The following is a 55,000-nucleotide window of genomic DNA, read 5'->3' as shown; positions in this document are numbered from 1 at the left end:
CAGTCAGGCAGGCAGGAATTCATGCACACACACACACACACGCGAGGATGCAGGCAGGCAGGCAAGCAGGCAGACACACACACACACACACACACACGCACACGCGCGCACAGACACACACACGCACACATGCACACACACACACACACACACACACACACACACACAGGCGCAGCCACTGCAGTGGGGTTCAGCACTGCAGCACTGTAAAGCACTGCTGCTGTCCAATAGGGGCACTGCTCCCCAAGCTGCTGCTGGACGCATTGATATCAACACCCTCCTCAGAGAAAGAGAGAGAGAGAGGGAGGGAGGGAGGGAGGGCTGGGGGAGGGAGGGAGGCGGAGATAGAGAGAAATAAGAGAAGAGGACACAAAATGATGGAAGGAAGGGGAGGTGAAAAGGAGATATAGAACTGATATACGGATAGTCTCAAGATAGACAATAGTACCTTTTATTGCCCCCCCCCCCCATTTGAAGAAAAAACTATGTTGCATCCTAATATTTGTCAGCTGTCAATAACCTGTTTTCTCTGTGAACAACACACACAGTGGCCGGGAATGATGAATGTAGTTATTCATTGAATGTAAAATATTTTTTTTGTAAAATGCCTCACATCTACTATCTACTATCTATTAAGGCTTTGAGCCCCCCCAATTTAACCCCCCCCCCCCAATTAAATCTTTGGTGCCCCCCCAGTTTGGGAACCACTGCAGTAGAGCCTCATCACGGTCCTCATCATTCTCAAGTGGAACCAAGTCTGAAAGGGGGCATAGAAACATCGCACCAGGACAGTCTACCCAGCGCACAACACAGGCCCATGCATTAGCCAGAGACCAAAAAAAATAAACAGGTGTAATACTCGTGTTGTCCACAAGGTGTCACAATAGCTTAACATAACCAGCCCAGCGTTACACGAGACAACCTTAGGATGTACTTTGAGATGTGGTTGAGTTAGGTCTAGTCGCCACTATTACTTAGTTCCAAACTCCAGCTACCCCCCACTCCCACGTCCCCCACCCCCCTTCCCCACACGTCCCTCTCTCCATAAAACTGTGATAATGAATTAAGTACTAAAAAGACGATAGACTTTCTTTATGGGTTTATTGTGTTGATTATCTTTCACCACAATGACCACATCGTAAGGTGATAAAGCTGCTGTAGAAATCAGTCAGTCAGTCAGTCAGACAGTCAGTCAGTCAGTCAGTCAGTCAGTCAGTCAGCCTGTCAGTCAGTCAGTCAGTCAGTCAGTCAGTCAGTCAGTCAGTCAGTCAGTCAGTCAGTCAGTCAGTCAGTCGTGTCTTATGCAAGAGGGCGATAACAATTGAACGAGTCACCATACAGAATGTACACCCTAAAAACCAGTGTCAGCATGCCTCGGTTGCGACTACAGGTGTGTGTGTGTGTGTGTGTGTGTGTGTGTGTGTGCGCACGTATGTGTGTGTGCGTGTGTGTGTATGCGCGCATATGTGTGTGTGTGCGTGTGTGTGTGCGCGCGCGTATGTGTGTGCATGTGTGTGTGTGTGCGTATGTGTGGGTGTGTATGTGTAATACTGGTCTCTGCGTTTATAACATGGAAAAGATACTGGATGGAGGTGAAAGTTCAGACGACTATAAGACAGTACAATATGTTTTGTGCAGGAGCAAAGGTGTACCATACCCTGTACCATACCCTGTACCATACCCTGTACCATACCCTGTACCATACCCTGGCAGACTAACCTCACTTGAGACCAGGTGTCTTGCGTAAGACCCATAAGATAACACCATATAGGCTTCAGCTCAGTAGGTTAACACAGTTTTATGATGCACTAGGAATCCATGGTTCAAACCCTGTCTGTACTATTCAAACCAAGTGGTCTCATCTTGTAAGCTGAGAGAAAGAGAGAGTGAGAGTGAGAGAGAGAGAGGGGGGGGGCGAGAAAAAACACATGGTTTGAATTCTCTGCATGGAGAACATTTTGTACCCAAAGAGTGTTCTTTTCTCCTTTCCTCTGTCAGAGCACAGCTCAGCCTCCTGCTCTGTCACTGACTGATGATGTCACAGCGAGGGAGGGGGCCTCCACCTCTGAAACTCCAAACCCTGTTCAAATACAACAGCCAACCATGCATCCTCCCTTCCTCCGTGTTAACACTGATCTAGACAGATTGGATTGGCCAAAGTGCATTGCTCTCCCCAATAAAGTCACGTCAGATCCGCCATTTCTTGTCTTTACAGATGTAAGGAGCGAGGGCTGCATTTTTATGAGTATTTTATAGCAGAAGGGCTGTTAAAACGGAAATTAAAGGAATGAACCCTCTTGTCTGATACTTGTGTCGTATAATACTGTTATTTATCTAGTAATAACATTGTGTTTACATGAAGTTAAAGCGTTACTTGCAACTATTTATAGAATTGGCTTTGCTCTATAAATCAGGTATCCGTTGACAACAGGTCTCCGAGCAGGGCATGATTGTACACGCGGAGGAATGTTACGAACTACTTGACTTCCAATGTTATAAACTTGTTGACTGGCTGCGTCTCACCGAGGACCTGTTGATGTCACCCTGCCATCTCTCTCTGTATGGGTCTGTGTGAGGGGACAGGGGAGGCTGGTGGAGGTAGAAATCGGAGGACGGGCTCATTGTAATGCATGGAACGGAATGAGGAACGGTCCAATTTCAACCTCCGCCAGTCTCCACTGTAACCCGATACTGATGGCAGCAGTCATGGTGATGGCAAAAACCCACCAACGAGAACCATTCCTGTCCTGTTTTGAAAGTCTTTCTATGAGACATGAGTCATATACAAATATCAAATACTTGTAAGTGTGTAAGTATGCTCAAGGCTCGCACTTGGTTCCATTGTACCAAGCAGGCACAAATGCTGCAGCTCGGTCAACTGTATTAGAAAGTGGTGTCTTTTTTATGTAATGCATTTGACCTGGTGTTTGAATGAGGACTGCAGTTTCCAAAGGGGACTTTGATACCGCAGGGGCCAACAGATGGGGAAGTAACCCTATGGACTGGCAGTGGAGATTATAACACACACACACACACACACATAGAGAGTGAGAGAAAGAGAAAGAGAGTGAGAATGAAGTGAACAAACTGTGGGGATAATAATAATAATAATGATAATAATAATAATAATAATAATAATAATAATAATAATAATAATAATAATGATAATAATAATGATCATGATCATGATAATAATAATAAAGGTCAACATGGATTATTAGGCCTTGGTTCATTGTCAGTGAGTCATGCTGACCTTTCCTCTGTTCTCTCCCGGGTTATGACACGGTGCGTCATCGCCTATTACATAACCCACGTAAGGCCAATACGCAATTACGTAACGATGGATTTTATATAACCGTACGCCATTTCTATACATTGTGTGATCGTTAGAACTACCGAACAAGCGTTTGTGTTTCTTCCACTTCGACAGGGAGATTAGGAGTCTTAGTTGTACCAATTACTCAACCCTAATGTTTCCCTGTATGTTTTCTCCTCCCATTTGAAAGCGATAACACCATAAGCTTGTTGTTTTTTTCCCGTTGCTGTTCTCAGGGATGGCTAATGCACGGGGGCCTGTGTTGTGTGTTGTTTACCGTACTTGTGTGACCGACCAGGGTAGGAGGGCTACAGAGGAGAAAACACTGGCTGAATGAGTGGCCTACTTCTACTTCCTAGATTTACATGCATCTGGGTTACTGCCTGTGGCCCCTCCGGCTCCCCACGCGCGCGCGCACACACACACACGCCATGACAAAAGGCAGAGGGAACGCCTGTTATTGATCTCTACACACACACACACTCTCGATACAGAGAAGAGAATAACAAGTGTTTCTGTGTGAGGGACCAGCCATGTTCAGGCTTAAGAGAAAAATAGATTTAAAAGAGACAGGAGATCTAACCCTTTGCATGGATCAGCAACAAACACCTTTTCTTCCATAAACCTTCATTTCAATCGCTTTGGACTAAAATTAGTATCGTTTTTTCCAACAATTTGTTACAGGAGAAAAGGGAGCAGTTTTGTCGAACACCGATTGTTACCCGATTGTTACCATTTTGGTGTCGCACTCAAGAGTTTCATGTGCTTTTCCTGCATCATCTCGCAGCTCCTAAATCTTCCTTTCACACTTTGTCATCAGTGTCCTTGGACATCTCAAAGCTTTATCAATCACAGTACAGCAGAGCTCGACACCATGGTGGAGACACTGGAGTTCGAACCAGGGACAAGTCGCATGGATGATCCATAGGTAAACCGTTATACCAAGAGGACATCATGTGGGCTTAGAGGTCGCAGGCAGGGCTACTCATCCAGAGAGTGATTCCAAATCATCTCCTCTACCAAAGCTAATCAATATGTAAAAGCCTGCCTGGTGGAACTGAACCATGTGTGATTTTTACGACGACAAGGGACATCAATACACAGCCATTATGGGAAAACAGCGCTACTTCTGACAAGGAACTCCGTTAATCAAATACTGAGTTAAAAGCATGCTAGGTAATGCTTTTCTGACATGAAAGGTTGTCTCATGATTAAGGAAGAGAGAATAACAGCTCGATCCTATGCTGTATCTCTGCTCCCCATCTATGACCTTTGAAGTTCTCCATGTGAAATGTCCCCGGTGAAAAGGTGAAAGGTCACCAGTCAACCACAGGTCAACAGGGTAAAAGCCATAAATACAGAAGGTATATATATATATATATACATACACAAACACACGTTTTAAAAAAACAACTTTATTAATACTTTTTCTTGTTCAAAGCAAATATAAAAAGATCAAGTTATTTGAATTTCTACATTTTACAGGAGCATAGTCATCGTTTCAGAAAACAGAAACAAATCCTACTTGTACAAAGTGAAAAATCCGTTCCCCTGCAGTGACAGAGCTGAGTCAGCAATAAAGAAAAAAATATTCCTCTTCGTCGTCATCATCATCACCATTTTTCAAACAAAGTCTGTGCAAAGAAAGGATGCAGGGATACCAAACACACCGTGTTGCTCCGATAAGGCCAAACCCCCATAGATAATACACTTGGGAAACTTCCTTTGTAAAGTGACAGTGTGGAAAACATCAAATCATGTTTTTTTTGTTTTGTTTTTGTTTTTAAAACCTTTTCCTTTCTCTTCTTTCTCTCCACCCAAAAAAAAGAAAAAAAAGAAAAAGAAAAACACCTCCAAAAAGCTCTTCAAAAAAGCAGCTAGTATTGCACAGACAGATCGCCTAGTACCCTTTTAATAATGACAACACGGAAGCGACGAGTTGACCGCGTAGGACATGGGAACGGAGGGACAGGACCGCGACACAGAGACAGAGACAGAGACAGAGACAGAGACAGAGAGAGACAGAGAGAGACAGAGAGAGACAGAGAGAGACAGAGACAGAGACAGAGAGAGAGAGAGAGAGAGAGAGAGAGAGAACACGCAGCGCTGGCTGTCTTCCAACGTCCACACGAGAGCGCCAGTCGGAACGCCCCGGCCAATATGTTGCTTCATTCTTTGTAGTGTCGTGCTGGTGTGGGTCTGGAACCGAGACAGGTGAAGGGTGAGGCTATAAATAAAACAACCCAGGATAGATGACCGGGCCGTATCGAGTAGAAAAATAGACGAGGGAGGGATCTGGGTATTTTTTTTTTTTTGGCGGTTTGTGTTCTGCCGTTCTGTCGATGCACGGAGACGGTACTGAGAGAGCGTGACTGAGGGATGGAAGTCTGAGTGAACCGGGGTCTTTTTCACGACCCGGCGAGAAGGGGGGGGGGGGGTGTCATTCAGCCATTTCTCTCCCTCTGTCGGAGTTCTGGTGGAGTTCCAGAACCATCCGATAGAATGAATAGAACACATGAATGGATCACAGTAGGCTAATCACCAGAACTCCTCTCTCTCTCTCTCTCATCGACATGCAAGACTGGACCAGGGTAGTGCTTCTACCCCTAAATACCTCCTCATTGGTATTGGCAACCACATGGAACAAAACAAAAACATCACAAACAAATAACCCAAAAAATAAAATAATATGCATTTCACTCCATTACGTCATAAAAAAAGATTTTCAAATTGGAGACGAGCTTAAAAAAGAAAAGGCAAATGAACTTATAAAACAAAACAATGATTATGTACGTCGTCTACTAATTCTCCTAAAACACAGAATTTCCTCTCAATGTACAAAAGCGGCAGGCAGTGAAACCCAATAGATAAATTCATGTTCTGTCAAATGAGCCAAAAAAAAGAAAAGAAAAGAAAAATACATCAACAAAAACTCGATGAAAATGAAAAGCACAATCAACACAATGTCAAGAAGTCATAGCACTACAGCGTATCAGGTCAACTGATGCAATTAAATTAAAAAGTAATAGATAAACCTAATCTAAAAATAATAATAAGGGGGGGGGGGGGGGGGAACGACAATAAATCCTCATTGGTTTAAAAATGAAAAGCGACAAAGGTCATCGACACTGGAGTGACATCGCCGTCAGAGAGCGTGGCAAGGTGAGAGAGCGCACAAAAACAACCAATCAAATAAGTTAGGCTCCAAACCGCCAAAACACACACACACAGCACAGACCGCTAGATCATCATCATCTCGGACGTGGGTTCCTGGCATGTTCAACATTTATCCAGGCAGTTGTGAGAGATCGGATCAGTGAGGGACCCCCTTCCCCCGCCCCCCTTCCTCGGCAGGAACGCATAACCGCGGGCTGACGGGGAGGGAGGAGTGGTTCAAGGTAGTGGTTCAGGAGCGGGGTTTAAAAAAAAAAAAAAAAAAAGGGGTCGGTTCAAAGGAGGAGTGGTGTTTTTTTTTGGAGTGGGGGTGGGGGGGGTTTAGGTCTGGTAGATCTTGTCGTTGTTGGAGTAGTCCTTGGTGGGACAGTGGTGGGAGTGGGAGGCCATGTCTCTGTGGATGGGGGGGGGGCTGCCGCTGCTGCCGCCGCTGCTGCTGTGGTTGTTGTCTGTGATGGCCAGGTTCAGGAGGCTGGTGCAGGTGGGCAGGTAGACGTGCTGCACGTGCTCCACGTCCGAGCGGCACACCGGACACAACTAGAGAGAGAGAGAGAGAGAGCAGGGTTACGGTCAATGGTGATGACTGAGAGAAGAGAGGAAGACAAATATTCCCTTCTGTGATCTAGACCGCCATGGCTCTTCAAAATCAAACTACCCCGGAGTGGGGGGGGGGGGGTTGGGGGGGGTCTGGTTTGGGATCTAAAAACCACAACACTTCAAAAACACCACCGCATATAAAGAAAAAAGACCGCCAAAACGGTCCACGATATATCCACGTTACGCAACACAGAGTTTTCTCCCCTAGTTTCTGCCAGCCACATTGGCTGTCCACGTGTGGCTCCCAAACGCGTTACGTAAAAGCCGAGCCTCGCCAGGCCCCCGCCGGGGCTGAGCTGAGCGGCGGAGGGGGCCCCGCAGCCCGCAGGCGTACCGTATAATCATCTTCCTCCAGACACCGACCAAAAAAAAAACGAAACAAAAAGAAAAACCCAGACACGGTGTGGAGCCATTAAAACCTCCGTTAGTCTGTCAGGCGGACCGAAGAGAGGCGTGGAAAAAGAGCTCAAAGTCCCCATGAAGAGGCAGTCAATGGCACATAAAAGCCTGTCGGACGTAGAGATTAAATTACGTAAGAGACCCTGTGTTCAACGAGGGATAGTGTGTGTGTGGGTGGGTGGGTGGGGGGTGAGGGGCTTCACCATGTGGGGCCCAGCATAGCAGTTACCTTCAGACAAAGTTAGGCAACACTGAGCAGATTAGAAGCAGGACAATCAATCAGGTTATCTGGGAGCGTACATGCTGGATGTGTGTTTAGAAGCCATGAACGGGATGAGTGGGGTTTGTTCAGGACAGAGTCGGGGGAGGGGGAGGGGGGGGTTAAGCATTTCTCCTTGGTTTTAAGAGCTCTTCCATGATATGACTCATATCACCCCCAGAGTGGGTGGGGGGGTGGGGGGTGGGATGTGATTGCTGTTCCATCTTCCGTGCCAACGACTTCTAACACGACAGACGCTTTGGCTCTGTCCCAGAAGCCTTCTTTCCGAGCCTTTTCCTCCTAGAGCGCGGGTAGGTAGGTAGGCAGGTAAAAGAAGGCATGATCCATTTCTGCGTTTGGCCATGATGGATCGGGAGGGAGGTGGAGAAGGGAGGCATTTACAACGATCCCGGGATAAAGTTCACCACCGCACAAGCGAGACAACCGTGGCATTTCAATGGCTTGAAAAAAGGTCAACTTGTCTAAAAACCTCCACACGCACGGCAAACAAAAGGTGTGTGTGTGTGTGTGTGTGTGTAGGACAAAAACAACAACCGTCTTAACCCTCTCTCTCTCTCTCACCTGTAGCTGAGCGGCGCAGGTCTGGCAGCAGACCATGTGACCGCAGGGACAGAAGGCGGCGTCGATCTCCTCCTCGCAGCAGAGCATGCACAGCAGGGCCTCCCGCAGCTTCTGCAGCCTCTCCTGCAGCGCCCGGCTCTGGTGGCAGCTCCCGCAGTCCAGCGCCTCCTCCTGGCCGCAGCGCAGGGGGGAGCGCTGCGACGGCGTCCGCTCGCCCCCGGCCGCCACCGCCGACGCCGCCCGCGCCACCAGGTCCACGATGCCCGCGTTGTAGAGCGCCCGGCGGGCGTAGTCGTACACCTCCTTGGAGGTGCGGCGGATGTCGAACACGTACTTCTTGCCCAGGTTGATGTTCTCGTTGAGGAAGAGGGAGGCCAGGTGGCCCTTGAAGTCGCGGCTGTACTGCATCATGACCGCGTTGGTCACCGTGTCACACCTGGGGGGGAGGAGGGGGAGGGGGAGGAGAGGGGAGGTTTGTGTCAATTCGAGAGAAACGAGAGAAGAGGAGCTTCGCCGTCCGTTTCCAACAGAAATGTGCTTGGCGCCACGAACCACTGCGGTACAGATTCTTAGACAGATTCGGTAAGAGATCACTTATAGAGGTCACCGAGTCACCACTAAGCTACACACACACACACACACACACAGACACACACACAACTAAGCCACACACAAACCTAAACTCAGCAGAACCGGCACACCTGCACGTAGACGAGCCGTGGAAGACACGGCGAAAAGTGCCAACGCAGAGTTAAACGCGCCCTAACAAAAGAGGCTAATCTTTGTTCCTCCATGACTATTGTAACTGCCTGAGAACAATCTCACAGCTCAGCCGTTCGGATTGTCACAGAACAGAACTGCACACACACTCATTTCTCCAGGGGGAGAGAGAGAGACAGAGAGAGAGAGAGAGAGAGAGACGCTTCTTCCATTCCTATCGGCACCAAGACCGTCTGGTACAGACCGTGCTTTCATCAATATCCCTTCAGACCAAGGACAGACACATGGTGAATGTTGATGGAGTGAGATTTAACAGCCGTGGTCTTTTATATAGGCTCGCTGGAATGTCGTACAGACCGACGCAGCGCCAAACTCTCCTTCTAACCGTCCTAAAATGGGACATACAGTTGTATGACATTGAAAAACACAGTATTTTGGTGAATATGTTGTGTTCGACAAGAATTTGGGGCGTGCGTGTGTGTGCGTGCGTGTTAGTTATTGATTGAGTTTAACGAGCATATGGTGTGTGTGTGTGTTATTGATTGTCTCTCTCTCTCTAACAAACAAACAAACAAACAGACCTCTTCCACCCCTAATGCTAGACCCCCCGGGCAGGCTCTCTGGTCAGTCAATATGTATATGAGTCTGTGTTAGGATGCATATCTATCTATCTATCTATCTATCTATCTATCTATTCAGGAGGGCGATCCATGTTAAGCAGAGTGGAATGTGGTGCCTTCTCTAAAAACACCAGCGGTTCTAGGTTAGGTATTTGTCATATTAGGACTTGAGAAGAAAAAACAGGGGGGGGGGGGGGGTTTCATGGTTGATCACTCGCGGGCTTTACGATGTCACGCTACAGTAGTTGAGGGACGGTTAAGTGTGTGTGTTGAGAGTGAATGAGTAACAATGTGGGGGGGGGGGGGGGGGTTGTTTACCGTACTGTGGCATTCTACCGGGAAGTAAGACACATTAGCATGACAATGCTTAATGGAGGACTGCGGTCACAATGTGGGGTGTTCTGAACCCTGCTACGATGTTTGGGTTCCGTTCATCAGAGCTGTCAGACACCACAGCAGAGCCTTCCAGATCCTCTCCATCATCTACAGGAACTCTCTGAGGCTAGTCCCTCCCCTCATAGAAATAGAATGAGTAGCACAGACATGCCCAGTCAAATCAACATTGGCGGCCATCTTCTGGTGTACGGTACTCATTCTACTTCTATGGTCCCTCTACGGCAGTGGTTCCCAAACTTTTAACAGTCACGTACCCCCTGTCGGTTATTTTGTAGCCTAATTGATATTCTATGAACATTATCCCTTACATATTAGACATTGTGATAATATTATTCTGTTGGATAGGGTGCACGCATTTCTTTTTGGTACTGAGACTGCAGTCGACTATTCAACAGGACTGTTTGGGAAGGTAAATCACAGACTTATTTCACGTACCCCCTAGATCGTACCCCACTTCGACAACAGTGGCTCTACGGTATTGGCTCCAATGGAACACGTCAACAATTTCTCCTCTTAGACGGCGGACATTTTGGTCGCCCGTTAAAAGAGTCTCAGTGATTCAACCGTTACCTCGCTTATGAGAAAGCTTGCGTCTCAGTGATTAACCCTCTCCTCACCTGTAGAAAGCGTGGGTCTCGGTGATGGCCCGGTACAGTCCGCTGGCAGCTCTGTTGCTGATCAGCTTGAACAGCAGGACCACGCTGTCGCTGGTGTCCTTGGTGACCGTCAGGTAGACGCTCTTCCCTGATTGGGTGGCTATCTGGATGATGGGGTAGCTGATCCTACAATGGAGGGAGAAAGAATTAGGAGGTTAGAGACTGTTAGCCCAGGGGAGGCTGGTGGCGGTAGAAATCTGAGGACAATTAGGTAAAAGACCCCCCATACAGAATCAACATTCTAAGCACACACACTATCCTACAGAAAACGACGATAAGACGTTCGGTTTTATAAACACATCGTATCGTTCAAGAGGGCAGCGCGGTCCTCCGTACCTGTTGACCAGGCTGAAGTCCTCCCGGCAGACGGCGATGCCCTCGGGGCCCACCCCTATGGCCAGCCGCTGGCCCTCGGCGTCCCGGGCCCAGTGCCACTCCACGCCGTAGTGCTCCAGGGACGACACCAGCTGCAGGGCCTGGTACTCCACCGAGCCCTGGCCCACACCCTCCAGCGCCTTGTGTCTGGAGACGATGCTGTAGAGAGCGGAGGGGAGGGGAGGGGAGAGGGGGAGGGAGAGGAACAGAGACGGTTCTGTTAGAACACTGTAGAAGGCACATCTGCGTACAGCTGCAACGGCAGGCAAACAACGTGACAGAGCGGTAATGAACACGTCTGCCCATTGGCTCCCAGAACACGTGGAGATCTCCCTCACACACACACACACACCCACCCACTGCGCGTTGGGTGCCAACTACGCCACGAGCTAGGGCTGCAGCTGCTGAAGTCAGCAGATTTTAGGAAAAATCTTCCGAAATTCCATTACCCTAAGGACGGGAGGGTTGGGAGTGTGTGTGTGTGAGTCTAGAGGCCTCAAGTGGGAGACGCGAGAAAAGTAGAGAGGGGTAGCCGGTTGCTTGGGTGGTTGGTTGGTTGTCTGTTAGTTACATTGTCCGCCTGTCTCCTGTGGAGGAGATTACCAGATTAACCCCGATCATCCTCCCCTAATCTGACCCAAAATGGGAATCAATTACCTAATGTAATCGGAGCTGCTGTCCCGCTATGAACAGTGTGACTTAGTCATAGTTCACTCGAAAAATCTATTAACCACCGTGTCAGAAGAGAAATGGGATGTTAAGTGAACCATCCCTTCGTGCCAAAGAAAAGATATATTACCCCAGTATTACACAACGTAGAACTACCCTATATTCACACAGTTAAACACTAATGCACCGCATCTTAAAACTCCCAAACAGTTCCTCCCAAAAAGACAAATGACAAATCCATTCCATTCCAGAGAAAACTATTTGTCTGAAACGTCAACACAAACGATTCCTGTTCCCAGCGGTAATGACTTCAGTATGGTAAGCGTGAGGCGCGTGGCTTTTTCCATTCTCCCCTCTGCCGCCGTTCCCGACTGAATCCGAACCCGGCTGCTCGCGTTAGGATTACGTAATGGAGTTACCGTGGTGGATGTGGTGGTGGTGGTGTCGTCAGCACAGTAAGGCTCGAGCTTGACGGAGGCAGACAGAAAGAGCTCCAGGAATAGTACGGAGTGAAGAATCCTCTAGTTAATGACTCTAGACGACGGGGGGGCTGAATGAAATCAACTAAAGGGCCCATTGTAATCAGGCTAATACGCTAGAGAGAGTGCTTTATGTCCATATTAGCTTGATTAGACCCCTTCAGTAAACCATCCATTCTCCTACAACAACAACGACGGGTATGTGTGTACGTGTGTGTGTGTGTGCGTGCGTCAATACTGTTTCAGTGTGCACTGGCAGGGTGTATGTGTGTGTGTGTCAGTACTGTTTAAGTGTGCACTGGCGAGGTGTGTGTGTGTGTGTGTGCGCGCGCGCATGTGTGTGGCAGTGCTGTTTACGTGCCTGCATTGGCAGTGTGTGTGTGTGTCAGTGGCATTTACGTGCGTGTACGTTTGTATGTGTTAGTGGCGTTTATGTGTGTGCGATGGCAGGGTGTGTGTGTGTGTACGTGTGTGTGTGTGTGTGTGTCAGTGGCATTCACGTGCGCTGGCAGTGTGTGTGTGTGCTTGAATAAACAAAGTGATAGCCCTGTCCCCTGACCCTGCACAAACACACTTTGGTTTAGCTTGGCCTCTGCCCAGACTGCTCCCTCTCAAACTGTTGATTTAACCACGCTACCACCCCGGCCCACTCTTTAAAGCTCTGCCCTACATCCGGGTGCCCCCCCCCCTCCCCCTCCACCACCAGCCCCCTCAGAGAGAGAACGCATCTGTGTGGGTGGTTGAAACAAGCTGATGGAATCCCAAACTAGCAGAATTGAAGAGGCACATTTCTTTCTATAAAAGCAGGACCAATAACCTATCCAAATAACTAGTTCTAGGTCTTAAGACCATCTTTTTCTGGTTTCTGAACCAAACCGGCTCGATACCGCCAACGACTGCTCGACTTCGGTTCTAACCGTTCTCATTCGCAAGCCAGAAGACACAGAGTGCTTTCCTGTATCGCTAGGACAGGATTCAAATTACCCTGCTCTGCACAGTTCCCCACTGGGGGGGGGGGGGTTCTCCCTGTCTTACAGGAGGAGCCGGACCTCAGAACGAGCAGCAGGCGGACCACGAGCTTCCTGTCTCTGTCGCTCATGCCGCTGGGCTGGCTGATGTGTGCCTCCGGGGTCAAGAGTCAAACTAGTGTTTGTTTGTCCCAGTTTCAGTCAGGAGTCATTTTAAAACTCCTCACTTCCTGTTAGGAAAGTCCAGAAGACTTGATTCGGTCAAGTTTGTTAATCATTCATTATAAAATCGTGTGATTTGGAGGTTTTGGAGGGTTTTTTTGTTGTTTACGTTGGCATCTTCACTAAAATGCGGTCACCGCCTCAGCTCAGGGGTGAACGATACAAGGTTCATGTCACAATGTTAGACAGACTTGTATGACCTATCATTAATGATAGGGGGCAATTATACTTTGTCGGAATTTTCCCTGGTTATGGTCTAATGGGGGTTTGAGAATTATGGCTGTGCGTGATTAAATATGTGGCAGGGTTGTGATGTCGACTCGGGAGAGGATCCGATCCCTCTGAGCCCCTGGTGTGGGTCGAGGGTTCACGACTCAAAACATCTGGCATTTCACTGGGAGAGATCGAGATTGTCATGTCGTAATCCTCCAATTACATTAGACCTACTAAATTACACATCTAACACCCTCCTATCAATTCACTAAGCCTCGTCAAGGGCGCACACACACACGGTCAATCCGACCATAACATTTTTATCTAGGGACCGCTCCAGCACTAACAAATAAGAAGAGAGAGTTCTGAGCCTCTAGTGGAAACAATAACAGCCTCTGTGAATTTTGGAAGAATTTGGTTGGTTTTCTTTGGCTCGCCAGAACTCTTGTGTTCTCCGCTTTCCTGTTTTTACCGCTGCCGTTTTTTTCTAAATCCATTTTCCCGGCGGCGCCAAAACACCCTCTGCGCCGTCCCCTCCCGATAAACTCATAACAGGGTGAGTAAAAAAAATAAAATAAAAAAAGGTTCAAAACACAATCATCAATCTCTCTTTTCTCCCCGAGGTGCGTCACTCTCTCTCTCTCACACTCTCACTCGCCCTTACCTGGTGACGGTGGCGGGGCTGGGCTCGCTGCCAGACATCTCAGAGTAACAGTACTTGGCAGTGTTTTGGTTGTAGTCTCCGAACTCCGCCTGTGCCAGCAGGGCACTCAGCTCCTCTGCCTGCTCCGTGCCCATCCTCAGGTGCCCGCTGTGGAGGTCCTCCTTCACGTGCATGAAGAAGACGTGTCTGGAGAGGAGAGGAGAGAGAGGGGGAGGGAAGGGGAGAGAAAAAAAAAAGGTGAAATATTGTTCAGGTAGACGTGTGTGTGTGTCGTCGTGTGGAATAGGGAGTGGGGGGTGGCTGTGTACAGCAGCAGGCTTATGTGCAACGTTTCACCTGCAGAGATACGCAGGCAACTCAAGGTGCATGATGGGAGAAACGCGCAGAACATGAGGTCGGAGGTGGTGGTGGTGACGGACGGACGCGCACACACACGCACGCACGTGCGCTAGCAACAGTTGACAGTCAGGGGACCAGAGGGTGGGCGATAGAATGGCTGGAGCAGGTGGTCATGGGAGATGGGTTACACAAAAAGCAGGTGTGTGTGTGTGTGTGAGGGGGGGGCAGCTGGAGAAAGGGTAATTGTCACAGTCATGAAAGAGCTGTTTGTTCCCTGGTAGCAGAGATCATTTTCTCTCCCTTTCTCTCTCTCTCCCTCCCTTTCTCCCTCCCTTTCTCTCTCTCCCTCTCCCTCCCTTTCTCTCTCTCCCTTTCTCTCTCTCTCTTTCTTTCTCACGCGCAGCAGAACAACTAGACCCATTTCCAGCTCTCCAAAGCCATACTTCTCAAAATAGTCTTTCTTCCGCTTTCTAGTTTATAGCGTTCCCTGATGACTGGAAGAGAGGACATTGAGAGTAAAAGGCTAAAAGGTCGTTCCCCGGTGTGTGAAGTACTTTCCACAGCTCTTATCACTGCAGCAGAGTACAGCAGGAGGGCAGGAGCCGTGTGTGTGTGTGTGTGGACCAGACCTGCTTCTGTATAGCGGCCTATTCGTGACCAGAGCAGTGTGTTGCCAAGTGATAAGGCAGGGTTGCTGCTATTGCAACATGGCGGATGTGTGTGTGTGTGTGTGTGTGTGTGTGTGTGGCACGCACAGCTGGGGAGCGATAGCGACACTTAGCCTGCCTACCTACCTGCAGGCATTATTCTCAGATGCGTGTTCTACAATAACAATACCACATCAACATAAGCCCACACGAAAGGCTGAGCTGAATCAACATGTGCTGTAATCTTGTAGTGTGTGAGGTAAGGTCCCCTCCTTCTTCTCCTCCTCCTCCTCCTCCTATTCCTCCTCTCTGGCGCTGGCACCAAAGCCTTACTTGCTTGTTATTGTGACAACTTCTGGAAAGGGAGGGAGGGACGGAGTGTTTCCGCGGCTGGGAAAATGGGGTTTCCAAATTTTTTTAGATAGTTTAAAAAAACCCATAAAAGTATTTTGTTCCACATAGTGTAGAACATGGAGTTCTGGTGAGTCAAATAAAAAAAATATTCTTCCAAAAACTCATGGAGGCTGTTATCGTTTACAATAGAGGCTCAGAACTCTCTCTGTATTTATTAGTACTGGAACGGTCCCTAGATACAAAATATTATTATTATTATTATTTTTTTTTTAATCTTGCCCTAGGAAGTGGTGGTGTGTGCGGGTGTGTGTGTTTTTTTAGATTCTAGATAAAGCACGGTTTCCAACATCTACATTGTTAACAATGCAGCAGGGTCTTGGACAGAGAACGTTCCATGACCCGGGCTGAATGTGTCCGTTTGACAATCCGGAGAACTCCGACGGAGGAGGAGGAGTGCAAAGAGAAGGTCAGGCCAAGAGTAAACACGAGAGGCCTCGTCCCAGACCAATCACCTGCTCCTGGAACTGAACACTAGCACAAACCATTCGGGCAGCTCCTTCACCCCCACCTCCCCCCCCTCGACTTCTCCCTCTCTAGCAAGCCTAGTTTAGACAAGACTGAGTCAATTACAACAAGCCATACTTTCCCTCCCTCCCCCCCCCCCCCCGCCACACACACACACACACACACACACAAAAAAAAGCTAATATCACGATAACATGACTTAACCTTAACCTCGGCTTAGCAGCAACATAACGAATCATCATAACATAACCTGACACCAACAGAGACTACTGTTGTCTGTGTTCATGAATAACACACAGCTAAAGGCCAAATGATCCTCCCTCCCTCCCTCCCTCCCTCCCTCCGCTCCGGGGACTGAGAGAGGGTGACATCAGACAGGGGGCCGGGCTGTTGACGGTACCTGCCTGCAATGCCTCATGGGCATCGTAGGGGGGCATGGGAACGCCGGCTGGAGGGCACGTTCTCTTCCCGTTTCCTCGGGAGCTCCACGGAGGAGAGGAAAAAAACACACACACACAAACACACACACACAATTAACAATACCAGCCAAAGCCAAGCAAAACATTCATCCCACTGTTTGGGTAACACCAGAGAACCATTACCATAGAATAGGAGTCGAGACCCAGACGGGAACAGAAGTCAACTAAACAACAGCTCCCGGGATTCCCGCCAGTAGCATAACAAACACACTTTGATTTGGTGTTAAACAAACCGGCCCCAAACACGGATCACACTGTCTGAGAGAGTACACACACACACACACACACACACAATTGTGTGTGGCCCAGCAGGCATCATATGACTTGGCAGCTACCTGGCTGGCAGAAACAAAGGCATACCACCTAGGGGTAACTATCGGTTACAGGCCCAGAGGTTACTATAGTTCACTGGCCTGGCCTAAGGAGGTTACTATAGTTCACGGTCCGGCCTAGGGCGGGGGGGAGAGTTACTGCCGGTCACGTTCCAGGCCTTTCCGTTCTCCACCGCCTCAACGCCCCCCTCCCCCCCTTCCCCGGGGGTGGAACAAGTGGCGCCGGTTCAGCCCTCCGCTTTACGCGACTAATCTTAGAAAACACACACCAGCTCATAACAGGGGCTTATTAATAACCATGTTTGGTAACGTATCTGGGCCTGGAACTTGAAGTGGAGGTCTGACCGTGGGAGGGAGTGGTCAAGGTGTTCAATAACAAAGGCAACACACACACACAGTTTGCACTAATAGTTGAGCCCAGTCTTTCCTCCCTGTTCCTTGTGATCATCCTCTGTATACAGTGTTTGCGTGTGGGAAGGTTAAAGCACACAGAACGTAGGGAAGTTGTGACAACAGGTGTCGGTGCGTCAGTCTCAGCTGACTGTGTTGACTGATCCCAAGGAGACCTGGAGGACCGGAGAAGACACAGAGAGGGAGGGGGGGGACCAGGTGTGTGTGTGTGTGTGTGTGTGTGTCTGTCACCAGCCGCACTGGGAGACAAAGAGCAGGGAGGAACCAACCAGGAAGGATCACGAGGCAGACCGGCAGAGAGAGGGGGAGGGGGAGGGGGGGAACCAGCCTGTATTCCAGGCAGCCAAGCAGGCCAGGGAGACAGGTAGTGAGGCAGCTGTGTGCCCCCTGGCCCACAGTACGTTGACTCAGGCAGAAACGGGCAGGGTGGCAGAGTAGGGGGGGGGGGGGGGGGGGGGAGTGGGGAGGGAGGAAGAGAGTGAGGCATCCCCCCCCGGGCCACATGGTTGTGATGTGGGGGCGTGTGAGTCGGCCTGACTGTTCTGTGGGAGGAACGGTGACTCGGGAGGACAGGCAGGGTGGCAGGGAGAGAGGGGGAGGGTGGCAGGGAGAGGGGCAGGTAGGCAGAATCGCATAGAAAGTGATGTGGTGGTGGTGGTGGGGGGGGGGGGGGGGCCTGACTGTCCACCATGCAGCGATGGTGAGTCAGACAGACAGAGAGGGAGGGGCAGGGTGCCGCGGCCTTGTCTGCCTCTGGAGGGGAAACGCCAGGCTGCATCAGTCTCACTGTCCAGGGGTGCGCGCACACACACACAACCCATCACTGCCCACACACACACACAGAGTACCAGTCGCTGCCTGTCCACCATCACACACACACACACCTCCCGACCCACCATCTCTCCAACAAGAGGTGGTCACAGACAGACAGAACACCGGGGGGTGGGGGGGGGGGGAAGGGTCTGTCATCACACAGCCCACATCTAGAAGCAGAGCTGACAACCTTTAGTCACGCCTAATAACGTTTTATGCGATTCAAGACAACTCCTCTATCCCGCCGGTTTCCGTTCATCACAAGCCTAACGAACAATAAACCTCTTTCATTATAGCTATCTTGATGAAGGACATGAGAGAGAGAGAGTAAAGAGAGATGTAAAGAGAGATAAAGCAGAGAGATGAGGTAAGGCCAGTCAGTCAGTCTGTGGAGAGCACGGTTGGTGAATCTACCATTTCCCCCCCCTCGGGGTAGCCGTGACGACGGGGTGCACACAGAAGTCATCTGTTGTACCACTGCTGGAATGTTAAACACTTGATTGGACGGCTGTAATAATCCAATTAAAGCTGTCGCGCACCCCCGCTCGCCCCCCCGAGAGTGGCTGGAACTGGGTCAGTGCCCCACTGGGGGGGGTACTGGAGTTGAAGCTGTACTGGAGTTGAAGCTGTTTCACCTGAGTTTCAGAGAGCAGTGTTGTGGAGCTTGAAATGCTGTTAAAATCATCTCCCTAAAATGTCTGTTCTGCATTCCACTCTAGCCAGCTAAACTACTTCTCCTGAAATCACGACCGTTTTTCAAAACGCCCCGATGGCATAGCTTCATACAGCGAAATAATATCTATAACTACGCCTCAACCTTTTGTCCTCCAACTTGTTGAAGCTTTTGTTGGGTTTCCAAGACCACAATAAAAAAAAATCAAAACAATTCTAAAGTATTCAAAAGCAAATCCAATAAAGAATATTTTATTTGCTTTGCTCTTTACTCTCCCCCCCCCCCAATAAAAGGATTGTCTTGCATCCCTTCAGAGTTAGCCAGTAACAGACAGAGAGAGTGTGTTTCGTGCCAGGGCCAACTCATGTCAGCCTTCTCCCTCCCTCTCTCTCTCTTTCCACACAGAACAAAAAGTCCCCATGAAACGAAACCTGAAACCTCTGCCCAGAGACTTCTCCCAGCCAGCCAATCACAAGTGTCATTTCAGCCCTCATTGGCTGGGTTTCTAAACAATGCGGTTTGTGAGTTAGTCAAATAACATTGCTGGCAGCCATGTCGCTGAGGGTTACTCCCAGTCAACGAACTCTAGTAACCTCCTCTGCTCGGGACCGGAGGCGCAAAAAAAAACAAAAAACTGTTTCCAACGAAACAACAGGGGTGTAAATTACTGTTTTAAATTGACGGAAAGAATGATTCAAACAAGGAACGATAAAGACCGTAAATAAACGAGAAGAGACATTTAGTTCTGCGTCGAGGGGGGAATCTAACGAGTGCCATTTGGAACAAACAAAGCGGTCGTTTGGTGAGCTTTTGACGACTCGGGTAACTGCGTGGTGATTGGTGGTTTGAAAAACAAAAACAAAAAACGCAACTCTGGGTGTCGGAAGGAGGCTATCCGTGAGATTAATGTCGCGGGTTCAACTTGGACGACGCCAAGGGCTACTTCAGTTCGCTAAACCGAGGAGGCTTGAAAACGTGTCTGGGAGATGAGAGGACAGAGGGGAGGAATTGTGAAAACAATCTTGGTTTCCTAAACTCCGGCACACTGTCCTCCAGACAGCCACGGTCCAGGCCAGGCCAAGCCAGGCCTCATTCCTGGCTTGCATGGGCCTGGTGTTGTGTGTTCACACTGTGTAGACGAGGGTTAGGTTACTTCAGGTCAGGACAGCACGGAGGTTAAAGGAGTCTTGGAGCCAGAGGACAGGGAGGATAAGGAATGTGAAAACAATGTTGTTTTCTGTACTTCTTCTGCATACAGCCTGCAGCACCAGGCCTACTGCCATAATACTGATGGTCAATACCGCCGCTTAATTTGACCATACTGGCTGAGCTGACAGAATTGACTACAGAGACTCAGAGCAGTAGAACACATCTGTCTTGTTAGAAGACTATTCAGAGGAACAAGGGGTTTCTGGTCTTCAAAATGGTTTGGAGGGGGGGGGGGGGGCAACAACAAAAAAAGATAGATTGGATTTAGTAGCAAACGGGCCTAAATATCTCCCAGGTCTACTGCATTTAAGACCCAATGGAAATGGCCTGAACTTAATAAGTTCCCTCTCCATCCAGGCTCTACCTTAAGTCGATTGTGGATCGTAGGTAATTGTAAAATGTGACCTGGATAAATTCAAGTCAAGCCAACTCGATCCCCGTTGGTGGAGGTATTTCGCCTGGAAGGCAGTCCATCTAGTTGTCACGCAATCCAATATGTGGAAATAAAACAAAATTGGGGCACACCGCCTTTCTTGTCTGCGCCCCCACAATAACTCAATAAATCTAATGAAAACATGACGTATCTTTTTAATACTTCAGGTTCAGGATGAAGAGTTTAGGAGGGGAAAGGGGGCAGCGAACTGACCCTCCTCTTCACGGTTGATGAAGGCCGTGTTCATGTTTCTAAATCACAGTGCCCTCACTGGATAATTAACCCGGGTTTGTCCTGATCAGAATACTAAAAACATTAAAAACATGGCCTGCTTAAAACCAGCCTTGACACGTACAGCCCCCCTGGGCTGGTAGGGTGTAATGGTGCAGATAACAGAGAAGGAGGAGGGGGGGGGGGGGGGGGGGGCATCTTAAATCACTGTGTGAGCCAATCAGAGGCCCACCCCTCCGGGTACAAACAAAGAGTCGTTCTAGAAAGAGGGATGTATCGTTGACTATATACAGCGAGAGAGAGAGACAGACTGCTTCGTAACAAATCTGAATTCGAGACAGCAAATCACGCGAAACCAAAAAGTGCGCTCGTTCTGAAAGACCTCGGGTCGTGTCAGTGCACCACCCGACTCTGCCTCAAAACCACTGGAGGGTCCGACGCCGAGTCTCCGTGAAAATCGCACTTAGGATTTCCCACACCCCAAAATAGCAAGGGGTGGAGGAGCATCTCTTCAGCTGCATTAGACAGGAGTGAGTGAGTGAGTGTGTGTGTGTGTGTGTGTGTAAAGAGGGGAACCCAGGCAGAGAGAGATTGCAGGTATCTCAAAGCAGCAGGATTAGGGGAGAGAGGCCGTTTGATGTTCAGCAGAACAGAGGAACTGCAGAATTAGACGGGGCTGAGCCGCAGAGAGGCCGCGGGTATTTATAGAAAAGCTCTAAGTCTGTAAAGTGTATATGTGTGTGTGTGTGTGTGTGGGAAAGAACATGCGCATGGGGGGTCAACCAGGGTTAAAGAGATTGCACGCACACGCACACACACACACACGCACACACACACGCCAGGGGTTAAACCCTCCGTTTCCATCCGCTCATTTAAGGCTTCACTCCTGCTCTGTAATTACACAGACGTCAACGTCTGCGAAGTAAACACACACAAAAAACACTCAGTAATCCCTCTCTCTGTTGAAGCTCTTTCTGCTGGCAGTCTGAAAAGGGGGCACATGCATTAACAAAAGCTCTAATAGTAAACATGGTTGGGGGGGGGGGGGGGGGTTTGGGAGGATTGGTGATGGTGCTTTCTGTGGCTGACGCTTACATAAGCTCCTTTCTGAATTCTGTGCAGAGTCCACCACGGGTTATGTAACAAGGGCTGTACCAGAGTGTGAGAGGGGCCCACCCTCCGCTCAGCTGTGCGACCGGCGTGAGTGTGTGTGTGTGGACACACCAGTCCCGCCCTTAGCTATAGCATGTGTGTAATACCCTCCCAGTCTACATAGATGGCCTCTGAAATGTCCTCAGGGAATATACACTCACACACACCTGTTACAAGCCACAGGCTTCCCTGAACCAGATCTAGGAGTGTGTGTGGGAGCGTGCCGATAATTCTGGAAAATACCCCCTGCCCCCCCCCCCCCTCCCCTCCCCCTCCCTAACACCTTCACTTGCCAAGAACAGGCTGTTCCAGTGGCTAGGCTCGGGGGGGGGGGGGGGGGGATTATGTGACTTTTGAGAGGCCTCTCCAGTGGGGGTCTCTCACACAGACACTAAACAGAGCAACACGTGTCGCTGACAACCTGACGGGGTAGAAATAGTCGAGAGCGAGGACGGTCCAGAGACCGCCGTACACGAGTGGGACGCACATTCCACGTCTACTTCCAAAGACCTTCTCTCGCAAGTGTGAGGCAGCTGCCCCCCCCCCACACGTGTTTGTAATTGTGTGCGCGCGCACGCGCCTGCCTGCCTGTAAAAGTGTGTGTGTCACTGCCTGTGAGACAGCCTGTTTGCGGTGGCAGCAAAAACTGAAGTAGGGCAAAGGTCACCGCACAAAGAGGGTTAGAGGAAACATGACCCTGCCTGCCTGCAGTCGCGCTGTTGCTCACACACACACACACCATGGAGACACACACACTCTTCCAGTACTGACTGAGTCAAGAAATACCATTGTTGGAAGAGAGAGAGGGGGGGGGGGGACGACACACACACTAGCGTGCTAACAAACAGAGAGAGAACATTGTGTGTGGCATGAGGTCATCACGCTGCTCATTCAAACTAGCCTGTTTGTCTGTGGGAAAACACGGGACCGTTTCTTTTGTGACAGACTCTGAGAGAGACACAGAGACACACGCAGAGAGAGAGTCATAATGGCCGCCTCTCTTCTCTTCTCGCATAAGTGGAGAAAAAAAAAACGTGTCGATTTTTTCTGTAGCGGTTCACGGCTTCGTTCGGCACAAGACGGCCTTCGTTAAGTCACTCTGCTCAGAGTGGCTGTCGTCCTCGACAAGGTCACCTCCTCAAAGGAAACGTTTGAAAACACCTCAGACCAGTCATGCGGAGGTTAAAAGCTTTGACCCTCAGCCATTACTTCACACTTTCATTTCACAAAACCACTAATAAAAAAAATAAAATAATAATAATAATAATAAAGAAAACAAATTAAAAAAAACAGCCAAGGTCTGTGCGTTTCTCACACACTTGGGCCTCTCCCCGGTCCTCCTTGAACGCAGGCCAGGGTCCGGAGAGACGGAGGGTTTCAACCACTTAAATGATATTACATCTGGGAGCCATGACGATGCCAGAAAACACAAACCCTTCAGCCTCTTCTCGCCACAACTGCATGTGGTGCAACACGTGCCATATTTTTTTTTTTTTTTTTTTTATTAAATGAGCAACATTCCCACATCCCACCGTCCCTCTCTCTCCTCCCTCCACACCCCCCCCCCAACCATCTTTATCTTGCCTCGTCCACAACCCCTTGACCTGCCCCCCCCCCCCCCCCGCCATCTGTTTAAGACCCCTCCCCCTCTTTAATCTCTCTGAGGTCAGAGGGAGAACGACAGTGTCCTCTAAAAACAAAATCTCCCCCGCGAGCCTTTCTCTACTTTCCTCACTCCCTCCTCACTCACCCCCCTCCCCCCGACTCAGAAGCCATAAAACAGACATGTCCACTCTCAATGAGAAAAACAGGAGACACCAACTGTTCCGGGGTTTTTTTTCCTCGCCCACCCTCTAAGACAGGATCGAGAGAAAGACACATTAAACGAGAGAGAAAGAAAGAAAGAAAGCGCACGAGAGGGAAATGTACTGTTTAGTCTGACTGCTCTCAAAGGAAGGAGACAGACCCTCGAGTGAGAGAGAGAGAGAGAGTGTGGTTGGAAGCCAGACGGTGGAGGCTGGCCAAGGGATAGATCTCACTTTAATGAACACTTCCTTCACTGCCTAGAGAGTAGCTAAGACGCTGAGCTCTCAGCGCTCCTTCTAACAGCATGGAGGCTGCCTCCCCTCCTCCTCCTCCTCCTCCTCCTCCTGTCTTCTCCCCCCCGTCCCGGGACAGACTCATATGGGAGACAGCTTTAATGATACCCTATCCGGCCCCTGGCCTGCGCTGTGGATATCCATCTGATGACAGGACAAGAACGCTGCAGGGCAAGCACTTTTTTTTCTGCAGGGCACATGGAGATGTAACACACACACACACTCACCTATTTATAACATCAGAAGAGCATGTGGATCCCTGAGTCAGGATCAAGCTTGTCAGGACATGTTACTTTGTACTGAGGAAGACAAGCTCTGGAGAGGAGGGGGACGGGGGGGGGGGGGGGGGGGGTAAGACTCCAAATGTCTCTTCATCATTATCTCCAGGTGAAGTATCAGTGTATCAGGCCTTTCACTAGAGATTACCTAACACACATTCATTTCGGAGGGAAAATAAAATAATAAAATCAATATCTAGCTAATGTTTAGCTAAGGCATTAACAATGTTTTGTAAGGAGCAGACGAGATTTAAAAATGTATCAAAAGGCTGACAACTAATCATTGCTGAGCAGGGTTTGTCTGAAAAAAAAAATCCAAGCCCTTACTCTAGTGTAACATTTAACACACAGTCTGAATTTGCGGTAAAGGCGCCCTGAAACAAAATCTATCAAATAAAAAAAAAAGACCTCACTAACTTCTGCTTTGAGACTTCCTGTAAATCAGTCACAACAAAGAAACTGAAAGAGAAAAGCACAACAGCAGTCGTTGTAAGCACACTTCCCCCTTCAACAGGACCCCGGTGGGGGGTGGGAGGTTGGCTGGGTGGCTGTGAGGGTGGGGGGGGGGGGACAGAAGGACCCTGGGGCAGACAGCCACACAGTCCCCACAGCCACATATCACATTTCCTGCTTCCGGCTCTCAGCTGCAGGGAGCTGGGCTCCACAGCGACCTGTAGTAACCCCGAGCGCTGGGAGTTACTCTAGGGCGTTCCACTGTACAAGAAGTTCTTTACTGACTGTACTCGCTGGCTAAAGCGTTACTTTTGTGTTTGCTGAAGCGCTACTTGTTTTCCCTTCCCTGCTCCTCCCCGAGCGGAGCACATGACTGAAGTCAAAAAGAACCGGAGCAGTTGCACAGTTAAAGATAATCCTGTTACATGAATATTTAATATGTAACGTGACTCGATTTTCTTTTCTTTTCTTTTTTTTCCTCAAGCTCCCCCCCCCCCGCTCCCCCCAATGATGCAGGGGACCTTGGAGAATATACACTACTGTACCATAATGAGCATGTTGGATAGGTACGGGAATACGCATGCGAGAGAGAGAGAGAACGCTTGAGGGAGAGAGTGTGAGAGCGAGCGAGCGAGAGAGAGAGAGAGAGAGAGAGAGAACGCTTGAGGGAGAGAGTGTGAGAGCGAGCAAGAGAGAGAGAGTATGTGCGATTGTAAACAATATTTGTACCTCGTCTGTTCCTGAAGAATAAGATGAGGCTCCACAAAGAATTTGACTCGGAGCCTCAGTCTGCACGGAGTCAGATTGTCCATCTGCTGGCATATTCTGTTCCTCAGGTTCAACCACAGGTTTTCTCCTTTGCTGCCCGAGAACTGCAGGCCAAAGTAGTCCACTTCTATGATCCCCAACTTCCTACACACCTGGCCAACCGAGAGACAAACACAAACAAGTCTGTCAGCTCCAGGAAAATGACTCAGCAGCACAGCAATGAGCATGGTGGAAAACAAAACAAGGCAAAAGCAAAAAAAACTTTAAGGATTTAGAGATTTTGCAGATGGAAGTTTATGGTGCATCTTCAATAAAACATTTTTTTTTTTAAAAACACTGGAATGAATAAATAATGAGTGAATTTCTTATTTCTGTGTATGGTCATTTCCCGGCCAGTGATTGGCTCTGAGGCTCGGTAGGAATCAATATGCAGCCGATAATAAAGCCGTGGGTCGCGGTGCGTGGGAAATAAACACGGGTATTTTCCCGCGGTTAATAAAAGCTCATCCCACCCCCCCTCACCAACGGCACCAACGGCGGGTGCGTGGGGGCTATTACATCACCTCACCGGAGTGGACCGGGAGCGACCCGAGCGAGATCCACTCCAACTAAAACAAGCCAACGCCGTGGTGTGAATGTGAGACGTGAGTGTTTTATCTAGAGCCCAATAAACATCCATCGATTGTAGACGGTCCCCCACTGACAAAGTTCACGTTATTCCTGAATTGATGATATGACAAGTGTGCCGTCCTCTTACATTTGCATGACATTTATGGCATTTAGCAGACGCCTTTATCCAAAGCGAGTTACAATAAATACATTTGTCTAAGTAAATGAATCATCTATCCATCAGTCATCATAAGATAAAGTAATCAATGCTCGCACCAGGGGCCATAGGCAGTCACAATGCTAGAAGAAGGAAAGGATCTTAAGGATACGTGACAAGGAAACTATAATAATAATACGAACCAAGTTATCAAATCAAAAAAATAGGCCTAACTGATTACGTTGCACTACATTAGATTCTCAGTCTCATCAGGATCACCAATACATCGGTCCGTGACTCAGTCACCTATTGATCTTCCCACTCAGCAGCGTGGACTGGGACCCAAATGAACTCAAGTAACCTTGACGAAGGCGACATGCATGCTTGCTTGTCTTCGGGAACTCGGTAGACCACAGGGAAACTGTCCCAGACAACGTTTTACACCCACGCTCACCTACCACATCGTGAGTCAAACATTTGGTTCCTGTGTAACAGTAATAGTGTATCTAACTTGTTATTTTAAAAAAGGACAACGTTGTAGCGCTGTGGAGTAACCAACCGAGTTCCCTTTCCGTGTGACAGTGTATTCGGACTCATTCAGACAACAATAGGTGATACTAGTCACTTCACATTATCAACTTATGTATCGAATTGTGGTATTCTCAACAAACAATACCCGAACACACACACACACACACACACACACACACACACACACACACACACACACACACACACACGATCATTTCTGATGGCAAGGTGTTGCGTCGATGTGCCATGAAACTGAATTAGCTGGACACAACGATATTCAAATGGACAGCTTACAGTAATATTCTAACTGAACTACCTTGCAATATAATAACAGAAAAGAAACATGCACACAGAATATAAATGCAATGTGTTATAACCATACCTTATTCAAACAGTCTTCCCCATTCGCCTTCGCATCAACTTCCACCTCCATCACCACCGAATCCGGACGTGTAACATGGCAAAGCATTTTGGCTGTCTATGTTCGATCTTTGGTCTATATCTCTCTTTAATAAAATAATAAAAAAACTACCTCGGTATTCTTCTTTTTAAGACCCTACATCAAGCCTTCGTTCACTTCCCAAGCCCTTCACTTCGTGTGGCAAACAAAACCTCCCAGCTGTAGGCTATATCAATGAATTGCTATGCAAAGCACTGCCTACTCCAGAGAGACCAATGAAAGCGCGTTTAACATATTCGCAGCGACGGGCTAGCCAATCGAAAGTCCCGTGTCATATCCGAGGAAAACACTCTCGTGGCTGGAACGCATGAGGCATCCAAGGCGCCCCCCTCTGGTGTGCGAGCGTGCCTGTTGAGTGGGGCCTCCGATGAGTTCACCTGCTTGGAACATTTCGAAGTTGAGGCTATTTTTCTTTTTGAGTCGAGTGGATTCAGCGGTGTGTAGTTTTATGAATTATGTATTTGAATACGGATGCGAAATAGAAGCAGGAGGACTGTACCCTGACATTTACTTGCGTTTGAATTTTTAATGATAACGAGATTTTTGTTTCCCCCCTAGTGACATAAGCCGCAATCCAAAAAGCAAGCCAAGGAAAAACTCACCAGAGGGTAAAAAAAATGGGGTAAAAACAAACAAACTCTCTGGGAGGAAAAAACCTTGAGAGGAACCATACTCCAAAGGCGGCCCCCACTGGCATGGATCTGGGACCAGCATAACCTCCCAAACTAAAAGGGAAAACTTACAAACTGTCATAAGATCAACATGCATCAAAGGGAAACTTGAAGTTCTATATCCAGTTCCATCTTTGATCACAGTGAGGGGGGAAGCGTTTGTCCCTATGAGTTTCATTATTTGTCCCTTTCCTAACCTCTTCATCAAAGCCACAGTTGATTACATCTTGTGTGATCATGTATACAATTCGTCATTTCGTCCCATGCATTACAATGAGCCTGTCATCTGATGTCTTACCTCCACCAGCCTCCCCCTGCTGTCCCTCTTAATCACCACTATGGTCTACCTGTGAATGCACCGGTAAATCACCATACTGCTCATCACGACTGACGCTGTCACTGTAGAAACTAATCTCGGGTGTTTTTTGATTAATTGTTTTGGGGGCTTTTTCAGCATAGAAACATCAGGTCCTATTCATACCACACGAGGTGCTTAAATACAGTGAAAATGCAGAACCAGTTGGATGCCTCCTGTGTCTACAGTGTGTGTGTGCGTGTGTGTGATTACACACGGCTCTGTCAACAACCATCACATTTGTGTATAAGCGCACTATGTTAAATTGTCAGAGAGGACAGCCTGAGGCAGATTGCGTACTTTCGACATGCTTTTCACATGTGTAGGTGTATGTAAGTCAAATTACTGTAATCTTCCCAGAGGGAGGCACATGAAGTGCTCTGTTTCGGACCATGTCTTCATGTTATAGAGCTCTGAGGAGAACAGACCGTGACGACGTCGCCCCCCTCAGCTCTAATGGAATAGTATAGTACCATCCACTTACTGAAGGGAAATGTATGAGGGATTTATATTCAAATGTACATGAAAGCCAGTGAGTGAGGGAGAGAGAGAGAGAGAAAGAGAGAGAGTGTGTGTGTGTGTGTGTGTGTGTGTTGTGTGTGTGTGTGTGTGTGTGTGTGCACCCACGTCTGTGTGTGTGTGTGTGTGTGTGTCTGTGTGTGTCTATGTGAGTGTATGCGTGTCTGCTTGCCTTCCTCCTTTCCTTTCCTGCCTGCGTGTGTGTAAAAGAGGCACCACTGCTTCCTGAACTGAGTTGTCAGTGCAGTGTATTAGTGGGGTGTTCAGCCAGCTGTCAGACCTGCTGGCCCCTGCCAGAGGTCATCTGGGAGAGAGAGAGAGAGAGAGAGAGACTGCATCTGTCCCTCCATCCCTGCCCAGTCCAGCCCACCCCTGTATCTCTGAGTCTGCTCATCACTATACATCTCTGCCTAATACCGCCCGTCCAATCCAGCGCAACCTTGTCTGTCCCAGCCAATCCCTGCCATCCCATCCCTGGCCAATCCAGCGCAACCGTGTCTGTCCCAGCCAATCCCTGCTTTCCCATCCCTGCCCAATCCAGCTCAACCCTGTGTATCCTAGGCCAGCCATTCTCTGCTAACCCACCCCTTGCTAACCTTCCCATCCCATCCCAGGCCAGTCCAGCCCACCAGACAGTGTCGCCTACTGAAATACTGTTGTAAGAGCAGTGGCTCACGTTCTGACTCCAAGGCAAAGGCAACACCCAGACATTCTCTTTGCATTCGTTTGTGAGATAATGAGGTTGGTTCCATTGATTTGAGAAGGAGGATTTGTTACCAGAGAATACGGTATGAAGCACTACATTGATTATTCAAAGCAGCACACTTCCACGTTGCTTTTCGAAATATGCAATATTACTACTGATTCGATTGCATTCAGCTCAGTTGACAGACAGGGTATCTTCGAATAGGTTCAACAAGGACAGTGAAGGACTGTTTTGAGTTCTTCTTTTATCCCCGGCCCCTGCTTCCACCAGGGGAGGCTGGCGGAGGTAGAAATCAGGAGGACGGGCTCATTGTAATGCATGGAATGGAATGAGGAACGGTTTGATACTGTGCGTTTGATACCGTTCCTCATTCCATTCCATTCCATGCATTACAATGAACCCGTCCTTTTCCGATTTCTCCCTTCACCAGCCTCCCCTGCTTCCCACACAGTACCCTGGCTCTCCTCCTCCAGGGCTGTCATCTGTCTGGTCTCAGCCCAGGAAAGTGCTTTATCAGCTGGGGTGAGTGAGCAGGGCTGTCCTCTGGTCCTCTGACCCTGAGATGATATGGTAAGGTGTGTGGTGAGAAAACACACTGGTGTCAGTTTGAGTGGCCATTCAGCCACATGATGAAAAGAACAAGGTAGAGGATTTCAAAAGTGAACTACAGCTCACTGTCTCGCAGGGACTACGCACGCACGGTGTACACACACACACACATACACATGCACGCACACACGCACACACATGCATGCACGCACACACACACACACACACACACACACACACACACACACACAGACACACACACACGCACACACACACACACACACACACACACACACACACACACCCACACAGACACACACACACACACACACACACACACACACAAGGGACTCACACAAACAGCTTACTTCTACAAGCATCCGTAGCCACATACCACAGTTTGTTCAGAACTCTGCCTCGGGCAAGATGAGAATATCGGCCAAAGGGGTCACACTGTGATCGTCAGTGTCACTGTGAAATGACTACATCATTCACCATGACTGAAGCGGCGCCTAGCCTTCCAATCAAATGTTCAGCTTACCCCGAAGCACTAGAGTTATGTTTTGATACACATTCACGTTGTTTAACAAACACAGGAATCTGTTATCAGATCGTGATACAACTCCCAGGAGCTGCTACATCACCTGCTGCATCATTGTGGTTCATTATTGTTAAAAAAAAGATAATATCTCACTTCGATGATACGCGTTGATGATTTCTCCTTGTAAGCCGAAAGCAATGCATCAAAGATAAACTAAAATCAATCAGGGGAGGCTGGTGGAGGTAGAAATCGGAGGACAGGCTCATTGTAATGCATGGAAGGGAATAAGGAATGGTGTCAAACACACGTGTGTTTGATACCATTCCTCATTTAATTCCTGTCCTCCGATTGAGCCTGTCCTCTGATTTCTACCTCCACCAGCCTTCCCTGCTATCAGTGTACCTTCAATGGAGATCGGGGATTCCAGGACTAGACTGGGCCATCTGGGTCCGGGAAACTACACCACTTTCATATCCAGCATTAGATCTACATGCCATAGAGAAGGTCAGCATCCTATCATTGCCATGTAGAGCCTCCTTAAAGAGCCTCCGAAGAGCCTCCGAATTTTACTCAAAACCTTTTTTGGGGGTATATTTCTCTTCAGTTCAAAATTGAAATGGTCCCGAAACATCATTATTTTTCACAACAGAGCATCATAGATATCCTAATAGCTGGGCTGAGGAGAATGTTATTAAAGCTGAGATATTGAAAGTGTCCCAGGTCTGGGGTCCGTGGTGGTAGGAATATGCTACTTTATTCCTTCCTGTGAGAGTGAGAACAGGCTCTGATGTATTCCATTTTAAACAGGAGGGACAGTAAATGATTCCAGCGATGTCACTATCTTTCCCTTGGGGGATTTGTGAGAGATTGCTCGTAAGCAGGCATCTGAGTCCACACACACACACACACACACACACACACACACACACACACACACACACACAGGCACACACACAGGCAGGCAGGCAGACAGACTGTAATCAGAATCCAATCATTCAGAGATGGTTTGACATCAGAGGTCTTTATCATGGAACAACATGAGCCCCCATCTGGCTACGACACACCTCTCACACACACACACACACACACACACACACACACACACACACACACACTCATATCATAAATCAAGAAACAGCGAAGACAAAAGGCTAAGATCTGAGATTGTGAAATTAAAAACACAGCTGTTCACATAATGTCAGGTACAATCTCCAATGCATACACAATGACCATACAACTGCATCTCCTGCTCCTGTGAATTTACAGGCATAAGGATCTGATTAAGCAGTGTGTCCAGTTGAATCAATAATATACATTAGGTTTCACTTTGAATTACACACCACACACAATGCCAATATGGATCCCCTAGATGCCAGAGAGAGGCATCATTTCAGTTGTAAATTCCTGTTGCTTGTTTACTTTTTTTATAGAGGGTGTGACTTTTGCTATACCCTTGAACCAAGGCACGAACACAAGCCAGTATTATAGTTCAGGGATTCGCTATGACATCATCCAATGTGACATCACTCCCTTGAAGGCATTGACGTGAATAGAATGTCGGATCACCCCCCCCCCCCCTCCCGCCCGGGGGTTCTCTTGATTCTCTTCTGTGATATCACCCATGATTTCCACACTGTGGTGTGTCACTGTGGCAGTCAGCGATTATGTCATAAAGGACCTGGGCATGGCTCGCAGGCTGTTGTGTACCCCTGGTAACATTCCACATTAGTTTCATCGCATCTCTCTACAGCAGGCAGCAGCTTGATGAGGGAGGAGCTTTTTACTGTAAGTCTGGTCTCCAACTATGAAGAAAGGCCACGGGTTCAGCGTTCTCTGTTTCGGAAAAAGCCCGCCGCCACAGCCCAAGTCACAGGACACGACAGATGGACGGATGACACAGGACTCTGACGGACTAGCGACGGCCAGGGAGATGGCGGAGTCAGAACTCGAGGCGGAGTGCGTTCGGCTGTCGGAGAAGGAGGACGGAGTGTGCGAGAGCCAATCGCCTGGTTCTGTTGGACTCAGAGCACAGGAAGTGTGGACGTCTCTGTCCGGGTGTCTGTCCCTCCTCCGCTGGCCTCCCTGCCTCTCCCTCAGACAGAGACACGGGGACAGAGGACTGGTCTACAGGGAGGAAGCCCCTCTCTCTGGGGACACACGACAAGGCCCCGCTAGCCTCGAGGAATCGTCCAATGGGAACACTCCCAGCACAGACCCCAGCGATGACGGACAGGCGGATCAGCCAACGGGATTGGTGGAGGAACAGGGAAAGGAGGATGAGGGGGTGGTGATGAGCCCGCCCCCTGGACTGGGGGGTCCTGTGTCCTGCCCAGGGTATCTGAGGAGTGGGGGAAGCCTGGGCTCGCTGTCGACCTTCGCCTCCTGGGATAGAGAGCAGGTACTGCGGGTGGAGCTGATGGACATGGGCGGGGGGAGCGGGGACCTGCGTTACAGGGCAGAGTGGCGTCTCTCCGAGGGGGACAGGCAGCTGGCAGAGGGGGTGTGGCTCCCCGGGCCGGCTAATGGATCCACCAATCAGGTTAGAGTTTAGTATGATAGTGAATGGTTGCCTCAGTCTAACGTCTAGCTACGGTTAGAAAAGAGCAGACGCTCTGAGCTGACCAATCAGGCTCATTGACATTACCATCAATTACATCTAGCTACTCTGTGAAAAGTAGCCTATTGACTGTAGCAAACTGACGGAGAGGAATATGTTTCAGTGGAAAGGACAGGACTGAGAATGTGATGTTTACTCTTTTCCAGCTCTCACAGACATGATGACGTAGTGTTAGCAGGAAAGGAAAGATGACTCAATGGAATTGCAGTGGAATGTTTGGAATAAAGACATTATTTTTGCAGCATGAACATGGAGTTGTTGTCAAGATGATCATTTTTTGTCTCAGTTAAGAATACTGTAGGTGCCACACAAAAACAGGTATATACTGTAATGTATCTTCACAAGACTCTAGTACCAGATTTCTCATTGGATGACAGACTCTAGTACCAGATTTCTCATTGGATGACAGACTCTAGTACCAGATTTCTCATTGGATGACAGACTCTAGTACCAGATTTTTCATTGGATGACAGTCACTCTAGTACCAGATTTTTCATTGGATGACAGACTCTAGTACCAGATTTCTCATTGAATGACAGTTTCTAGCATCAGACTTCTCATTTGATGACAGTCTGGAAATTTCAATCAGTATCAAATAAAGCATCCATGAGCTGCTTTAATCAACCACGATAGAATTGTTCCCAAGGATCCACAAAGTGACACTCATAATAACATAATTCATACCAGTCGCTCCACACCTTATAATAGATCAGCATATTTACCGGTATGTATTTGCAAATCATTTGCATCTCATTTCCCTGCCGTGTCCCAGCGGAAGGTCAAGTGCACTGAGTGAGTGATTCATCATTCCCTTAATCTCTGTAATCTTCCCACCCACCTTGTCACCCTGTCTATGTCTCGAAGGACAACCCAGCCTTATCTCTGTGTAGTGCACTACTTTACCAGGAGCCATCCTACAATGTCGGCGTACGCTCGTGTTTGATTACCATTCCTCGTTCCATCCTATGCATACAAAATGACAATGATTGGCCCAATTTGGACGAAACTTGAAATGAAAGATGCGTCTTCCCATCGAGAATTTTGAGGAGTTTCAAGGTGATGCCGATTCACCTTGTGACGGTGCGGCGAAAGTGATAAGTTGTTATCATAAAAAAACGTCATAATAAGGTGCAAATACGACAGCACCTTTTGGCCAATTGACTGGTTTTCAAATAGCACTTGTAAAATCCTTGGAAATGAATCAAATAAGCACTTCAAGCTCTGGTAACTTTCCAGCCTACCTCAAGTCCTTGGACGGTCTTCAAATAAACACCAAGATCTAAGACGCAAGACTGAGAATGAATCAAATAAGCATTACAGGTTCTGGTATCTTTTCAGTCATACGTTTGAATAATTATCATCTATTCACAGAGGAGGGGTGCTACATCTTTCATGAGGGACAATATGTTTACTGTAGACCTGTTATTTTTGGACTCGGATCGGGAGATGTTGAGGAGTACGCCGACATCTTCAAAGTCTGGATTGAGCAACATTTTAGGGCTGTCGTTACTCAAGTCTAAAGGTGTAGAAAATAGAGGCAAATAGATCTGCCTCTCTGTGGTAATGAGACAACAGCAGAGGTAGTGTGTGTGTGTGTGTGTGTGTGTGTGTGTGTGTGTGTCTATCAATCTGTGTCTGTCTGTGTGTATGTGTGTGTGTGTGTGCGTGTGTGTGTGTGTGTGTGTGTGTGTGTGTGTGCGTGTGTGTGTGTGTGTGTGTGTGTGTGTGTGTGTGTGTGTGTGTGTGTGTGTGCTCTGCTCTTCACTGACAGCCCCTATCACTCAACTCTGCCCAGACCAGCCCCTGTAGGATAAAGCTATTTGAGGGCTTCGCCCAGGCAGACGGTTCTTATTGTTCAATAAACGCTGGAGTCCAGGAGAGAGCAGGAAGGCTGCAGTGTGTTTCTGCCAGATAAAGTGTTGTGAGATATATCCAACTGTGGCAGCTACCATGGATCAGACCACAAAAGGGAATAACTAACACTTCACAGACGCTGCAAACATGTCTAGTAGCACTGCTAGGGAGGTACGGACGTCGGCTTCTCACAATGATCTTCGCACACACACGCACACACACACACACACACACACACACACACACACACACATACAAATGTTAGATCTAAGCTACAGACAGATATCTATAATTCAACATTCCTGAACAGAAGTTAAGAGGAAACAATTTGTATTGTGGTCAAAACCACTGTTGGATTCTCTAGAACTGCATCAATAAAGTCTTTACAGTGAGAATCAGGAATCAATTAGGCCAATATCTCAGGGCTTCTCAGAGACAGAATATGCTCTGGGGCTTCTTCAGGGCATGCCAAGGTATTACATTCCTTACCAACACGCCTGGAGCCTATTTCCCCACTAAGATAAGCATCTAGTGAATTTAAAACAAGATCCCACTTGACCAGATAGCATTCCATCACAACAACAACAACAACAGCAACAACAAAAGAACAACAGGAGAATAGCAAAACATGGTATTTCCTGGCCAAGAGCCACTTCCCATATCCTGAAGAGACAGGAGAGTTGATTAGCTACCTCTGAATGCCGAATGCTAATGAAGACATTTGCTACAACAATGGGGTGTCTTCTAATTACAGCGCTAATCGCAGTTGTACGCAAGAGACATAATTGCTGCTCATCAGTCTGCACAATAGCAGCATCCATAAGCACTCCACCTACCTACCAGGGGAGGCTGGTGGAGGTAGAAATCGAAGGAAGGGCTCGTTGTAATGCATGGAATGGAACGAGGAATGGTATCAAACACGTGCGTCAAACACGATTTCTACCTCCACCATCTTTGCCACAGCAGAGTCACATCTATCACCGAAGACAGGGGAAAGCACACACACACACACACACACACACACACACACACACACACACACACACAAGCATACACACACACACACACACACACACACACACACACACACACACACACAAACACACCACTGAAACACCCTGTCACTACACAGAAGAGAATGTCCTGTCCTGTGGTGGCTGTGTGATAGCCGGTAAAAAGACGGTATATTTGCATTGATGAGCTGGCATGGGGGAGGGGGGGGGGGGCCGGGCTCAGCTCAGTGGTGTTTCACTGGCAGGTTGTGCAGATGTCAGCTCACACGGTCTTCTTAATGAGGTGCACTGTGGAGAGAGAGAGAGAGAGAGAGGGAGGGAGAGGGAGGAGACGGAGGGAGAGATGGGAAAAGAGAAAGTGTGAAAAAAGAGTTTCTATGTGAGGGAAGGAATGAGAGAGAGAGAGAGAGAGAGAGAGAGAGAGAGAGAGAGAAACAGGATCTAGATTGACAGGTTGAGACTGGATTAGAGCAGTGAATGTACCACATGGAAAGCTGAGGGGAGATAACTGCCTCATCAAAGCTGATTCTGAGACCTTCTCCCCTGAAGCCACAAACCTGGCAGGTTTCTGCTAATGATCCTCTCATTAGGCAGATGATGTAGCCGAACTAAGCAGACGAGGCTACACAACACACAGTTAAAGTTGACACCGTACTGCTTTCTGTCTGTACTAAACTGTACTAAACTAACTATTTGGTCTGTACTAAACTATAGGGCTAGTTTACCACACCCAGATTAGGCCTAGTCCTGGACTAAAGAGAATGTTCGATGGAGGTTCCGGAATCATAAACAGTTTACATATGCTGGGAATTTGTGTATATTATGTAAGCATAAAATGATGAGGGTTGTTTAGCACAATCCCTTTTTCCATGTGTTCCTGATGGGATATTTGAGAGCGAGGGTCAAGGGAACGTTCCTGGCTTGGTTCTTGGCTTGGCCAGAACCCTAAATTGTGTTTTATAGAACAACAAGCATTGGCTTCAAGTTTGTACATTATTTGACTTTTGATCCAGGAACCTCATCCAACAGTATCTTGTCGCTGTGGAAACGATGTTGAAGGGTATCATCAATGGATTACATACATTGGATGTTGTTCAGCTCTCTCTCTCTCTCTCTCTCTCTCTCTCTCTCTCCATCCCTCTCTCTCTCTCTCTATCCCTCTCTCTCTCTCCCTCTCCCTCCCTCTCCCTTCCTCTCCCTCTCCCACCCCCCCCCCCCTCTCTCTCTCTCCCTCTCCCTCCCTCTCCCTTCCTCTCCCTCTCCCACCCCCCCCCCCCCCCCCCTCTCTCTCTTAGAATGGTAGCAATAGAAAGCAACTCATGAAGCTGAATGCCAAAGAGGTGATCTACAGTAGACAGCCATAAGATGCAGGAGGCGTCATGTAACGTTTGTCTTTATTTGAATGAACACTCATGTAGCCCACTGGAGATGTGGAATACGTTAATATTAAAGCACCACTGAATTTGAATGTTCTTGACGCAAATTCAAACATTATCGCAATTGTATATCACCATATTTCATCCTCCGAATCCAGTTTGCAGTTAATTCTGCCACTCTTGGTTTTTACATTGCTATCCCAATCTGGGAATTTGGATCTCCAAACTATTTTCCCTGATGAATAAACAATCAACGTCTCAACCATTGGTTTCCTTCCATAGAAACAGAATGTTCCTGGATGCTCACGTTTGCTGAACACCATGTTTTTTTCATGCCTACGTCCTTGGCCCCATGCTGAGTCGCAAAGACAATCCCTCTTACAGTAATATGACTGACTATTATAATGACGGCTCAGAGGCTTGGAAACCTTCAGATGGGTGACAGGCCCAGCACACTCGCACAAGCACTTACGCACACACACACACACACACACACACACACACACACACAAACACGTGCACACACACACACACACGCATGCACGTACACACACACACAAAAGAGCAAGAGAGAGAGAGAGAGAGAGAGAGAGAGAGGGAGGGAAAGAGGCCAGTGAACGGTTCTTTTCTAACGTCCTCCAAGGGTTGCAACTACAACAACAGTGTTGTATAATTGATGCTTCGAGGGTCCCCTCTCTGGGTCTTTACGAGGGTCTCCTCTCTGAGTCTTTACATAACAGCCTCACCAGAAACATACTTTCAATGCAACGCATGATGAACACTCCATTCGCTGAAGGACGAATGTGACCTCATGGAATTGGGAGGAGGGCGAATGGTTTCATTATCTAATACTCAGTAGCATACGCAGTTTATTAAACATGGTGGGAGGCAAGGTTGCCTTCAAATGTAGTGTATACAAAAGTCACTAAACTCTCTATATATATCTATATATATTACTGTATATATATAGAATATATTACTGTGTATATATATATACATATATATATATATATATTACTGTATATATCTATAATAGGTTATTATTATGTATAATAAGTCATACTTATATACTATAATAATTATCTATATCGATGCTGTATATATCTATACTACTACTATATATCAGCTGCACAAGGTTCGAACTCAGGTCTCCTGCATGGATGACCCAAGCGTCTACCCTTAGACCAGGGGTCTCAAACTCGCGGCCCGCGGGACGATATTTTGTGGCCCCCTACTTGACATCAAAGTTTAGTGTTAGTGCGGCCCGCGTGTTTTTCTCACACGCACCTTTTTGCCGAGTCGTTGCCCTGGGCGTTTTATATATCTTTTTATCACTTATGGGCTACCATAGCTCAGGCTCGTGACAGCTTCCGGTGGTGTTTGGTTTTTTTGGAATACTTGAAACCCTTTTTTGTGGAATACTTGATGCGGGCCAGCCTCACACAGACTCTACCTCCAGCGGCCCCCAGGTAAATTGAGTTTGAGACCCCTGCCTTAGACCAAGAGGAATTCCTCAAAGTCTGAAGCAGCACATGCCTCAGTCAGGGCCACACCTCACCACAAGAGCGTGATTCCAAATCACCTCTGCTACGTGTGTAGAAATGCACAGGTCATGCCATGAACAGAATACATTTCTCTCTATTTCTCCCCGGCAACACTTCTCTCAAGCCTCAGAGTTATAGAGTTGACCTTGCAATATTATTGAAAGAATCCAACTGAGATTATAAACTGAAATGGGCAGCTCATCACAGGAATACTGAACACACAACCTCACAGGGGACAATACACTCACGTCTGAGCCACATGGGCCACTTCTCTGAGTAAGGGGTGTATCACAACAAACACACGCTATTCAATCGAACACGGTTGTGCTACGCTATTTTAGGGAATCCAAACAATGTTGGGTTAATTGTCGTCTAGGACAGACAAACTATAGTTGTGGTTTGCTATTTTAGGCCATCAAATCAGTTTGGGTATTTGAGTTAAGCTGGTGTCTGTCTAGAGGGGTTATCTGTTTCATTAGTCTGGCTGGATGAGATGCTGAGTTGACAGTTGAGTTGATGCAGCTGTGAAATGCTGAAACGTGTGAGCGTCTAATATCCATAACATTAGCACCCTGACATATTGGCGAAGGTGACATCTCATATTTCACAGTGCACATTGACAACAGTGACAGTCTAAACCTGCGAGAAAAGCACAGGATGTGTGTGTGTGTGTGTGTGTGTGTGTGTGTGTGTGTGTGTGTGTGTGTGTGTGTGTGTGTGTGCGCGCGCGTGTGTCTGTCTGTACATGGTGTTATATAATGGTTGTGTGTGCATTCATGTCTCAGTGTGTGAGACGTGTGTGTGTGTGTGTGTGTGTGTGTGTGTGTGTGTCTGTAGGTCTGTAGCACCAGGGTGGTGTCATGCTACACAGCGCACAGCGAGAAAAGCACAGGATGTGTGTGTGTGTGTATATGTATGTGTGTGTGTGTGCGCATGTGTATATATGTGTACGTGTGTGTGTGTGTGTGTGTGTGTGTGTGTATGTGTGCGTGCGTGCGTGCGTGTGTGCGAGTGTGTGTGAGGCAGCAACAAAGGTAGATTGACGCTGATATCTTGTGGCAAAATAAATGAAAAAACATGTAAATAAGCAACAGGATAGGGTGTCAGGGGCTGGCGGAGGGGCGATGGGGGGGGGGCGATGGGGGGGGAGGGGGGGGTGTAATTTTCTGCATGGCATTGGCTTTATTGAAAGTGCAGTAGCAGTGGAAGGTACAGTGACGCACAGGAGAACCGTTGGCACGACGAACACTCGACTCTGGATGATGAATTGGCACCGGGAGGTGAGTGTGTGGTGTGTGTGCGAGTGTGTGTGTGTGTGTGCGAGTGTGTGTGTGCGTGTGTGTGTGTGTGTGTGTGTGTGTGTGTGTGTGTGTGTGTGTGTGTGTGTGTGTGTGTGTGCGCGAGTGTGCGTGTGTGTGTGTGTGTGTGTGTGTGTGTGTGTATGTGTCAGCTTCACAGCCCAGAGAGGGTGTTGGAGGACAAAGGGTAGTGTGATGGATGACTCCTGGAACACTGCTACTACGAAGGCAAGGATTAGTCAGACCTGCGGTGTGCGGACACACACACACACACACACACACAGACACACACACACAGACACACACACACACACACACACACACACACACACACACACACACACGTGGAGCTGGAGGACTCTAATGACATCACTGGCTGCTTGGGATTCTTGTGGTGTGTGTGTGCATGTGTGTTTGTGCGTGCGTGTGTGTCCTTGTCTGATGTGGTGTGTGCATGCGTGCGTGCGTGCGTGCATACGTGCGTGTGTCTGTCTGTCTGTACATGGTGTTATATATGGTTGTGTGTGCATTCATGTCTCAGCGTGTGAGACGTGTCTGTGTGTGTGTGTGTGTGTGTGTGTGTGTGTCTGTAGGTCTGTAGCACCAGGGTGGCGTCATGCTACACAACGCCGGCGTTTGCATGATCGATGATGATGATGATGATGATGATGATGAGGATGATGATGATGATAACGATGATGAGGTTCCACAGCATGTCAGCCACGCTTTGTCTAGAACCGGAACAAAGAACCCTGATGTATGTGCGACCGTCTGGGGTTCGAAACCCGGGGTCGTCTGAACGCCACTAGGCTGTGTTCCCCTGCTGAGCTAAACGCCTAGCCATTAAAGCTAAAGAGGAATGGGTTTGAATTCAGTATAAAAGACACGTGGTGTCGTCCTACTCTACCTCTAAGCTCCTAACTAACATTTCATCTCTCTGAGAAAGATTGAAAGGCGACTTCTCTGTCTATCAACAGGGGCCTCTCCTCAACAAAAAAGAAAAATGACTAAATAATTGTCCTTCGTCTACAGTACGTCTCTCATTTATGCTCTCCTCCTGTATGGGTACAGTGGTGTACAATTACATGTCGCTCGGGTTCAAGGTCCCAATTGAAGACTCTTAACCTTCTATTGAGTGTTCCACAGAAGCCCACTTGCCCAGAAGAACAGCATCAGTGATTGGAGAATGATTGCTGTTTTGAGATATAATAACGTCTCTTCTGATTGGACGGTGATTGCCTATGAGGTACATAATAGGGTGTATGGGGTATATAATGAGGTTTCTTTCAGAGTGAACAGAGCTAATCCAGGTTGATTATGGGCACGGTCGAGTGGTTCTTTTCATCTGGCAGTGAACGTGGATGAGTGGCAGATTTCATCCAATTACATTGAGATTACGTGGAGAGGCTGTGCACTGTAGATCTGAAGAAAAGGATATGATGATTGAGGGGCAAGTGTTCATGGACCGTCCAGACCTGGGCCCGACTACGTGGAGGACATTTGAGGTGCGCTTGATTTGGATTGGAGTTTGCACCTTTGGGTCTGTTCCATGTTTGTTCATACTGTAGCAGTACGTAGCAATCAAGGTACATCAAGCACACCTTCACGACATACAAGTATTTGACCAAGGTCTGAGGCGGGTGGAGGTAGAAATCGGAAGACAGGCTCCTTGTGATGCATGGAATGGAATGAGGAATGGTCTCAAAATGGTAGCAATCCTCATTCCATTCCACTTTTGATAGCATTCCTCATTCCATTCCGTTTTTGATAACATTCCTCATTCCATTCCATGCATTAGAATGAGCCGGTCCTCTGATTTCTACCTCCACCAGCCTCCACTACTACATTTATACATTTACATTTTAGTCATCCAGAGCTACTTACAATATCAGAGGCGCTCCTGTTTTGATCAAGTGAGGACAGCAGGACCCTGACAAACTTGTTTGAACATCAGCAGTGTGAGACGTACCTTCACACCCAACTGTCAGGTGGTGTGAAGCAGTTCAAGCAGCGTTCTGGGGTGTGAAAGTACCCTTTAAAAACAGTTAAGTATGTAGCAGTACAAGCAGAAGAACATACTGTACTGTATCAAGCACAATAGCAGGATACTTTTCAAAATTAAATAAAACTTCAAATAATCCACTGAGATCTCTATCTGGCCAAATAGAGATCTCAGTGTAATGGTCTTATTTGAAGTTTTAATTTAGTCTCCTCGGAGAATTGTAGATGATTTGGGCATGACAATTTAAAACATTCTATCTTAGGGTCTATTGACTTGCATTGGGTTTTGGTAAAAAAAAAAAAAAAGCAAACAATTAGCTGTTTGTAACACTGCCCAGATAAACAGAACCAATGTGTGGATTGAAGTCTGTCCTTGTCCTTCGTCTCCTTTCAGAATAAGGAACCAAATATGTGAGTTTGTCATTTGGGTAAACTATCCCTTTAATGTATGTAGCAGAACATACTTTATCATATGTATAAACACTATGATATTGAAACTTAGTGAATATGAACTTGAACTTGATGCACTCTTTTCGACTGTAATTGGGGACCGACCACGTGGTACAAACTTGGTTATAAAGCAAAATAGGCCTCTTTGATACTGTAGGCCTCTAGAGTGCAGTATGATGTGCGAGGCCAGCACCACAACAGCCTTTGTTCTACGACACTATATCCTACGGTTAGAATCTTTTATAAGTGAGTGTTGTTGACAGACTCATGGTAAATCTGATTAGCTTTGAATAGCTTTTTTTTTTTATGAGTGTTGAGTGAGTCTTGGGGTTAAGTCATTGTGAACCTCATAGATTTTTGCAGTGTTAGGCTACTGTGCATAAAGTCTTGCCAAGAAACAGGTTATCCAGGTTATCCACTAAGCCAACCTGGTTCCACTGTATTTAGATTGAATACACATATAAAGAGCTCGGCACTTAAGCTTAACATCATGTCGTATGTGGTAATAGCAGTTAGGCCTCCAGTATTTAACACTGCTATTCAAAGGCTCTACATCTTTTGCGGGAGTTACAGTTACTCTAATAAATATGGAATGGTAGCATATTATGAGCACATTTTTATTTCTGGTTGTAAATGAAAATTATACGACCGTAGTCCCTCTGCCAAAGAGCTTGAACAATCTTTTCATCTAGTAATGAAAGAGTGAAAATGCCAAGGGTCTGAAATAATTAATCTAAAGTCATTTTGCTGCCATAGCGGCCTTCTACAGTATGTTATCTGATTTAAAACTTTATTTTATATCCGTTTATCAGTGCTTTGAATGGATTGTGCACGGTCCTCTGGCTTGGGTTGGCTTGCTAACCCACCCTGAGCATTGATAAGACGTTTGTAATAAAATAACTGCACGCAATTCATGAAAAATATTTAAAATGCTGTTGAAGGACTTTGAAGAACATCTCCTCCTCATGTTCTCCTGCACATCTGTGTTCCAGCAAGTCTCTGTTTCTATAGGACTTCTGCCTGAACATGTGGCAGGCGCGCACGCACACGTGCACGCGTACAAACACACACACACACACACACACACACACACACACACACACCACTCTGTACCCAAAGGAATGCTGACACAGGTCTCTCACCTACCTAGACTCCCCCCAGGGGCAGCCTACAGGCCCTGGGAGTGTTCCTGTCTGCTCACACACAAAGGTGTGTTCATTCCTGCTGTTGTCTACTCACACCTGCCATTACCTGCTGTTTACTTGTCAATGCTTGTTTTCACCTGCCCCGGTGTGTTCCTTCCTGTCTATGTGTGTCTGTACCTGTCTCTTTCTGCCCACACCCATCTCATACCAGTCTCTACTGTTTTCACTTGTCTCCTCTGTACATACCTTCTACCTCTGTCTCTACCTGTCTACCTCTATCTCTACCTGTCTATCTCTGTCTCTACCTGTCTATCTCTGTCTCTACCTGTCTATCTCTGTACATACCTGTCTATCTCTGTACATACCTACCTCTGTCTCTACCTGTCTATCTCTGTACATACCTGCCTATCTCTGTCTCTACCTGTCTATCTCTGTCTCTACCTGTCTATCTCTGTACATACCTGTCTACCTCTGTCTCTACCTGCCTATCTCTGTACATACCTGTCTAACTCTGTCTCTACCTGTCTACCTCTGTCTCTACCTGTCTATCTCTGTCTCTACCTGTCTATCTCTGTCTCTACCTGTCTATCTCTGTACATACCTGTCTATCTCTGTACATACCTACCTCTGTCTCTACCTGTCTATCTCTGTACATACCTGCCTATCTCTGTCTCTACCTGTCTATCTCTGTCTCTACCTGTCTATCTCTGTACATACCTGTCTACCTCTGTCTCTACCTGCCTATCTCTGTACATACCTGTCTAACTCTGTCTCTACCTGTCTACCTCTGTCTCTACCTGTCTATCTCTGTCTCTACCTGTCTATCTCTGTCTCTACCTGTCTACCTCTGTCTCTACCTGTCTATTTCTGTCTCTACATGTCTATCTCTGTCTCTACCTGTCTATCTGTCTCTACCTGTCTACCTCTGTCTCTACCTGTCTATCTCTGTACATACCTGTCTACCTCTGTCTCTACCTGTCTACCTCTGTCTCTACCTGTCTATCTCTGTCTCTACCTGTCTATCTCTGTCTCTACCTGTCTACCTCTGTCTCTACCTGTCTATCTCTGTACATACCTGTCTACCTCTGTCTCTACCTGTCTATCTCTGTCTCTACCTGTCTATCTCTGTCTCTGCCTGTCTACCTCTGTCTCTACCTGTCTACCTCTGTCTCTACCTGTCTACCTCTGTCTCTACCTGTCTATCTCTGTCTCTACCTGCCTATCTCTGTCTCTACCCATCTATCTCTGTCTCTACTCGTCTATCTCTGTCTCTACCTGTCTATCTCTGTCTCTACCTGTCTACCTCTGTCTCTACCCGTCTATCTCTGTCTCTACCTGTCTACCTCTGTCTCTACCTGTCTACCTCTGTCTCTACCTGTCTACCTCTGTCTCTACCTATCTATCTCTGTCTCTACCCGTCTATCTTTGTCTCTACCTTAAACAAATGTATTGTTGTAAGTCGCTTTGGATAAAGGCGTCTGCTAAATGCCATAAATGTAAATGTAAATCTACATGTCTATCTCTATTCATACATGTCTATCTCTGTCTCTGCCTGTCTATCTCTGTCTCTACCTGTCTATCTCTGTCTCTACCTGTCTATCTCTATTCATACCTGTCTATCTCTGTTCATACCTGTATATCTCTGTCTCTACCTGTCTCTGTCTGTCCACACCTAACAATGTGTGAATGTGTGTCTGTACCTGCCTCTGTCAGTTTCTACCTGTCTCTGTCTGCCCACACGTGACATTGCTGTCCTGCACCACATTCACAGAGGCTTGTTAGAACATGTCCTGAATGGTCCTCCTCTGTTGCTGTAGTGTTAACACACATCAGTGCTAAAGTGTAAATGCCCAATGGGTCCTTTCTCCATCCTGACCTTGCAATGAAAAGGATTGAAGTCACAGGAAGGATGTTTAGATGACTGGAAACTCTCGTTGATTGATTATGAATGCTTATTACTTGCAAGAAACTGAAAGGAGGCGTTGATGCTGATGTTTTTACATGCTGGAATACTGATTTATTCATGCTATAAACACGACTTGTAAAACGTTTATAAATAATGTGTGTTGCTGAAAGTTGCTAGTAAAACATCTGTTCTATTCAGATTGCATAAGAGAGACAAACCAGATTATTTCTGTGAAATTATGGTTTGAAATGAACACACATCTGTTCCTATAGAGGAAGAGTATGAAATCAAGATGGCCAGACTGATGAGGAGGATAGCCGAAATGCAGCAGATGGCGCAGACACAAGTTCATAAGGTTAAGGAGGTTAAACACTCTTTAGAGCTCAGCATGGCAGAGAGAAAGAGATATCAGACAGCATGCAGGTCATTACTTATGACTCTATTAGTGAATGTCCTCATGCCCCATTGGCTATTTTTTTATCAGCTATGTGTTTACAAAATGTTTTATCATCAATATCACTTTGTTGAGGTGTTACACATTCAGAGGCTTACTTGATTTTACAACAATGGCCATAATGAAGAGGTGAGCATGATGCGCCTGCCTGCCTGCCTGCCTGCCTGCCTGCCTGCCTGCCTGCCTGCCTGCCTGCCTGCCTGCCTGCCTGCCTGTCTGTCTGTCTGTCTGTCTGTCTGTCTGTCTGTCTGCCTGTCTGTCAGTACATAAATCATGTGACTACAGAAATGGTTATACAACAGTAACACCAGATAGAGACCGCAAAGGGTTAACTCTGGTCCAGGAAGAGCTGGCAAGTATTAGCCAATTGGGTTGGGAATGGGGAGGAGCATTTCAACGTCATTTTGCTGAAATGAAACTAAGGTTGAGAGACTTACAGTGTACAATTCGAGCAATTTTACCACAGTTCTTTGAAAATTAAACATTTGTTTACAAATCTACACAGTGTCCTATATCTGTGGACCTCACCAACACACTCTCCCACAGGTGAGTAAATATGTTTCTGTAGATAAGTGAAGATATACCCTATAAACATCTTTGTTTAAAGTATGAATTGTTTGAAGTAGCTAACTCTTTTCGTTCGATAATTTCTACTGGTTGTATGGTGAAACAATGGGTGTCAAGATTGGTTAACATAATCTTACAAAGCCATGTTTACAACTCAAAAGCTGAAACTATCAAGAGCTGAGTAACATCAGGACGTGTTTCATAATTTCAGTTGTTGGTTTCTGTCTAGCTCCAGTATGGCCACCTCCGAGAGTCTCCTGTCAGAGGAGCAGTTCCTGTGTTCTATCTGTCTGGATGTGTTCACTAAGCCTGTCGCCATTCCATGTGGACACAACTTCTGCATGGCCTGCATCAGAAAATACTGGGATAGCAATGACCTGTGCCAGTGTCCAATGTGTAAAAAAAACTACGATAAGAGACCAGATCTTTTTGTCAATTCATTTATTTCTGAGATGGCCGCTCAGTTCAGGAAGTCAGTTGTTCAGGAAGTTAAAGCTACCAGCAGCCCAGACCAAAGCCATGTCAATCCCAGAGAAGTGGACTGTGATATCTGCACTGGGACCAAGCTCAAAGCCCTAAAGTCCTGCCTGGTGTGTCTGGCCTCTTACTGTGAGACTCACCTGGAGCCTCATCAGAGAGTCATGACCTTTAAGAGACACGAGCTGATCGACCCCGTGGACAACCTGGAAGACAGGATGTGTAAGAAACACCAGAGACTTCCTGAGTTGTACTGCAGGACTGACCGGACCTGTGTCTGTGTCTTGTGTATACCAACAGACCACAAGACTCACGACACCGTCCCTATAGAGGAGGAGTACGGAGAGACGATGGTGAAATTAGGGATGATGATGACAGAAGAGCAGGAGATGATGAATAAACATATTCAGAAGGTTACGGAGATCAAACACTCAGTAGAGATCAGCAAGAGAGAAGCAGAAAAAGAGATAGCAGACAGCGTGCAGGTCTTCACTGAACTGGTACGCTCCATTGAGAGAAGCCAGGCTGAGCTCATTGAGGTGATCGAAGAGAAGCAGAAAGCAGCAGAGAGGCAGGCTGAAATGCTCATTAAAGAGCTGGAGCAGGAAATCACTGAGCTTAAGAAGAGAAGCACTGAGCTGGAGCAGCTATCACACACCGAAGACCACCTTCACCTCCTCCAGAACTTCCCATCCCTCTGCACCCCTCCACACACCAAGGACTGGTCTGAGATCAGTGTTCACAGTGATCTGGGTGTTCGGAACCTGAGGAGAGCTCTGTCTAAACTGGAGGCGGCACTGAGTAAAGAGATGGAGACAGAAGTGAATAAGTTGGGTGATGCTGAGTTGAGGAAGATGCAAAAGTATTCAGTAGAATTGACTCTGGACTCCGATACAGCACATCCCTACCTCATTCTGTCTAACGATGGGAAACAAGTGAGATGTGGAGACACAAAACAGAATCTTCATGACAATCCGAAGAGGTTTAAAGTCGTCAGTGTCTTGACAAAGGAGGGGTTCACATCAGGGAGATTTTACTATGAGGTGCAGGTTAAGGGGAAGACTGATTGGGCTGTAGGAGTTGCCAAAGAGTCTGTCGACAGGAAGATAGGGATTACACTGTCACCTGGGAATGGCTATTGGATCTTGGGAGTGGATAAGGGAGATGAATGTCATGCTTGGGAAAACGTCCCTGTCCCCCTCACTTTAAAAGAGAAGCCTCAGACGGTGGGGGTGTTTGTGGATTATGAGGAGAGTTATGTATGCTTTTATAATGTGAACGATAGGTCTCATATCTACTCTTTCACTGGCTGCACCTTTGTTGAAAAAGTCTATCCATATCTCTGTCCTTATACGAGTAAGGATGGTAAAAACTCTGCCCCACTGATCATCTCTCCTGTCACTCACAACAACTGAGTTTATCCTTTCAAATGTACTGATTTTTGCAATTCAGACACTAGATTTTGTTTTCTCTATCACTGAATAATCGATACATTTCACTTATAGGAGGATATACAAGATATAATTTCACTCAGATTTAGTTCAGACACTGCCTATTGCTTATTTAGGGCATGATTCATCGTAATGATTCATTTGGTGATTTCTCCATAAATAGTGACATGATCGTTTAGCCCAGAATGTTTTCAATAGCTAAATAAGCACAACCCCAAATGATGTTGGAGAAATTAAAATGTGATTAGATACCTTACCAAAACATAATCCAACACATGAAACTAGAATACAGCAGCTAATTGGCTAGAAGCATAGATAGCCAGATAGCTAGCAACATTAAGCTTTCAATGCAAGGCCAACTAACTAGCTAGCTACAGTCCTCAAAATATGTTGTGTACTTGATTGTTCCTTAGCAGAAAATCTAGCGACAGCTGTCCTAGCCGTATAATGACACACAGCTAACTAGTATAGATCTCCACTGGATGACGTTTCAGATGGTAGCCACACCCATTGTGGGGGAAAGAAAGTGGTCTCCTTATCGGCCTGAATGTAAAGTAGCCTATTTTTGTCGACTTCAGATTTTTGCTGTGATTGCTTTTTTGGGGTTTCAGTAAACTTTCTAATATGCCTGTGGTGTTGTTAATAAAACATGTATTGGTCATTGATGTCCAACAACTGCAAAATCCTTAAAAGACACAAAATGCTTTCTGGCTAACCGTGTTGTAGAACTCAGTGACAGTTTATTTTGTGGTTGCAAAACACTGTGCAAATGATTAATACATTATGTATGAATGCATTTACAAATAATTTGTAACACATGAGAAACACTCGTTTATAAATGTTTGCAAATCATTAACAAAAAGAACAAAGTTTATCCAAACATTTATGAATAGTCTGTGTGTTATGTTGTATGCTAATGTAAAAATGATGTACAATGTTTTAAATAATAATAATAAACTCTTGTGATTGATTATGAATGCTTATTACTTGCAAGGAACTGAAAGGAGGCGTTGATGCTGATGTTTTTACATGCTGGAATACTGATTTATTCATGCTAGAAACACTACTTGTAAAACGCTTACAAATAATATGTGTTGCTGACAGTTGCTAGTAAAACATCTGTTCTATTCAGATTGCATAAGAGAGACAAACCAGATTATTTCCATGAAATAATGGCTTGATATGAACTGCATCTGAAGGGAAGTATGTATTTTTAGGTTTGTTGTGTAATCCCTTGTCATCTGCATTACGCCTCAATGATCTAAGAGGGAGATCCAAGGTGTGCTAGTGTGTGTGTGTGTGTGTGTGTGTGTGTGTGTGTGTGTGTGTGTGCGCGTGGGATGTATGTGTGTGTGCGTGTGTGTGTGTGTGTGTATGTGAATGCGCGTGCGTGCATGCGCACGTGTGTGTGTGTGTGTGTGTGCGTGTGGTGTATGTGCGTGCGAGCATGCGCGTGTGTGTGATGTGTGTGTATGTGTGTGTGTGTGTGTATGTGAATGCGTGTGCGTGCATGCGCACATGTGTGTGTATGTGTGTGTGTGTGTGTGTGTGTGTGTGTGTGTGTGTGTGTGTGTGTGTGTGTGTGCGCGCGTATGTATGCATATGTGTGTGTGTCGGTCTGTCCCGCTGCTGACATGAGGTAAACTAACTGTGAAGCCAAGGACAAAGCACTATAAACCATCACAGACCATCATCTTTTAGTCGTTAAGTTCTTCTGAGGACATTATTGAGGAGAGAACAAATACAGCACGAAAGCAAGGCTAGAGGCCATTAGGGAAGAAGAAAAATCCCACTAGGGAGAACCACACTCCCCTCAGGTTGAGTTTGCTGTGAGTGGACATCTACCAACCAACCTGAGATAAACCAACAGTGAAAGTCAAAGGACAAACTACTGTGAGTCAACAGAAGCCATTTGAGGAGAAGGAAGGCATTCTGTCTGTCCCCTGACAGGCTACATTGTCCTCTGGGTGAGTGGACAGCTTCCAACTGACCTGAGGTAAACCAACAATGAAGCAGGGGAAGCCGGTGGAGAAACGGAATGGGGAACGGTATCAAACACACAATGTTTGTGTGTTTGATACCATTCCTCATTCCGTTCCATGCGTTACAATGAGCCCCGTCCTCCAATCCATCTACCTCCACCAGCCTCCACTTCCAAGTGACCTGAGATAAACCCACAAGGAAGGTGAGGATAAACAAAACAGCCATCACCAGTCATTTGGAAACAAGGAAGGGAGTTTCACTGTTTGTCCGTTTCTCCCCTGGCTTGTGGGACTCTCCTCAGGGGAACAATGTCTCGTTGGCCATCCTCCCACTGACCTGGGATAACCTCTCAGGCTAGGGACCATAGATATCGAAAACTAGATAGGCTGATGTCATAGACGCCTAATGCACTGGAACGGAACAATTTGGCAGCCGTATGTACGCTAAGTCCCTACGTCACAAAACGCAGAATGTAAACCCAACTGGAGACATTCGTCATCTTTGGAGACAGACGTCACCGTTATGGTTGCTGTATATAAAAGAAATGGAATGTGTAGAGTTTATAACTGTTGTATTTCCTTACTGAGATATAGATAGTTCAATCTATGTGCTTGATGGTAAGCCACTCGCCGGCCACTCTCTGATGACGGTAGTGCCTGTCTGAGACGACCAGTGAGCTCGGTGAAGCGGAGGTAACCAGAGGCCATTAGCAAGAAGGAAGGGGTTCACATCATACAGCACATCCCTACCTCATTCTGCCTGACAACGGGAAACAAGTGAGATGTGGAGACACAAAACAGAATCTTCATGACAAACCGAAGAGGTTTGATGATGTCGTCAATGTCTTGACAAAGGAGGGGTTCACATCAGGGAGATTTTACTATGAGGTGGAGGTTAAGGGGAAGACTGATTGGGCTGTAGGAGTTGCCAGAGAGTCTGTCAACAGGAAGAGAGGGATTCCACTGACACCTGGGAATGGCTATTGAACCTTGGGACTGGATAAGGGAGATAAATGTCATGCTTGAGAAAACGGCCATGTCCCCCTCACTTTAAAAGAGAAGCCTCAGACGGTGGGGGTGTTTGTGGATTATGAGGAGAGTTATGTATGCTTTTATAATGTGAACGATAGGTCTCATATCTACTCTTTCACTGGCTGCACCTTTGTTGAAAAAGTCTAGATAGTTCGATCTATGTGCTTGATGGTAAGCCACTCGCAGGCCACTGTCTGATGACGGTAGTGCCTGTCTGAGCCGACCAGTGAGTCCGGTGAAGCGGAGGTAACCAGAGGCCATTAGCAAGAGAGAGAAAACAACATCCTGCATCCCTGTGTGTCCCTACAGATGCTGATTCTCTCCGGTTAAGGTCTCTGTGAGCAGAGCTGACCTGGAATAAACGTCGAGGGTTGGGGCTTTGAATACAGCACTTTAAGACATCTCAAGCCGTGTGTGTGTGTGTGTGTGTGTGTGTGTGTGTGTGTGTGTGTGTGTGTGTGGGTGTGGGTGTGGGTGTGGGTGTGGGTGTGTGTGTGTGTGTGTGTGTGTGGGTGTGTGTGTGTGTGTGTGTGTGTGTGTGTGTGTGCGGGTGTGTGTGTGTGCGGGTGTGTTGAGAGAGTCAAAAACAGTTAAAGCAGACAAGGTAACTAGAGGCCATAAGAGGAGAGGCAAACTGGAAAAGACATCCCACATTTCCATGGCAACACCTCCAGTTGCTCCCTGTACAATATCCATATGAGTGGAGATGAATGTCTGCTGATGTAGCATAGGTCCTCTGTTCACCAGACACACACACACACACACACACACACACACACACACACACACACACACACACACACACACACACACACACACACACTCAGCAGAAAACTTTACTGCCGATGTAGTCCAGCAGGAAATAAGCTCCCTCACCCAGGTGTGTAGCATAGTGTATATGTACCTGAGAAGTGCCTGCACCCCTCAGCTCCAGAATGAATGGTCTGTCACCCGCGCAGGTTGAATAATGTCAACTAAGCAACCATGCACAAAGCACAAGGAAACGCATGAGCTAAGCAAATCAATCCAGATTTTGAAGCCAACATTTTCTCCACATACAGAAGTCACTTTTCTCACAGAATTCATCACATCTCATTTAAAAGTTTAAAACAAACTTTAGGATGGAAAACAAACTTTACCCCATAACTTTCCAGCTTAATGTTTCATATTTGTGTGTGTGTGTGTGTGTGTGTGTGTGTGTGTGTGTGTGTGTGTGTGTGTGTGTGTGCGTATGTATGCGTATGTGTGTGCAGGGGTAGGGGTAGTAACAATTCACACATCTACTCTATAATCTGCTGTACATCTACTGCACTTTATATAGGTGTCAGGGGAGGCTGGTGGAGGTAGAAATCGGAGGACGGGCTCATTGTAATGCATGGAATAGAATCAAATGGAGGAATGGTATCAAACACAACTTCACCAGCCTCCCCTGATAGGTGTCATATAACATCTATGAACACATACACATACAGTAACACAGGCCTACTCTCAATCAGACATGTTTCTGCTGACTGCTACAGTACTTCGTTTTCACATGAACAGCAGAAACCCATAGCCTGAAATTTGAATCTTGTTGAGTTATGAAGTGATTTATCTGTTAAAGCAGCCATGGCTGTGCCTTGTAGGCTAGACCTCCATCTCTGTCTCTGTCTCTGTCTCTGTCTCTGTCTCTGTCTCTCTCTCTCTCTCTCTCTCTCTCTCTCTAATCAAACTCATCAGTTTCCTCGTTAATTCTATCTTTATCCCCCTTGGGAGCTTTCACACTTCACACACTGTTACAGCTTAGAGTACCCACATTACCCAGAATGCACTGTTACAGCTTAACAACTTAAGCCCTTTCTCCGAAAATCTGTCCTCGTCCTTCTCCACCATATTTAAGAACGTCTCAATTATCCAACAGGTGGATTCCTCCCTGCCCTCGCCTCCTCAAGGAGGTGCCCTACTGAGGGATACAGGCCACTGTGTCTTTGATGATATGAAAATAAATTTTGAATGGAGATTCCACACTAATTTACATTTACATTTACATGACATTATTTTCATAAAAACAAATAATAAACATGAGAAAACAACTTTCTTTCAGATAAAAGTGACATTTTATATTAAGTTGTGTCTCGGACGACAAATTACATGAATATAATTTGCACTACAGTACATGATTATGAAATCATGTTCCATTTTGCTTATGTGATGGGATATAAATATGTATCTACAGCTCATGATAATAATCCCGATAAAAGATCAGGCTTTCATATCAGCTGGGCTATTGTATAATATTTCCTATAATTATTCACTAAGAGGGACACATTAGTAGATGATGGTCATTATGGATATCAGAGTGTTATATTCATATTTCAGTGCAGTTGCTAGTCTACACAGCATTTATTTGGTCATTTCAATAGGCGCCTCTCGTGCGGAAGAGAATCGCGTGAGGAACATTTCATTTCTCACAAGCTTGTTTCCACTCACCGTTGTTCACTCTTCTCCTGACATTCCCAGTAAGACGTGAGTGGAGGATGAAGGAGAGCACACAAGGAATCGAGGTCGACAATTTAGACTACCCAGAACATACTGTTACAGCTCAGATTACCCAGAGTGCACTCGGAGGTTCTGTGGTAATTATTCCAATTTAAAATAACAACCATTATTAGATGTGTTCTGTGCTGTACTATCTGTTTGTGACATGCTAGCCAATGTCAGGGTTACCAAAACATAACTATCGTGAGGAATAAACAATACCAGTACATGATTGACATACCGTATCATAAACAGACATTTCACTGCATTCGAAATCCATCTAAAGATGAAATTGAATGTTTCAAACCAGACGTACTTTCTAGAAATAGAAACTAAAGATAACACTAATGACACTCCAACTACAGCAAAACCATAAGGTCATAGTCCCAGTGAACTGACTGTATTACATAATGATACGGGGTATAGATAGTTTACTATCAATTACACATCTCTCTGTCCTCCTGGACTCTCCTGCCCCTGTCTGTGTACTATCAGTTTCAACAGATAGGCAGGGAAAAGTACTGCATTATGTAATGATCTGAGGTATTAGTTTACGATCAGGTCGTGTATCCCTCCATCATCCTGTCCTCTCCTGTCCTGTCTATGTACTATCAGATTCAGATAGCCAGGGAAAACTGCGTTACGTAATGATCTGTGGTGTTAGCTTACTACGCTTACTATCAGTTGTACATCTCCGTCCTCCTGGACTCTCC

At 46.9% G+C, this 55,000-nt stretch overlaps 2 protein-coding genes across 2 annotated transcripts; one reads left to right on the top strand and one right to left on the bottom strand.

Moving 5' to 3' along the window:
* Nucleotides 1–4,721: 4,721 nt before the first annotated feature.
* On the bottom strand, nt 4,722–27,383 carry mylipa (myosin regulatory light chain interacting protein a). Its single transcript, XM_083684774.1, has 7 exons — nt 27,185–27,383; nt 25,467–25,657; nt 14,310–14,495; nt 11,056–11,253; nt 10,681–10,845; nt 8,328–8,763; nt 4,722–7,027 (listed from the first exon to the last, which is right to left on the bottom strand). Exons 1-7 carry the CDS (start codon nt 27,269–27,271, stop codon nt 6,812–6,814), a joined length of 1,479 nt encoding a protein of 492 aa, XP_083540900.1. The 5' UTR covers nt 27,272–27,383; the 3' UTR covers nt 4,722–6,811.
* A 19,295-nt stretch (nt 27,384–46,678) lies between these two features.
* On the top strand, nt 46,679–49,717 carry LOC310815452 (E3 ubiquitin-protein ligase TRIM39-like). The gene is made up of 2 exons (XM_083685222.1): nt 46,679–46,807; nt 47,058–49,717. The coding sequence occupies exon 2, from the start codon at nt 47,065–47,067 to the stop codon at nt 48,718–48,720; it is 1,656 nt and encodes a 551-aa protein (XP_083541348.1). The 5' UTR covers nt 46,679–46,807; nt 47,058–47,064; the 3' UTR covers nt 48,721–49,717.
* Nucleotides 49,718–55,000: the final 5,283 nt, after the last annotated feature.

This window comes from Argentina silus (genome assembly GCF_951799395.1).
Source record: "Argentina silus genome assembly, chromosome: 14".
Taxonomy (NCBI): domain Eukaryota; kingdom Metazoa; phylum Chordata; class Actinopteri; order Argentiniformes; family Argentinidae; genus Argentina; species Argentina silus.
Note: the sequence above shows the minus strand (reverse complement) of the source record. Positions and strands in the feature narration are given on the sequence as shown.

Excerpts from the sequence above, each read along its gene's own strand:
- mylipa (XM_083684774.1), bottom strand. The coding sequence starts at position 27,271 with ATGCTTTGCCATGTTACACGTCCGGATTCGGTGGTGATGGAGGTGGAA. Across the intron at positions 8,764-10,680 it reads GAGACCCACGCTTTCTACAG|GTGTGACACGGTGACCAACG; the intron begins GTGAGGAGAGGG and ends CCTCCCCCCCAG. Across the intron at positions 7,028-8,327 it reads CCTGCGCCGCTCAGCTACAG|TTGTGTCCGGTGTGCCGCTC; the intron begins GTGAGAGAGAGA and ends CTCTCTCTCTAG.
- LOC310815452 (XM_083685222.1), top strand. The coding sequence starts at position 47,065 with ATGGCCACCTCCGAGAGTCTCCTGTCAGAGGAGCAGTTCCTGTGTTCT.